Source organism: Terrapene carolina, unplaced genomic scaffold (assembly GCF_002925995.2).
Source record: "Terrapene carolina triunguis isolate 2854851 unplaced genomic scaffold, T_m_triunguis-2.0 Scaffold69, whole genome shotgun sequence".
Lineage (NCBI taxonomy): Eukaryota > Metazoa > Chordata > Testudines > Emydidae > Terrapene > Terrapene triunguis.
In genome coordinates this window covers 10395909-10467997 of record NW_020664420.1, presented here as the reverse complement: position 1 = coordinate 10467997, position 72089 = coordinate 10395909, and the positions used below count along the sequence as shown (strand labels likewise).

The 72089-nt window shown below is 41.2% G+C and overlaps 2 protein-coding genes across 6 annotated transcripts in view; both read right to left on the bottom strand.

The window, feature by feature from the left end:
- Window positions 1–22151: 22151 nt before the first annotated feature.
- SMAD4 (SMAD family member 4) lies at window positions 22152–52823 on the bottom strand. 4 transcript variants are annotated; one of them, XM_024205039.3, is made up of 12 exons: window positions 52526–52823; window positions 35775–36143; window positions 34910–35084; window positions 34429–34458; window positions 32558–32770; window positions 31128–31247; window positions 30868–30981; window positions 29220–29270; window positions 28050–28233; window positions 26643–26811; window positions 25212–25350; window positions 22152–23533 (listed from the first exon to the last, which is right to left on the bottom strand). In XM_024205039.3, the coding sequence occupies exons 2-12, from the start codon at window positions 36021–36023 to the stop codon at window positions 23322–23324; spliced, it is 1656 nt and encodes a 551-aa protein (XP_024060807.1). In that variant the 5' UTR covers window positions 36024–36143; window positions 52526–52823; the 3' UTR covers window positions 22152–23321. The 4 variants fall into 4 exon arrangements, 3 of the variants coding, with proteins under 3 accessions (XP_024060807.1, XP_029766758.1, XP_029766757.1); XM_029910898.1 differs by lacking the exon at window positions 52526–52823 and adding an exon at window positions 39858–40440; XR_002908384.2 differs by lacking the exon at window positions 22152–23533 and adding an exon at window positions 25854–25941 and having other exon boundaries at window positions 25264–25350.
- A 15002-nt stretch (window positions 52824–67825) lies between these two features.
- ELAC1 (elaC ribonuclease Z 1) overlaps window positions 67826–72089 on the bottom strand; it is a 15193-nt gene continuing 10929 nt past the window's right edge. For both annotated transcript variants that reach the window (XM_024205046.3, XM_026649320.2), the window contains 2 exons: window positions 70509–70976; window positions 67826–69146 (listed from right to left, as the gene is read on the bottom strand). In XM_024205046.3, the coding sequence (XP_024060814.2) occupies window positions 68677–69146; window positions 70509–70976 (938 nt within the window). In that variant the 3' untranslated portion in view covers window positions 67826–68676. The remainder of the gene's footprint in view (window positions 69147–70508; window positions 70977–72089) is intronic.

Genomic DNA, 72089 nt, shown 5'->3' with positions numbered 1-72089 from the left:
GAAATGGACTTTCTATTTTTTTTCCTACGAGGAAGCTCTTGTAAACCCCTTCACTAACACCCCCCGTCCCATGCTAATGTCTGAGCCACATGGAACGCTGGCACGTGGGTCTGCTACTGCAAAGACACTGCCTTAGCTTTAATGTTTCTACGCTGCCTAGTTTGCACCACTTTTGTCCCAGCGCCTCCTCTCACTTTGTGGCAGACGCGGGCACTTGTCAGCTTGAACTGGAAGTGAAAAATGCCCCTTGTGCCTGCAGCAGCAAGAGCTGGCTGAAAGGTCAGGCTAGATAATTGCCAAATAGATGGGTTTTTCCCCTTTGCGAAACATGAAGCAGCTGTTTTCCTCACAGCAGAAAGTGGCGCAATGGGGACATCTAGTGGCGTGTTGCCTTGGCCACAGGTGTATCAACTTACAGCAAACAAGCAGCAGCTTGTTGAGTTGGACGGTGCCATTTTTAATATAGAAACTTTTCAGAATAGAATCATATTTTGTTTTAAAAGGCTTTTGCTTCAAAATTAACATCCTATTTAACTCACTCAAGGCCGTTCCTAGTTCTCTGGGCTCTACTGTTAGCGACTTCATGGATTTGGTAAGAAAACCTTGCATTGGGTTCCAGTCTCAGAATAATCTGAGCATCAGGAAAAATTTCCTCCCACTGAGACCTGCCTGACTATGGACATGGCTCAAGGGAAATGGTGAAAGCTCCCTTGGTAGGCCCACGTAATACTTGGAATGTGCAACTCAGCAGAACGTACACGGTAAGAAACAATCTGAAGTAGGACTAATGGGGTGCTAAGTCTGTTCCATCTCTGGTTTCCATGCGGTTGCAACAAGGTGAGACACTTTTTTTTTTAAAAAGTCTTATTAGACAAAGGGGATAGGATGAGCAGGGAAGGTGGCATTAGCTCTGGCTCAGACACAGGAGAAATATCAGCCTACCTGGTTTCGGAGATCATAGCTATGTGACTGACAGACAGGATATCTGGCTTCCACTCCTTCAACTGGTACTGATCCATGGCTTGACATCACTTAAACCTTCCTGGCTGTCTCTCTGCTAGGCTTTTTGCTAAGGCCTTTCATACTATTGTAGCTCTAGGGGTAGCAATGATGAGGTGAGGTTAGGTGAGACAGCAGTCCAGGCACTCACCAACACTTTAACCACTAGATCATCTCCACCCACCTGCTCAGAGGAGATCTACACAACACAGTGGTACTAACACCAGCTGGCACACAGAGTTCTGTTCAGATGGGTGAGCTCACTATTGCCACTACCTGTGAGAACGTTGTCAGAACAAAACCCTATTGAAGACAAGGTTTGTTAGTTTCCTCCAGCTGTAAAATAGATTCAGAGATCATGCGGCTGGAAGGGACCATTGTGTTCATCTAGTCTAACCTTTTGCATAACACAGGCCACATGCCCTCCTTGAATTAATTCCTCTTGGAACTGGTCCATATCTTTTATAAATTCCCAGTGATGGAGATTTCACCACAACCCCTGGTAAATTGTTCCAATGCTTCATTACTCGCTGTTGAAAACTTGCACCTTATTTCTGGTCTGAATTTGTCTGGTTTCCAGCCATTGGATCATGTTCTACCTGTATATGTTAGATTAAAGAGCCCATTATCAAAGTTTTGTTCCCCATGTAGGTACTTCTAGACTGTGATCAGTGAAGGATAGTGCTCTTCATCTATGTAGCACTCAGGGGGGGGATTCAATTGTTAATGTCTGTAAAGCACGTTGAAGCTGTGAAATAAAACTCTCTTTTAATCTAAAACGTAACAGCCATCCTGGTTTGGAGATCATTGTTTAAGGCCGATATTTTTGTTTCATTACCGTATTTGCAGAAGCTGAGCAGTAATATTGTCCCAGAGCTGCATCCATCCTGACTAGAACTCTGCAGTGAAATGAGCCATTTCATTTGAAGCAATGACTGCATTCTCCCGAGGGTTGTACTGCTTGATGGCACAGTATTCAACCAGTAGGTGATTAGAGTGCCTGACTTTTTTATTATGGGGCCATCAAACACCGAAGCTGCTGCAGAGCAAGGGGAGCTACATAGGGAGGACTTGTGCTCAGCCTTGGTAGAGCTACAGCAAAATGGATCAAATGGCACAAAAGGATCTTTTGAAAAAGAATGCCAAGGCTGCAAGTGCTGGTTTGTGGCATCTCTGAGTGTCAAAACCCCCACACAAAACCACAGTGAGCTGGTTTGACATTCAAACACTTTTATTGTCACTCATATGCAACTTGTTTCTAAAAATCAGCAAGCAAGGAGGCTTCTCTGGCTCCACCCTCTTGTGTCTCCGGGGTGTGTGGGGGGGAAATCACAAGAGACACCCTCTCCCCTCCACTCTGATAAGTTACAGACAAGAGTCATCCCACTGACTAACGGCACACCAGTATGGGGAAAGCAGCCATAATTTGGCCCTAACCCTTTCCAGCGGCACTCTAAGCAGCCAGCACTAGTCTTACCACAACATGCTGAAGCCTCACCCAGTGTAATGACACTACGTGTATAAGGACTCTTAATGCAAAACTAATTAAACAGCACAGGTCATGAATCATTCAAAGTGAAAGCTCCCATGGCCACAGTCTGTAACTCTGGCATTCCAGAGCTCCACAGTGGAGAAGCTCTCAATGAAAGCAGCAGAAAGATTTGGGGGGGGGTCTTGGGTACCTCCCCCCCCTCATTTAAAAACAAGCAAGCAAACAAAAATAACCAGGCAGACCAAGTGAATGAATGTTAATGTAACAAGACTGGGATATCCTTGGGGCAGAGACTGTCTCTTACTGTGTGGTTTGTACAACAGTTAGCCCCATAGGTGGCACCTAGCTCCATGGGACCCGGGCCTGGCCTGCTTGGGGCCTTTGGGAACTACAGCAATATAATTACATATACAGCAACTGTGTTAAAAGATGGTTACTAAGGTTGCAAAGTCAAGTCCTCAGAAGTTAGGAAATGCCAGCATTAAGATTCGCTGGGCAACCTTAGTTGGGCTTGCTTGTGCGTATGCATTATGATACAATCTTATTACATCATCCCAAACTACGTATATCCGCAGGACCCCTGCCTCATTTAATGCCCAGGCTAGACCTGCTCTGGAGATTAATTAGGGTTGTGTGGTGAAGGAGGCTGTTGTCTATAGGACCCCTGGCTCATTTGTTGTGAAAGAAGAAGGGACTGGTAAGAAGAGAAAGGGTGGTCTCATGGCTAAGGCAGGTGACTGCTACCCCAGAAAAATCAGTTCTATCCCTGCTTTTGCCCCAAAGTTCCTATGGGATGCTGGGCCAGTCACTTCAACCAGACTTTTCATAGGTGGTCACTGTGATCCTCATTTTGAGACCCTGGGGGCTGAGTTGCAGAAATGCAGAGCACTCCCATCTGGAACCAAAGTCAATGGCAATCAGGAAGGATGGTTAGGAAGAGTAAGAACAGGGTGAGGAATTGGGACATCCTGAATTCTAATCCCAGTTCCATCAGACTCCTTGGGCAAGTCTCAGTTTCCCTACATGTAAAATGGAGAAACTACTACTGCTGCCTTGGGGTCTGGTGACTAGTATCTAGTGTAGCATCGTACGTGCCGTCATACTCTGAAAAAAATGAGGCCCTCGGCTTGGTCACTTCAGCATTGAAACTGCCAAAGTTAATGGACACTTGCAAATTTTCGCCACAAACTGTTTTCCTATCTATAAAGTGGAGCTAGACATACTGTGTTCCTCACAGGGAAGTCATGTTCAACAATATTCTGGGGGCATTCAATATTGGCGATGAACACTATAGGAAAGCCCACCACAAAATGAACAATTCCATATTCAGAATTTGAGTGGTGGGCAACAACGAAAGGCCTGGGACCACACATCAAAAGAGGAAAATAAAAAGAAATTAAACAACTGCCTCATTCCCTGAGCACTTTTTATCCCAGGGGTCGGCAACGTTCGGCACGAGAGAGTAAACACCCTGGCGGGCCGGGCCAATTTATTTACCTGCTGACGCGGCAGGTTCGGCCGATCGCGGCCCCCACTGGCCGCGGTTTGCTGTCCCGGGCCAATGGGGGCGACGGGAAGCCGCGGCCAGCACATCCCTCGGCCCGCGCCGCTTCCTGCCACCCCCATTGCCCCAGGACGGCGAACCGTGGGGAGTGGGGGCCGCGATCGGCCGAACCTGCCGCGTCAGCAGGTAAATAAACTGGCCTGGCCCGCCAGGGTCCTTACCCTGGCAAGCCGCATGCCGAATGTTGCTGACCCCTATTCTATCCTGTGCACTGAGGCAGGCCAGGGTGGGGGGGAAAGGGTGTGTGTGTGTGTGTGTGATGGAATTAAGGACTGTCTAATACTGCATATGATGAGGGCCTTAATTCAAATGTTTCCTAACATTTGAGGGCTTGACTTTGCAAGCAAAACAAGGTTCGTTAACATGGTTTGGCTTGGTCTGTAAATTATTAATTTGCCAAACTTGTAAGTCTCAAAAGCTTAATAAAATTTAAACAAATCCCTCTGTCGTTTGACATTTTGTGCCCGTTTGGTGATTTTAATGCACTGCTGGGAAAGCTAGAGTCAGACTGTTAGGGACTAAAAGACCATATTCATCCCCTGCAGCCAATGGAGTCTCACCAGGGAGGAATTTAACTCAGAGTGTTTAACTTGCTTTTTCGCAGCAGCTGCACTATCATTGTCTTGATGTAAAAGCAGCTGCCAAATGCTAAGACTTACCAGCATGCCAGCGAGAGCTTTAAAAATCTAATGGACATGAACATTTCAGACTCAGCTCACTAAAGAATTGCAGAGAGTTTAAGTAAAAGGCTTCAGGGAAATAAGTTCCTAAACATTCAAAATATACCAGCATCCACAGATCACATTCACTGACTCATGCTGTGCTCCTCCCTAGAGGGCTTGAACCCTTGGTCAACAGGTGCTGATGGAGGGCAAGCGGGGAGGGGGTGATATTCACGCCTTTTGAGAGTCTGAGGGAAGGAGGCCAGACTGTACTGGGACAGAACATCCCTTAAAGGATGAGCATGAGCAACATTAGACTTTGTTAGGCCCTTGACTGCAGCAGGGGGGAAAAGGGCAAGTGCTGTTGACAGAGCTGGTGAGGGGCTGGTCTAAAAGAGGCAGAAGCAGGACTTGGACAAAGCAGGAGACAAAAACCCTCTCACCTCACTTGAACCACCTAGTAGCCAGAGCCTCTGGCCTGTGGAAGCAGATAGTGATGCAGCCCTGCTGGGTGACAGAATGCACACACCGCTACCTACGGCCTGTGTACCAGAAAGGCAAACAACCAGCATCCTGTTTTCTTACAGAGACTTTTCTAGAAGATCGTTTTTAGAAGCTAGAGCAGGAGCCTAGAGTCCTGAGTTCTGCTCCCAGCTCGGCAGCTGGCTCCCTCTGTGACCTCGCTCACATCATTTAACCGCTTTGTGCCTGGGAGACTTAGCTGCTATGAAGGGGTGTTGCGGGTCCTAATTAACATCTGTTAAGTCCTTCGGGGTCCTCAGGGGAAGGGCTCTGTACACTTGCAAAGAATTCAGACTGCCCTTACTTAACACAAGATGGGCTGGGCCGGCCTTCAGAAGATGGGCCAAGTTTTTGTGGCGCCATTCTACAGCCATCTTACCTGATGCTGCGCTCCCCACAGATCTAGCGAGCTAAGTGGAGTTAGTGCTGGAATGAGAGAGCTCCAGGAAACGCCTAGGTGCCGCTGGTTCAGTAGGTGGCATAATCAATGCACGAGGTGTAATCCAAACTTGAGGAATGTTATGCTTGTTCTTGATAAAATTAAAATAATCAAAGGTATTTTGTTTCTTTTTTTAACATATGATGTGGTACAGATGGCTTTTTAATTTCTCCTTTATGTACAGAGATGTGAACAGGGAAAAAATGCAGGCATCTCAGGAAAAGATCAAAATAAATGGCTGGTTTAATCAGCACAGGTTACACAAACCAATCTCAACACAACCTCAAATTAGTCAACGTAGCACCTACATCGCTTTTAAACCAAGTTACTCTTCTGTTCTTCCTTCCTCCACTGAAGGCATTTCTGTGCACGTGAAGACATTTTTCTCATTGAATTGCAGGTCACATCCTTCCCTGCAGTCTGTAATCTCTGTTTTTTCCCTCCTCAAACAGCTGATCAACCACAATTCTGTATAATCATTTTATTGATAATGCAACAGCTAGTGGTGAAGATGTATACCTGAATATGTATAGTTTTAATATTTAAAAACACAATGTAAAATAAAAGCAGACAAAATATTCAAGCAAATCCATAAGGCAGAGATCTACACATGGGCTAGAGTCAAAGGGCCAAAATCTGATGTATTTTACACCATTGTAAATCAGGAGGAATGCTACTGGAGTTAGCGAATTTGAACCAATGTAAATGAGTCCAGAATCAGGTGCTATGACTAAGCCTCGAGTTGATCACAGAGGTCACAGATTCTGTGACTTTCCGTTACCTCTGTGACTTCTGCAGTGGTTGGTGCGCCTGGCCTGGGGGCACCTGAGCAGCTCAGGCAGTCTCAGGCCACCATGCCTCCCGTCCCCCCCCCGGCACCCCTGGGGCCACCGCTACCCCCGAGCACCCGCGGCATCCCCACGTTTTAGTCAGGGGTATATAAGCAGAATTGAATTTTTGTTTACTGTCCATAATCTGTCCATGACTTTTACTAAAAATACCCGTGACTAAAACGTTGCCTTACCTATGACTGAGAACCCCTCTAACAAGGTAGAGTTTTCAGACTGCACACCTGACAATGAATAACATGGGATACAGCTACCTGAGTTGCAATCACATCTCTGATCAAAGTGTAGATATACCCATGTTATTCAAGCATGCCACCGGGGCAGAGGTGGCATCCACAGAGCAAGAGATACATAGCTGTACTCTGTATCCTTTCAACATGGATGCTTCATGCTTAGACATTCTTCCTCACAAAGAATCTTCCTGTGTATTTTGAACAGCACAGGAAACAGGACAGAACATTGAGGGACACTGCATTTCAAATCCACCAGCAACAGCACAATTATTCATCCTCACCAACTGATCCCTAATTTCTAGGTATGGCTGAAATACATTGGTGGGCGATTCCAGATGCATCAACAACTGAGGGCAATTCCTGGTGTAACTAACCCTGAAAGCTGCTGAGAGAGCCCAGCATGTCCACAATGGACAGTTGACCCTGAATTATCTCCAGAAGGTCTTTCATTCCCTTCCTCAAGTCCAAAGGAAGGAAACCCTTGGAACATACTCAGGAGGGTCCAGATGTCCCTGGATCTGAATAGCCAGCACACTCTCATCTTCCCTAAAGGATGGGTGACTTGAGACCGGGCAGGAATTAGCAAGCATGCCCATACCAAAGATGGTTTCTTGAGAAAGGGGATGAGCCATTGTATATTAAAGGATAGTTGTACCCTCCTGCCAATAAGCAGGATAATACCTGCCAGCAACAGCACCACAGCTACCCAATTTGCCTTAAATACAACCCAGCTGTTAAGAGCCACTACTGATGGGCCTTGGAGAACCCAAAACCATAGATGTCCTCCTCAGGCACCAGACAGATTCAAACAATGGATCACAGACTGCTGGCAGCAGACAGCTCTTGTAAGAGAGCTGGGGATGCCAGCCTGGAGCCTCCTCCTCACTTGTAAGCTCTCAAAATCCACCATGTCATATGAACTCATCACAGAGTTGATGTTCCAAATGAAGAAACTACCAACAGGACAAGGAGTCCAGAGACTCCATACTGCACATTATCCTGAAGAGTTCAGCTGGACCATTTCTTGTGGTGTATGTAGCTGAACATAGATAACATTTCATATACTTTTTACACACCAGCAGAACCCAGGGACAAGTGATGAGATGATTCTGAAAATAAACGCATCTTCATCTTATGAACAGAAAAGAATCAAAGCAACTGAGGACAATTCGATACTTTAAATGACTGCTTCTTGGAGCAGCTTGTACAGGAACCCACAAGGGGAGAGGCAACTCTCGATTTAGTCCTGAATGAAGCGCAGAATCTGGACCAAGAGGTAACTATAACAGGACCGGGGGGGGAGGGATAGTTCAGTGGTTTGCGCATTCGCCTGCTAAGCCCAGGGTTGTGAGTTCAATCCTTGAGGGGGCCATTTAGGGATCTTGGGCAAAAATCTGTCTGGGGATTGGCCCTGCTTTGAGCAGGGTTGGACTAGATGACCTCCTGAGGTCCCTTCTAACCCTGATATTCTATGATTCTATGACCGCTTGGAAATAGTGACCATAATATAACAACATTTAACATTCCTGTGGTGGGAAGAACACCTCAACAGCCCAACACTGTGGCATTTAATTTCAGAAAGGGGAACTATGCAAAAATGAGGTTAAACAGAAATTAAAAGGTACAGTGACTAGAGAGAAATCCCTGAAAGCTGCATGGACACTTTTCAAAGACAACATAATAGAGGCCCAACTTAAATGTACACCCCAAATTAAAAAATACACAGTAAAAGAACTAAAAAAGAGCCACCGTGGCTTAACAACCATGTTAAAGAAGCAGTGAGAGATAAATAGGCATCTTTTAAAAAGTGGAAGTCAAATCCTAGTGAGGTAAATAGAAGGGAGCATAAACACTGCCAAATTAAGTGTAAAAATGTAATAAGAAAAGCCAAAGAGGAGTTTGAAGAACAGCTACCCAAAAACTCAAAAGGTAATAAAATGTTTTTTAAGTATAGAGTTGTCTTACCACCTGTTCATGCTCTCTGTATGTGTGTATATATATCTCCTCAATATATGTTTCACTCTATATGCATCCGAAGAAGTGGGCTGTAGCCCACAAAAGCTTATGCTCTAATAAATTTGTTAGTCTCTAAGGTGCCACAAGTACTCCTGTTCTTTTTGCGGATACAGACTAACACGGCTGCTACTCTGAAACCTGTCATACTGCAGAGAAACTAAATGAATTCTTTGCTTCAGTCTTCACGGCTGAGGATGTTAGGGAGATTCCCAAACCTGAGCCATCTTTTGTAGGTGACAAATCTGAGGAATTGTCACAGATTGAAGTGTCACTAGAGGAGGTTTTAGAATTAATTGATAAACTTAACAGTAACAAGTCACCAGGACCAGATGGTATTCACCCAAGAGTTCTGAAAAAACTCAAATGTGAAGTTGCAGAACTATTAACTATGGTTTGTAACCTATCCTTTAAATCGGCTGCTGTACCCAATGACTGGAAGATAGCTAATGTAACGCCAATATTTAAAAAGGACTCTAGAGGTGATCCCGGCAATTACAGACCAGTAAGTCTAACATCAGTACCAGGCAAATTAGTTGAAACAATCGTAAAGAATAAAATTGTCAGGCACATAGAAGAATATAAATTGTTGGGCAAAAGTCAACATGGTTTCTGTAAAGGGAAATCATGTCTTACTAATCTAATAGAGTTCTCTGAAGGGGTCAACAAACATGTGCACAAAGGGGATCCAGTGGACATAGTGTACTTAGATTTCCAGAAAGCTTTTGACAAGGTCCCTCACCAAAGGCTCTTACATAAATTAAGTTGTCATGGGATAAGAAGGAAGATCCTATCATGGATTGAGAACTGGTTAAAAGACAGGGAACAAAGGGTAGAAATAAATGGTAAATTTTCAGAATGGAGAGGGGTAACTAGTGGTGTTCCCCAAGGGTCAGTCCTAGGACCAATCCTATTCAACTTATTCATAAATGATCTGGAGAAAGGGGTAAACAGTGAGGTGGCAAAGTTTGCAGACGATACAAAACTGCTCAAGATAGTTAAGACCAAAGCAGGACTGTGAAGAACTTCAAAAAGATCTCACAAAACTAAGTGATTGGGCAACAAAATGGCAAATGAAATTTAATGTGGATAAATGTAAAGTAATGCACATTGGAAAAAAATAACCCCAACTATACATACAATATGATGGGGGCTAATTTAGCTACAACTAATCTGGAAAGAGATCTTGGAGTCATCGTGGATAGTTCTCTGAAGATGTCCATGCAGTGTGCAGCATCAGTCAAAAAAGCAAACAGGATGTTAGGAATCATTCAAAAAGGGATAGAGAATAAGATGGAGAATATCTTATTGCCCTTATATAAATCCATGGTACGCCCACATCTTGAATACTGCGTACAGATGTGGTCTCTTCATCTCAAAAGAGATATACTGGCATTAGAAAAGGTTCAGAGAAGGGCAACTAAAATGATTAGAGATTTGGAATGGGTCCCATATGAGGAGAGATTAAAGAGACTAGGACTTTTCAGCTTGGAAAAGAAGAGACTAAGGGGGGATATGATAGAGGTATATAAAATCATGAGTGGTGTGGAGAAAGTGAATAAGGAAAAGTTATTTACTTGTTCCCATAATATAAGAACTAGGGGCCATACCAAATGTAATTAACGGGCAGCAGATTTAAAACAAGTAAAAGCAAGTTCTTCACACAGCGCACAATCAACCTGTGGAACTCATTGCTTGAGGAGATTGTGAAGGCTAGGACTATAACAAGGTTTAAAAGAGAACTAGATAAATTCATGGAAGTTAAGTCCATTAATGGCTATTAGTCAGGATGGGTAAGGAATGGTGTCCCTAGCCTCTGTTTGTCAGAGGGTGGAGATGGATGGCAGGAGAGAGATCACTTGATCATTACCTGTTAGGTTCACTCCCTCTGGGGCACCTGGCATTGGCCACTGTCGGTAGACAGAATACTGGGCTGGATGGACATTTGGTCTGACCCAGTATGGCCATTCCTATGTTCAACAAAAACCCACACATAGCCACTGCATTCCTATTAACCTGCATGAGTTTGGTGGATCACTCAGAACCAGCCATGCCAAAACTGGGCCTGCAGCATCATCCATGCTAGTCTCAGAGTTAGATCACAACAGAATCATCAACTATATCAGCTTTATTCAGACAGGCCAGACATTGGCCAAAAATCACCAACCTGGGTGTCTTTAATTGATTATCTCGCCAATAGGGGTTTCCTTAATAGATCTTTTCAAAGGGGTGAGTCCTGCTTCTTCACCAATCCCACATCCACCTCACTGCACCAAACACAAAAGTGGTCATAGTGAACAAACAACTCTACAGGTTTCAGAGTAGCAGCCGTGTTAGTCTGTATCCGCAAAAAGAACAGGAGTACTTGTGGCACCTTAGAGACTAACAAATTTATTAGAGCATAAGCTTTCGTGGGCTACAACCCACTTACGAAAGCTTATGCTCTAATAAATTTGTTAGTCTCTAAGGTGCCACAAGTACTCCTGTTCTTTAAACAACTCTACATGAGCTCTAGTACAGGGGTCTCAAACTGGGGGTCTTAACCTCACAACCCCCTGAGGGGTTATTATGTGGCGATCGCGATTAGCCAAAGACAAGCTGTAGTCAGTGGGTGAAATTTAATGGCTTGTGATACAGAGGTCAGACTAGATGATCGAATGGTCCCTTCCGGCCTTAAACTCTATGAATGAAAAAACAAAGAAAATCAAAGGGGAGGAGAAACTCACTAATTTTTCATGAAATCAATTAATTGGTGAATACTCTCACCACAGACTCAATCCTGGCAAATTATGTTATTTTAAAAAATGGTAATTAAAACACACACTATTTGAACATATGCTTATTTAAAAAAAATATTTTCTACTGTCTAAGATCCTTAGGCCATGTCTGCATTACAGCTGCTACAGCAGCAAAGCTAAGGCACTGCTGCTGTAGCGTGTACATTTCCTACACAGATAGACGGGTTTTTCCCATCACTGTACTTAATCCACCTCTGCAAGAGGCAGTAGCTAGGTCAGAAGTGGGCAAACCACGGCCCGCGGGACCGTTCTCCCCGGCCCCTGAGTTCCTGGCCCGGGATGCTAGTCCCCAGCCCCTCCCCTGCTGTTCCCCCTCCCCCGCAGCCTCAGCTCACTGCACCACCGGCGCAATGCTCTGGGCGGTGGGGCAGCGCAGCTGCAGAGCCAGGGCCTGACCCGGTGCTCTGTGCTGCGCGGTGTTGTGGCTGGCTCCAGCCCGGTGGCACGGCTGCCTGTCATGGTGCAGCCGCGCCGTCAGCCACCGGTGCTCCAGGCAGCGCGGTAAGGGGGCAGGAAGCAGGGCTGGATAGAGGGCAGGGGAGTTTGGGGGGTGGTCAGGGGCTAGGGGTGTGGATAGGGGTCAGGGCAGTCAGAGGGTGGGGAACAGGGGGGTTGAATGGGGGCAGGGGTTCTGGTGGCGGTCAGGGAGAAGGGATGGTTGGATGGGGCAGAGGTCCCGGAGGGGCAGGGGGGGGGGGGGTGGGGCAGGAGTCCCGGGGGGGCCGTCAGGGGCGAGAGGTGTGGGGGAGTTGAATAGGGGGCGAGGACTGGGCCACACCTGCCTGTTCGGGGAGGCACAGCCTCCCCTAACCAGCCCTCCATACAATTTCTGAAACCCGATGCAGTTCTCAGGCCAAAAAGTTTGCCCGCCCTGAGCTAGGTCGATGGAAGAATTATTCTGTTGATCTAGCCGCATCTACACTGGGGGTTAGGTTGACCTAACCGTGGTGCTCTGCTCAGGGCAGAACATTTTTCACAGCCCTGAGCGATGTAGCTAGGTCAATCTAATTTTTAAATGTAGACCAGGCTTGTTACAGATCATTACAGTATCTGAGCACCTGTCTTTGACGTGCACCCCTGCAAAGTTAACCAGTGTTTTTATCCCCATTTTATACGCAGGGAATGGAGGTAGAGAAAGCTTACCTGACTTGCCCAAGATCACGGAGGACATCCATGGTACAGCAGGAATTGAACTGGGTCTCCCATACCCCAGGTTAATGCTCTAATCAGTGGGCCATCTTTCAGCTCATTGATCTGAGGTAGCGTGACTGGCAATGAATGTTCAACACATTTAGTTGCATTATTTCCTAATATTTTGTTTTTAAATCACTGCTCAGGCATTTCAGAATTCCTGTAATTTTAAAAATGGCAACAGACAAATCAAATGATTGCATCTCAAATCTGTTTGTAGTATCATAAAAACAACCTTTAGATTGTGAAATATAGAAGAGGTATTAGCTAAATTGGATCTCCAACAGTTTGCTCTAGAATATAGCAAGACTTGCTCCTAAACACTTCCTATTCCATCTTGACTAGATGGTGCTGAGCCATCTTACTGAAGAAAAGTACAGCACATACTATTTACTTGAGACCCCTCCGTTTGCAATCAAATGGATCTAGAGATATTTAGAAACCAGTCCTGATCTGGAGAGAAGACAGTCACATACTGATTCAGAAACAGATATTTGAGAGGTTTGACAATTATTCTTGGAACCTTCATCGATATCGGTTCTCAATGGAGCATGTTGCCCTTTACCCCAGAATGATGCCACATGCTTCATTAATCAAGACTATTCTGTGTTGGTAAGGCTGGGGGTCAGACTGATGAGTGGAATTTTTTTTTCAGTCTGGAAAAGCACTGTCAAGCATGAGGGGTTTGTTCTGATAGGTGGGAAAGTTACTTCTATCAATATTTTTCCTCCTCTTTCTCAGTCCATTCTAGATACTTGTGAAACTTCAGATAATCACTCGTAGAAGCCAATCATCGCTTTTCAAGTGGACCATAGACGTGTGAAGTTATTGGAAATGCATAACTGGACAATACTTTTTAAAGAGTCATTAAGTTTAACATTTCTGAATGGGAACTCTCAAATTCTTCTTAAACGACTAGTGCTTCCAAAGAGTGGATTCATGTAATAGCATATCATTCTAGTGCAAAGGAAAGAGCACAGCTCCTAGTCTTTAGTTAATGATACTCACTGTGAAGCAACGATTAGGATACCCTGGAGTAAAGATAATTAAGTGGAAGTGTGACATCGGTAATAAACCTAATTCTGCATGCCTTGCCCATTCAATCAGATGTGCCAACTGGCACAAGTAAGACACTAATAGCAATAACAGTATAGTGATATTAGTAGGAGAGTAATAACACTTCACATTTGTTTCATGATTTACATATACAAAGCCACTACACAATTAATTAATCCCTACAACACCCTTGGGAGATAGTTAGGTAGGTACGTTTCCCATTTTGGGAATGAAGAAACTGAGGCGGGGGGGGGGGGAGGGAGAGGGACTTGCACAAAGCCACAGTGTGATTTGGTGATAAAACCAGAATTAGAACTCAGATCCTAGCCCAGGTCCCATTCTTCCAGATCATAATGCTTTAGAGCTCTCTGCTTGATGTTTGGGTACACTAATTAGTAGGGAATTCTTTCCAAATACACATGTATTTACGAGGAAACAGAGGGATTGGAGGTAAATGTATATAACGTACTCGATTAAGATCCTCCAACTGCTGTTGCATTCAGCAACACATGGTTAAAACAGTAACAAATGTGCAACAGAAGGACAAAGCTCCAGTTTCAAATGTCAATCCAAATATCAATTTTCCACTTCACCATTTTTAATCACTTTTTTCCTGCTGCTGCTATTATAGAAATAGGATTTAATTTCTTACCGTGGCTTAAAAGACTGGGTTTCTATTAACATCAGTATGTATCTATCATATAAACTGATTTTATTGAAAATAAAAGGCAGCTGGCAATTTTGTTTCTCAGAAGGAGCCATGAGTATGCTAAGTTTAGATAACTAGAAATTTAAAAACCTAATACAATACCCATTGAAGTGAAGTCTATGGAAAGACTCCCATTCATTTCAATTGGCTTTGGATCTAGGGCTACGTGAACAGCTGGTTAAAGACAGTTCCAAAATTGATAGTTGGAATTATACACCATCCCTTTAAAATTAAGTGATGCAGACTGCTTTAAGAGAATCCAATTTCCTACTACCCAGTCAGAATTAAAAATAACGGACACAGCTTGGATATGTAAATCAGAGATTGAAGCAGTGATATAGGAAGCAAGAGCTCAGCGTCCGCCTTCAGTGGGGAAAGAAGAATCCATTACCAGTTATGAGAAGTCTAATCAACCTGGATGATGTCATTCAATTTGCCCTTTTCAGACTAGGAAATAGGGGATGGGTGACTTCTTGCAAAGGAATAAGCCCTATAGTAAGGGCTAAACACTGACCCATGGGGATAGAAAGAGAATAGCTATTGGTGACCCTTTAGGTAGTTCACAGCACAAGAGAAATGATAAAAGGAGCAACAGATGGGATGTATGGAAAAAGGATACCTTTCCCTGTGTAATAAAGGACAAATTAGAATTAGAAATGCTGGAGGAAAAATACCTTGTGACAATTGCAGACGTTAGGGATGACTTGTTCTGGAATGATAACTAGATGCACTGCACAGACAGAAAAAAGACAGATGGTTTTTATTAGGTTTTATATTATTTATACATTGTATATAAGCTTCTTTATTATGTGTATATATACACACACACACTATGTAAAAATACACGTACAAACCACAGTTTAGATAGTCAGATTATATATTAATGGTATGTACACAGAGGGGAAAGATAAAGGATATTTACAGCGGAGTCCTATAGACTTTTAGTATGTAAAAGACAAGAATGAATTGTTGCAAAGGACTTGAGGCAGTGAGTAAAGGCAAAGTTGAACATACTCATGGGACTCTGCTGCCGTTCATGAACTGTTTAAATGTCAGTGGCGCCCTCAAATCAATTACAGCCTTGAATACACTCTGTCCATCTGTTATCCTCTTATTGTCAAAACAGTTGAGTGCTAACATCATTAGCATATCAGTTCAAGTGTTACCAGCCCAATAAGAGCTGAGAATGGAATTATAGGTTTCTGGATTTCATCTGCTTAATAAGAATGATAGCTTCACTCATTTAAGCAGCAGTCACTGTGGTCTGGGGAATACACAGATGACAATCAGTTATGTCACTCAAGAAAACATCACTCATTACAATGGATTTCAGTCTGGATGTGTTTCAATACTGACAATCAGCCATAGAAAAAGTACTTCAGATCGGAATGATAAACAGTTTACTGGCTGGAACTGGGGGAAATAAGTTCCAAGCAAAACAGCCAAAGGACATCTTAATTGTTGTAAAATGGATTACAAACTTGCATTAGCGTTCTGGCCTGTCATCCACTAACATACTGCATTACGCATGAAGCGTCCTTCCATCTCTTTAGAGAACAATGTATTTGCATTAATATGACCTTTATTTTTAAAAGGTATTTGGCTTCCTCAGTTAATGCAGGTCTTTCTTCAAGAGCAACAAGTCTATGCTACAATTCTTTATTCCATATAAATGCTGTTGACTTATTACTGGTAACTTAATAGGACAATATTTATTTTGAACACCAAACTGTACATACTTACACTTATGTGGTATTAGATGTGTTTTTAAAAGTTCCAACATCTAAAACATAACACTGCTGTCTGCCATTCTGTTGTATGGTAGCCCCACTGCTGCTATTCTGGAACTTGTACACATCTATTGGTCTTGACAGAAAAACATTCCTTCCATTTATAATCTGCGTGTGGAAGCAAGTAGTTGTGTTTTCTTGAGTTATATAAAGAACAACAGTGAGAGGACTAAAGCTAAAAGCATTGACTATTATAATATAAAACTTTACAGGGAAAGTTCTTTGCCCTTCCCATTAAACTGTTCCATAGCTTTAAGTCTTCAAACATCTGTTCAGTTCAATTCCAAATATTTAAAATTCTAAGCTTTCCAAACTTTTATTCGGTTTTGAAAATGCATCTAATCTCTTCCCCATAACAATTACCCTTTTCCATGACTGTCTTTTGCAAGCAAAAGGAAGGTCATCTACCCCAGAATAAGGCATTTAAAAATGATGCCACAACTGAGATGTCCCCTGCACAACTTTTCCATCCCAGGAAATACTCCTATTAAATGCTACATATACATTATGCCCCTTAATTTTCTAGGGATGGAAGTCCTCATGGAGGACGCCAAGCCAAAGATGAGGGAGGAATGGCAAGCCAGGAAAGCATTTTGCAAAGAGAATAAAAAGAGCACACAGTTTAAAGTTCTTCTCACACACAAAATAATTCAGAAATTGCCATGGTTTTAGATTATGGAATTATCCTTGACCTTGTGTGCAGATTCAAGGTACAATGTTAACAAAAAATTATATCAGGAGAATTATACTGATATAATTAAAGGTGGGATTTTATACCAATTTAAACTGGTGCAACTTGTGTACACACTCTAAAGCTGGTTTACACTCAATTTACATATATTCAGCTTGTGTCAGAAACTTTATAGGCATAATCTAAACCAATAAAACAAGTTCTAATCCAATATAAGTGTGTCCACACACACAAGAGACCCAGCAGTTTAAACTAATTTAAGTTAAACTGGTCCAACTTCTGTGCTTATACAGGCCCTAGTTGTCCTCATGTACAGGCAGTGCCTACCACACTGTGAACCATACTAGAATGCAAATAGTATGAAATAATAGTTCGCAGAAATATATTGCTAAACTACATGCACTCCAAGCCAGGATTCTTTAATGTGATGCAGCCTAAAATGGCTACCTTAGCTAAATGGTGCTCCCTCACTGCTTCAATTTTCAGTATTGACAGCCAATTAAAAAAAAATGCATAGAAGCTGTCCACTGAACAAAATAACGAAGAAGCCAAAGATTTGAATCTTTACCTTTTTTTTTTTTTTTTTTTAATCAAAAACATACTCGGTTACAGAATTTTCAGGAAAATTAACTACAGTATATTATCCACAAACTGTCTAGCGAAAAACGTACAATAAGCTACAAAGGAACTACTCGGAATTCTGTTGACCGTTTATCAAAAAGGCAATGGCTACACGTATTACTGTTCACTAGGCTTTCGTGCTCAAAAGAAAACTTCCATGGTGCATTTTGGGCTCTGTATGCTTTACAGTAATCAATCCAGTTGTGTCTTGGCTTAGTAGAGCTACCAAACTCATCAAACACGAGGGATAAAGGTACTGGAGCCAGAAAGTACTAGATGAATTCATCAACCTTCAAAATGTTGAGTCCTGTAATTCCAGAGTGATGAAGCACTCTCACATGTGCATAAGGTAACTAGCAGCCAACAGTATCCAATCTCTCAGCATTTTCCAGACTATATTCCTACTGTTAGCAGGGCTCCGCAAATTAAGTTTTCAGACAACTCAAAAGCAGAGTCAAAATCCCTGTGAAACTCAGCAGGAACATACACAGTAAAAATATTGACAGAATAAAATGGGATATCCCAGATCGGATCTTCAGAAATGTGGGGTAGATTAACTCTTTGATAGTGTTTGCAAAGTGCTTTGAATAGGTAACACCCTATGAAAGGGCAAAGTATTCTTTCTACAACCTCACTGTCCACAAGTCTAGATCTTGGAGCATCTGGGTAGAGGTGTCTCATGGAGAATGTCAAGGAAGGTACCATGTTCAGTGACAACGTGCTGACTAGCTGCATCAGAGGTAGAGGAATCCTGCAGATGGTGCCTTAGAAGAATGCAAAAGTGATCAGATGGCCACCTTGTAAGTCTCTGCCCCTAGAAGAGTGGCAATCTCCTAGAAGAGACCTTAACTGTCACCAGACACAGAAACCACCAGATACATACACCACAGAAACAAGCATGGTCAAACAAAACAACTCTTCTTAGCGACTGTTTTTCTTCAAAGTCTTGTTTATAAAATAAAACATACCCAAATGAATAGAATTCCTTTGGATGTTGAGAGTACTTTACGCCCAAGGTGCTCCCTCTCACAGTGTGAAGGAATAGGAATTAAGTAGCACAGGAGAAGGAGTGGAAATTTCTTGACTCCAGTAAAGTCTGGATGCCATCTAAAGAAAGAACTATCTTGGGTGTTTTTTTAATTAATTGTATTACAGTAGTGCCTAGAAGTCCCACTCAGAAAATGGACCTCACTGTATGGGATACTGTAGAAATGCCAAGTAAGAGACCAGTCCATGCCAAAGGGCATGCCATCTAATTTGCCAGGAGAAACAAAGCATTTTCCAAAAAACAAAAACAAACAAAAAAAAACACCACCAGGAAGTACATAAGAATTGAAGGGTTCAAAGAAGAGGCAAAGACCCCATTCATACTGGCACTGAAAGTTTTACAAAATGTCCTGGTAATACAATTTAAATAATATTTGCCTAGCCAGTTTGGACAAAGCATAGACATCTTATAAATTGTTAAGGAAGTACAGTCTTGCAGTTAAGGTGAGTGCACAACTCAGACATAGGTTCAATACCTGCCTCTGCTACAGACTTCCTTGTGACCTCAGACATTTCATCTCTCAGTACCTCATATCCCTATCTGTAAAAAGGGAAATAGTACTTCCCAACCTTAGAGGGGTGTTCAGAGGATAAAGCCACGAGGTAGTGCTGTGATGGGGGCCATGCAAGGAGCTAAATGGATAGATCATTCTTAGAAACTTTTTCCAATCAAGTCTAGAAGAATCATTTGAAGCCTAAGCCTAGTAAATGATTTCGCAGGGTATGTCTACACTATGAGCGAGAGGTGTGACTCTCCTGCTCATGCTCACACACTTGTGCTAGCTCTCATCAAGCTAGTGCGACTAAATACCTGTGTAGCGTGGCAGCAGAAGCATGGTTTGGTCACGCTGAATAAACATGCCTGAAACTGGTGGGTATGTACTCAACACGGCTCAGCTGGGCCTGCACTGCCACTACTTATGCTATCTAATGGCTACACTGCTATTTATACTCACACTCCCTCAATAGGAGCTAACGTATGTGTACACAAGCAAAGGAATCACTCCCCTTGTTCACAGCGCAGACAAAGCCTAAATAGGAGTTCAAAGGGGATCGTGTCCCCAGTTTACACTGGCAAAGAAAATTGTTAAACAGTTTTTTGAACCATTTAAAAATCATTTCATTGGCAGTTTATCTCCAAATCCTCTAACTTTGGCATCTAAATGCCACCATTTTAATGCCAGTGGGAACGAGGGCGAAGTAAACTAAACTTCAATTTTAAGCTTCATGGAGAAGCAGTCCAAATATGGTGGAAATAATCCCAACCATTCTACTTTAAAGGCAATTGAGTGCCAAGCCTTCTAGTATCAGTGCTTTTCTGAAAAGAATCCAGGATAAGAGCCAACAACTGCTGCTCTCCAGCCCCCCCCCCCCCCCCCCCGCCGCAACTCCCTTTAGGGTCAGGATCCCCAAATTGAGAAACATTGGTCTCCCCCCGTGAAATCTGTATAGTATAGGGTAAAAGCACACAAAAGACCAGATTTCACAAGGGGAGACCAGATTTCACGGTCCGTGATGTGTTTTTTCATGGCCGTGAATTTAGTAGGGCCCTAGTTATCAGGGGATGTGAGGACCTGACTGTCCTCTCACTATCTGCAGCTCCTGCTCTGAGGCCGGAAGAACGAGGAGGGAGGGATGAGAAGTAATGGGGCATGGCCTCTCCCTGCACAGGAGGTGGAGGCATATTTCAGCCTGCGCATCTCTCCAGAGGCCGATGTCCATGCACCCCTTTGGGAGGTAGTTCCACCTGCCCATTGAGGCTCTTCCACATGCATGCTGGGAATCGTGCCACGACCAGAAGAGCCTGCAGCCTGAGAGTGATTCTAGGAGATTGCAGGGATAGAGGTAGGAGAGGGGTTCAGCCCAGCTGTGTGTCCTGTTGAGACTGCCCCCCCCCCGGCACATATCCTGGGCAGAAGATGCTCACTGGCCTAGGAGTTGCAGGGTGCCCCAGCTGGAATGGGCTTCTAAACTCCAGGCATCAACAGAAATACTGTCTTTTAGAAAGAGGAGAGTACACATGGGACATGAATCTCTGAAAGGGAGTTGGAGCCAAAAGAGTTTGGGAACTGCTGCTCTAGTCCATCCCCATGCCAGCTCAAGATTGTTATTTGTTTTAAGTGTCTCCAGGATGAGGCATCCACCCACAGTTTCACTCTCTCACACACCTGGCAGGAAATTTTTCCTGATTATAAATCTGGAATTTGTACTTTTGGTTAATCCCTTAGTCATCTGAGTTTGTTGCTCTAATCTGAATACTCTCCGGTTTGCCTGAATCGGAACACAGTATTCCAGATGCTGTTTACAAGAATTGAAGGAAGAGATCATTGCTCCTGTTTGTGATGCCTCTGAATATACAGCCTAATCTGTTGATTCCTTTCAGGCCACAATAAAGTATTTGATTTGGTTTATTTTAAATCAGGTAGAGGGAATCTTGCAGTACACCATCAAGCTGGCAAAAAGCTTGGGGACTCGAGTATATGTAAAGTTCTGGAGTATTTCTTCAATGTATCTGTGCAAAGATCAACAATTATAAACTGAAATGAGGAGTGCCTTTACGAGATGCATAATTCTTCATAGGGAAGCCACACGGAATCCAGTTCATGCAAACTGCCCCCAACAATTAACTTGTCAAAAGTTTGTACATTTCCCAAGTGGTTAGGAACCAAGAATCCAGGATTAAGAGCACAGCAGATAATTCAACAGCCAGATGGGTAAGAAGAGCCTGTGGTCAGGCTTCACTAGTTCCACCCACAGAAAAAAAAAATGGTCTCTGGGAGAAAGTTTTGGTTTGTTTGTTTTTTGGATGAGTCAGGATCTTTGACTAAGTGGTTAGAAGCATCCAACCACCTAAGAAAAACACCCCAGCTGTCACTAATTTGGGCAAGTCATTTGACTTGTGTGCTCATCTATAAAATGGGAATGACAACCGCTGACCTCTTTTCTAAAGCAGTGTGAGATCTATGGATGAAAAGAGCTCTATCTAAATGCTATTACAGTCCTCTGCAGATTCTTGATTTGATGCAAGGAATTTGGCAAAAAACAAACCAAAAAACCCTTGAATAATCTGTTTCAAGACTGTTTCTTATTGTGTTACCTGCTGAAACTGTTCTATCAGATTGGCTCAACACAACAATGCAGGCAGACTGAATTAACAGTGTTTGAATGCAGCACTGGATTTGCACTCAGTAGTTCTGGGCCATTTCTTCAAGTTCCAATTCCCCGCACAAATGCCATACCCAGTCGCTAAGAAGCAACTCCTCTTGCTACATCTCAACAAGTACAGAAAAGAAAGAAAAACTAGAAGAGCCCTGATGAAAAAAAAATCAAAATTTAGGGTGGAAGTTACATAAATCGTAATGCTATTGGCTGATGATGATGATCTTTCAAGGGAAAGTGACCAATCACTCTAGATTAGTGGACTCAAAGAGAAGAAAAAATATTTAATATAAGCAAACAAAATACAATTGTATAAATTGGGGTTTTCAGAATTTTATTTATACTATTCACTAGAGAGAAAGCATACATATTGTAACTGTCGTACAGTCAATACATTTGCAAGTTTTTCTACTTTAAATTCTCTATACAAAGTCATTGCCAATTGATGAGGTCATTGATGGCATCAGGCTTAAAATAACCAAGAGGTATAAAAACAAGTTTGTCATCTTGCCCTGAGTGGAAATGGTGAACAGATACAAAAACTGGATCCTAAATACTGATGTCATAATATACGTGATTTAATGGTATATGCAAGTTATCACTTTTCAAATTAAGTATAAACAATCAAGCTACCCATGTTAGACAAATGCCAAGTCTGACTTTTTTTCCTTGGTATTTAGATCACAGAAGTCAGCAGTAGTTATGAAAATATGTTCCTGCCATTAGGATATTCATTATGTCATTTAATTGGCAATTTTACAGATTGGCTATTTCATGTTATATTTAAACTGAGTGCCAGCACTGAAAGTATCCACTCCTGTTAGTGTTTTAAAAATTGTGTGCCTATATAAATAAAAATTTAAGATATCCTTTTAAAATATAGTAAAGGAAAAGAAACATTTCTTTTTCCAGGCTATTTTTAATTATTACCAACAACAACATATTCCTCATTTTTGGCGGTTTGTACCCTTCAATCTGGAAAATCACAGCAAGATATTCATCGAGATAAAGCAATCTCTGTTGCTAACAATTTGTTCCCTAAAAGAATTAAATGCAAGATTTCAGTAACTTTAAAAGTTGTTTTAAGGTAAATGTTTATGGTGATTAGAAAGAATTTTCAGATATAAATATATATAATATATACGTATTCTGCATACAAAAGGGTCTCATGAGGCTTATCAGCAAGTTGCCATAATAGAGTTACCAGTACTGTGTTCAATCCCTTTGAAAGTATCCATATGAGCTTTACTTTAAGCCCGGAGCCACCTGTTGTGACCGTAAAGTTCTGAAAAAGTAACCTGAAATCCAATTTCTGCATGTTCAGTTTCTTTCTGCTAAGAGCAAGAAGGCAAACACATTTTTAAAACCTGGTTTTAAAAGATTAAGCAGAACAAAAGTAAAATATCTCTTCAGGTTATAAACAGAATTGTATTTTACAATCCACCATCCCGACAATATAATGGCCCACAGCAGTGCGCAGAGGGATCTCAGTCCAGAGGTTGGGGGTCTGCAATAGGCATGGTATGAAGTACTTCATCTAGAAGCTGGAGGGCCCGGTGTAAATGAATTTCAATCCAACAGGGTGTTTCTTTGATGCTCTGTCTTGGGTAATCAGGTCCCCAACCTTTCACAAAACTCATCCTGAGTATGCATAAGCGGCGAAGATCATCTACGCCGATTCCAGCAGCAGCTGACAAACCTAAATAAGAGGTTTTGAGTGTATTTAGTTGCCTCAGACATGCCAGTTTTACACAACACCTAGCCAATTCTACATAGTAACCCGTTTGCTCAGCTGTTCCTCCATGTACAGTTCTCCCTCTCCACAAACCATGCCAATCAACATTTATAGATTTGCGCTACAGATACATAGGTTTTCCAACTCGACTTTTTGATTTATGTGACTATGTATCCTTGTAAACCTGTATAAGCGATCAGATACAGCCAATTAGCCTGAAAACAGTTACGTGATGCAAGCCAGTCTTAAAAGCCTATTTCAGAAAGTTAAGTACAGCTAGAAATACTTATGTCTGGAATTAAGTGAACAGTAGACTGGTCAGCCTTATGAGAAAGTACTGACAATCCAACATATAGCTGTGCCATCTTGATTCAAAATGGCCCAAAACACGAATCCAAATTAAACAAAAATGACTTCCAATTTTGTGTATGTAATTTATCCAGATGAACCTTCTATGTACAAGCATATGTATGGAGCCAATCTCAGTTTTCCACTTCAACGTGGTAACCTAATAGGACTGTACAAATGATGTTGGGAAACCTCCAACATCTACTGCAGTTTATTTGCTGCTAACATGATTTCTTTAAAATATTTGAGAGGGGCCTAAAGCCATAATTGTCATTTGAAATGTGCTATTAATGAGAACGGTTTGTATTTCCATTTTAAACCCCTATTTCAGTGAATTTAGCGTCGCAATAAACATTTCCCAACAGTGTAAAGTTGGTACAGACTACAGGTTGCCTTCTCAAGGAAGATTTTTTCTGTTTTAAAGCAGACAAAAAATGTACTCCATATTTAAAAAAAACAAAAAAAAAAACAAAAAACACCTTACCCAAATTATTCTGTTTATTTTTATATTGTTTTGTTCATGTTTAATGAAACAGAAGAAATGATGAATATGGCAAGTGATCATTAAATAGGACTGGTGCTTTCCGTTAATATTAACAAGTTAAATTATTTTGGCCACAACATTTTCAATGTTCTGTGAAATGGCTTGAAATATCTACTTGCCAACAGCAAGACAGAAGCTAGAGAAGACTGATGTGCTTAAGTAAGCGTCCAGCATTTTCAAAAGTCTGGCTACTTATTTAGGTGCCTAAATATGGACTTAGGAGCCTAAACTTGGGCACCTATTTTAAAATAAAAATCTTTCCTCTTAACAAAATTCAGGGCAAGCTCAGTGACAGATCCCAGCACCTTCCTCCAGAACAAGCTTCTTAAATGGCGGTTTCCCCTAGACCTCAGTGATGGGCCCCAGTCTCACAGCCCTTCCCCATTTTTTTGCAGCTGACAAGTACATTTAGTTCTCTCTGGGAAATTTTTCAAGCTCTCTTTTAGGAGGTGGAGATACAACTTCGTTTCGAGGAAAGTAGTTATACTGTTTGACCTTTGTGCTTCAGAAGCAGCATACTTTGTCACACTCCTTTTACAGAGACAAATTCTGCAGCCACGTTCACACCCGGAATTCCCAGACTTCACAATGGGAGCTTCGTGTGCAGAGAAGCTACAGAAATAGGTGCTTTATTTACTTGACAAAGAAGAGTAAGTCTGAAGTGTGAATAAGCATAGATATAATATGGTCCCCATTCACTGTAGGGTGTTTTTCCTTAAAAAGAGCAAAGAAATTACTTAAGGTACTTACTGATAGCTGGGGCTATTCCACCTACTGATCCTGGTCCAGGGATGTTTCCAGCTACTGCTGCAGCCTGGGCAGCAGCTGCAGCTTGTGCAGTGGCAGCCTGCTGCTGCATCTGACGATGACATTGGCGTAAATCAAACACCTTAAAAAAAAAAAATAAGTCCTGCATTACATAGATTTATCTTAACCACTGAGGGAAAGAGTTCATAAGAGCCAATGCTATCATTGCTGTTACGTATAAGAGAAATTAAAAATCGTAACGCCACAGAGTTAGTCTCCCTAGACACAGGTAAGCTTTTACCAACTGATCTTTTATTTCTAGAACACATAGGGGTCAAAAATTCTATCCATTGTTTTTACAGACTCTTCTAAGATTTGAGCACTAGTAGCTATACAAAAAGGCCAAACACATTAAGGCCTTGATTGAATTTATGTGCGCTAAATAGGCTACTTGTGTGAATCAAATGGCAGGATCAGGGCCTAAGATTGTCACAAGCTGACAAAATCCAGGAGAAGGTCATAGCTTAATAGTTAATTTCAAAAAGCGAGGCATATAAATGAAAAATTAGAGATGTGTCCTCCTAAACTTTGAGAGTCCCTGTCTGCTTTTGTCACAGCCTTGTTAAAATATGGCAATTTACTTACGCAGAATACTGACAGCTGGTAGGCCTCAAATTAGAACAGCTAGGTTTCAGTTTGTGGGCACACTGCTTTTTTATGATCAGACAGGGTACTGAAATACACAAGAATTCTGCTCTCAGAGACTGAGGGTTTTTACAGTGAGCGAAAGAAATCCAGTGCCCTGGGTATGCTGCTCAGCAAAGGAGTTTGGTTTTAAAACTCATTTTACCCTGAGATGTACGTAAAGCAAATGATCATTTTAATGTAGGTTAAATCTGAAATGTCAGAAAAAAATGTATGATTTTGTATAAAAAGTTTGACTTTTGGTGGGTTCATTGGTTCAATATTTCCATGCCGATGCTTTTATTAAAAAATTAGCTATTTTTTCAAGATTTTAATATTTACATTTCAAAATATTTTTTTTCCCAAAATGAGAAAAACAATTGGACCATATTATAAGCTTGAGTAACCAACTTTTTGTACTAACTCGTTTAAACAAAAACGGTTAAAATGCAATACCACTGCTAAGATTGCTTGTGACAGAATTATGAAACGGCTGGTTGCTTCCATAACATCTAAATAAACACTGCCAATTTAAAAAGCCATTCATCAACAATAAAATAAACAAAACTTCATTGGGCACCAGTTAGCCTAATAGAGGCTAAAACAGTTTTTGTTTTAGTGGGAAAAAATAATTTAGGTTATTTGGTTTACATTTCTTTCAACACTTCATAAAACAATTTCTTTGCCAGTTACAAGGAACAAATTCATTTGTTATTTCCTACAATTGTCATCCAGGATATTCAAACCAACCTTTATATATGCACTTGGGTAAATCTTGTGAACTGCATCTCCTGGTGCACGCCCTGCTTCTCTATCCAAGTAGTAACTCTGGACGAAGACTGCATGGTCACTGAGGCACCTAACCCACACGTCGCCTTCACCTTTACATTCCAACTGCACCCCTTTACCTATGTGCAACCTTAAAAAGGGAAAAAGGTCCAATGTACTTATGTTGACAAGCTACACATTAGAACCTTGTTAAATGAACCATACACAAATCTTAAGAGTTCTCAGCAGTCCACTACACCATAGTCTAAATTCTAGGTTGTAAAATAGTTTACCTAGAATGTGAATAATTTACTATTTTTCAAAGAATTGGGATTGTTGAAGTCTTAGCAGCAGCAGTCTACTGCAAGCTATGCAACAAAACATGAAGGTATATCACTGTATAATGAGCACACTGCATTGTACATGTAACATTAACTTTATGGGAGTAGCAGCATGGATAGGCAATGTAGGTCAAGGAACATTTAAAGTAATTTGAGACATAGATCCTGCATTCCAAAACTGTATCTGATCAAACACAACACTTGGGCCTATTATTTCAGCAGAATAAGAATCCACACTGACAAGTGTCCTAAACTGTTTGCAGCATTGCTGTAGCCGTGCTGTATTAAAACATGAGAGAAACAAAATGAGTGAGGTAGAATCTTTTCCTGGCCCACCTTCTGTTGGTGAAAGAGACCACACAGAGCTCTTCTAAAGTCATCCAAGTGTACAGTCCTGCATTAGAGAATAGCATTCTACACATCTTTTAAAGCAATGCTCCAAAACGGCAACATGACCTCTTGGTGATGTCACAAACATGCACCATATTTTAAGATAATTAACTATTACCACTTGGAATTATTTTAGTCCTGTTGTATTCCTGTTTGTTTCGTGGGGAAAGGAGTTTAATCACTATCAAAAGAGTTCCTGAAGTCCTTTTTCTGCTCCTTCACCAAAACTTAAGTGTGAGGTGAGAATGAAAAAAGATATCTTTTTTCAATTTGCCGATGATGCTCTAAAGAACCTGTGTGCTTCACTTAGTCTAATCTTTGCCCTTACCCTCAATAAATTAAATTTTCTCTCCCCAAGCACAAGGACACAAACTGTTCTTAAAATTATGACAACTTTCAAACACAATTATATAAACCAATAAATGCAATATGCCACATCAAGGGGCACACTCCTAGGCCATTGATGCACTGCTCAGATGCATGAACATACCTGAAGTGTGAACCCAAAGGCCCACGAAGATACATGCTGTAGTAGCTTAATCAATCAGAATGTACATAACGGCACTTATACCTTCAAAAGAAAGGTATATACCAAAAGCTTGAACAATAAATATAAAATACAACCAAAGTCTGGTGTTCCAGAAGACATGCAAAATACCTTGCTCTTTCAATGGCTTCTGTTCTGTGTACATTAGAAAGCTGGCCCAGGCAAAAGCGGTCTCCTCCAGAAGGGTCTACATATCCATCAACAGTAACAACTGGACAACTTGAAGGGACTTTAAATGTCTCCCCAACCTGCACATCCATTTCAAAGTAAGCAATTGAACACCAGTACTCCGGAGCTAGAGAAGAAAACAAAGAACTGACTGAAATGTGCCAGTAAAAATCCTGCAAAACCCTGAGAGACAAGGGTTTAGAACTTTTGCCATTTGTACTTGGAATTTAATTTTCAACAATGTGTGCATGTATTTTTTATATATCTGTAAGAAGTCAGTAGTGAGCTTAAATGAGCACAAAATTGCCTCCGCTTTCAAATTTTTATGTAGCATTTACTAGTAAAGGTTTTGCACATTAGAGATGGAACAGAACACCTGGGCAGGAATGAGGTCATGGTAACTTAAGCTTGCAATTGCACTTAATTATTCTAACTGCACATCAATATCAATGAATTTGCATATTAATTATACTTTTTATATACAGATAGATAATTTCCTAAAAATCAACCTGTACTAAGACAGAATCACTGCAAATACTAGGAGAAATACTGTTTTTACCATAATAGGACAGACACAAAGGTTTCCAGTTTTTACAAAAACCCTTAAGGAAAAAGTATTTCAGACTTATGTTTATGAAACAATACTTAATTATGAAGAGTGTAGATTATATAAAAAATCATATTTTTATAATTAACATTGCTGTCTTATCACCAGTTAAATTCAGCTTTCAATCATTGCCAGTTTTCCTTTCAGTGGTAATGGCCAATGAATGAAAAAATAAATTACTGTTTAAATCATACAAATGATGTAACCTGTGTGATGGAACAAACTGTATTATTGTAACGTTAGCATACAACCTTGCATCTGCAAGTTGGCTAGTTTTCTAGGTTTCACACCAAAACTGTACCTGCTTAGATTCCACCAATTGCTTAAACTTAGAAAAATTAAAAGAGAAAAAAATGATTTTTATATCTCAAAATGTATTATTTCTTCCTAACATATGCTTGGCACAGCTTTTGAAGTAGGTGATACACGGCTTTGGATCAGGCCCACATGGAATAAATTTAATTTTCCATTATACTTTGAACAACTCTTCAGAAGCATGCACTTACCAGGATGATTTGATATAGGAGGCTGGAATGCAAGTTCATTGTGAACTGGCCCTTTTAAAAAAAAAAAAAAAAAAAAGCATGAAGTTTATTTTACATGAAAATACAGATTTCTGAGTATTTTGTTTTGGTAGAGTCCACAATGTGCTAGGCACTTTCCAAACAGAGAAGAAGGTATGGTCCTAGCCCTGACAAGTTCATTCTAAAAACAGAGGTCAGCAGAGAGCTTAGTCTTGGCAAAGCATAGTTAACTTAATTTGTTTTAATTTTTATTATAAATTAGCTATGCTCCTCAAAGGCAGCACAGCAGAAGTACATTTTTAGAAGGGATTAAATGTGCCATCTTACAGATGAGTTCGGGATATGCATCATGGACAAAGGCACAGTGGCTTCTGGGAGAAGATGACAAAGTTAGTAGATGTCTATGGATGAGGTTTCCCAAAGTGAGAGGAGCAGGAGGCCAAGGAGAGAGCCCAGGAGTACCACCATCCATTTTTAGAAAAGTCAAAGTATTAAATTAGAAAGCCAAGTAAATATTGAAAACATTTATGAGTAACTTGAGCACCAGAAATATTTTTGAATTCCAGTACTTCAGATAAATAAGATGGAGTATGAGTGGGAACCAGGTAGAAGGGAGTAATATAAAACTTAATAACAGTCTAAAATACGTTTTGTTGATACAGGAAAACTGCCAAAGTAATTTATTGCAATAATTGATTTTATCTCCCCCTCAGGAATAAAAGTGCAGAGCATAACCACTGCAAATAGAATAATTTATAAATACAATAATAAGAAATCCAAAATGATTCCAATGTTTAGAGATTACTGAATTCCATAATAAAAAAGGACAGGCAAAATTAATTTTAATTTTTGTTCTTTTCTTACCACACTCCTTGCTCTTAGATAGTTTATCTAATCTGCTATACTTTTAGGTTCCACTGATCTCATTCAAACCTACTAGATTACAACATGGAAAAACAAAAATCAATCTATTTTGCCTTGAGACCAAGAGCTAACGAGGAATCTTTAAAAATATCCATTTTCAGGTTTGTTTTGTAGTAAGTGCAAATGTATGTGCCAAATATTCCCATGAATTGGGTTGTAGTGGGACTAGTCAGCAATTATTTTTAACTTTTACAATATTTGTAAATTTTAATGCACATAAATTACACTTTAAAAGAAATGCCTAAGTACTGTAAGTTATTAAGAAAATGAGACTTTACTCTAAATATGTTTCTAAAGGATCTGAAACAGGAACTTGAACCAAAAAAGGCCAAATATTATTTCAAAATCTACTTTTGGACAAACACTCTTAAGGTCAAATGAAGTATTTACAGCCAAGTTATAAAGTTCTATAAACAGAGGCTGAAGAGGGAAATACAGACAGGTTTTTAACTGCAAAACTGGATGGTGCCATTATAACACAACTAAAATTTTAATCTGCTCGTCTGTTTTGATGCAGCGCCAAGTACAGTGCACCAACTCTCATGGAGCTTTTGTATTTAATTGTCAGAATACAATACACAGTAAGTATAGTTTTATAATTAACAGAATTTACACTTGTGGGGGGAAGGTCACAAGAGAGATTCTGCCATTATCCTACAATGACAGCATAAAAAGTATAGCTATTTGAAAATCCACAAATGCTTACAGTAATGTCCAGGATGGGGCATAGGTGGGTGATGTTGAAGATGTCCATTCTGGTGGTGAGGTATAGTAGGTGTGTAGGCTGCCGTTCGACTTCCAGTCCAAGTTGTTGTACTATCTAAAAATCAAAAAAAAGGACTGGGCTACTTCGCATTTAAGGGAGCTTACCCATCTCATTTCTATTTTTTTTTTTAATTTCTCCTGAATATTTATTAATGGATTTAAAAAAAAAACTAAAAAGAATGCATTGATCTGTATACTCACTGTGATGGTAAGTAGCTGGCTGAGCTGTAAACCCATTCTGCTGCGTTCCTGGCTGAGGCCCTGAAGCAATCTGTAAGAGTCCATCACTATGGCTACCTGTCAATATACTGGTTGGCTGACCTGGTAAAAGAACATATTTCCCATTCATAAATATTCCACAATTTTATTATAAGAAGGAAACTGCACAATCCTACTGAGGAAAACACATCCCAGTTATCAAGGCTATGATAATAAAGCTGCTATAATTTAAGGATATATTTCTTGCAGGAAAGAACCTTAGAAAGCTGCAAGTAAGATACTTTTAGCATCAGCTAATTTTGCTTCTATTCTGACAAAATACTTTGTTTAATATCTTATGACTGGGATTGCTCTGCACATTTTTATTTGCTGACACAAAAACATATCTTTGTTTTACTCATGTTTTGTTTTGGATATTTTCGATATAGGGAAAAGAGAGAAGCTAAAGGCTTCACTTGAAAGATACAGAAAAAGCAACATGCTTCATTCAGACCCAGAAACACTTATTTTCAATAAGATTTCCACGGACTTACTAGAGGCATCAAAGATTGAAAGAAAATGGAGACTAAATTATCTTCACACCCTTAGAGCAATATGATACTATGGTGATGGGAGCGATACAAAACCCAAAATACAAATGGTTTCTCCAGGCAAGGAATGAGGGATGTTGCCGAGGTAGCATGAGGATCTTTGCATACTGCTACTCCCTGATCTGAACACAGAGGATTTCATTTTCTAGGGCTATGGGATAACTGATTGAATTGAGCACTTCCACACGGCTAAATACACAAAAAATGTTTAAGAAAAATTAGATATGGCATCCCAACGTGTTAATGAGGATTTTAAGAGAGTCTGCAATTTTTACAGGCTTATTTTTCAAGTGGTCCAATTATTTTTTTCAAAAAAGTTACAAGAGGTGGTGTTCTCTCAGCTTCAGAAAGTCTAAGAACTACTGTTCTGTACACGGGTTGATAATACTTCTTCATATATCCAGTTTTATCATCCCTCCTGCTGATTTAATGGGATACTGAAATTTTCCATTCCCACGCCAGTTGTTCAATACTGGGGTCAATAACTTAAACACCACAACAATGAACAGTGTTTGTAAGGGTTTCTCAAGAAGTGTGTATCAGTTTTTTATAGTTTAGAAAACTCAGTAAGCGTAACAGTTGAGGGGAAGAGGGGTTAATAGAAAAAACTGATTCAAATTCTAGGCTCCAAGTAAAATCTCATTTTAACATCTGAGATCAACAGGCCACCTGGATTTGGAATACACTAGTACTTCACTTTATGTTATTTACTTTGATAAAGTAAAAGCAAGTTTCCTATGCAATGTCCACTTTAGAGAAGATCAAATGGTTGTGCCATTCAAGTATTCGGATTTTATATTCCAGATAATTTAAGTTCCTTACTTGTGGAAGCCACCGGAATGTTGGGAAAGTTAGTGGTGCTGGTAGTGCTAGACTCAGTAGGAGCTAACATAGCTGGGGTGCTGTAAGTCTCAGTAGAAGCCCTGTTACTTGGTGGATGCTGGATGGTCTGGACCGAATGGCCTTCAGCTGTAGATAATGACTGTCCCTCGAAGTCATGAACATATTCATCTTTCACCAACATACTTGATGGAGCTATGAAGAAATAAAGCATGCATGTGCATTTTACTAATTTATAAGTAAATACATGGAACAGCTCCATTTCCAAACAATTACAACACTATTAAAGCTGCATTCTTGGACCTACACAGACCGTGTTACAACATTGTGTGACATGTTCTCTAGTTTACAAATAAATAAACAATTCATCCAGTAGCTGAGAAGTGTAAAGAGTAACTGCATAGCACACCAAAGAACGGTGAGCTCCATTTGCTGCCTCTGAAATAGCAATTTAGAATATGCATAATTTAGGAACTAACACCATGCTGGTTTCTGTTCATTAGAGTATGGCTGGAGGGGGTGAGAAAGTGGAAATGCACTATCCGTCAAGCGCTTTAACTTACATTAATGCAATATTGATGTTACAACTTTAAACACGCAATATCTCATAATAAACTTAATTCACCAACACTGCACATAAGAAAAAGCCTTGCTCTCGAGCTACTTCTATGCAACTCCCATTGGAAGTGTGCATGTGCATGCAAGGCACTACCGATTTAACTTCATATTGAACAACTACTAGTCCAAAATATTCTCTGTGGCTAGTGTGGGTGAGTTACAATAATACAAATACTAACTTTTGCATTCTGTATTGAATGTTTTAAACTAAAATTTTTACATTGCATTAATTCCATGTTTGTTTTTGGTTTAGGAAATGTCAAAGGATATTAAAATATTTTCCTTTTGTTCTCTATCAGTTGCATATCCGTAGTGAGATAGCAGCACAAAAATATACTTATGTAACCAATACATATCATGTATTTAGTAACTGTACTAGAAACTTTGGTACAAACTTGATACTGTGCACATAAATCATTTTCAATTGCTTCTACTCCTGCAGTAGAAAGCAAACTGGCCTGGACTCTAGTCTATTGAAAGTTGAAATTTGTAAAGTTTAGCAATTTGATTTGATTTTTTTTCTTTTTAAAGTTTATACCCAAGACTTCCAGGCATCTGAACCAACAAAAAAATCCCACCACATCTGTTCTTTCAGAGGAAAGAAAAACCCTAGTTTCCGTGCATCAGTTGCATACACAATACAGTTACAGAAGTAACGAAAACCCTGTCATGTTCCTTCTCTGAGTATACCTGGAAGTAAATGTTTCCAAGTTTTCAATATACCCCCCCCCCCCATTTTACCAATTTGGATTATTCTCCAGCACACTTGCCACAAGTCTGAAGTTAGAGTTCAGATGTTTGAATTAGTTGTGCAGTCTTAGTTTTTAATACTATTTTACACAGGAAAAGTCTATTTTCCTCCTATCATCTAACTCAGGTGGTAAATATATTATACTGCCAGACTTATTCTGTTCAAACAAAAACCAAAAACTTTTTGGCTTGTAACTTTCCATGCTTGCTCTGATCCCAAATCAGAGTCTTTGGAAAGTTACAAATGAGTGAAACTAGAGCAACAATAAAAGGTGAGTTGAAAGCTTAGGCTATAACTTTGATGCACACACCAGATTCCTTCACATACCACTATTTTGAAAGGTCTCCTAACTAGAGAAATAAGTGCATTTCTATCCTTGCTTTCCCTCCCCCTCTCAGCATGTGAGAACATTTGTGAATATGCTATTTAAAATGCAATCTAGTTCTTTTTACTTAGAAATCTTTATTATAAACAATTTACTTACCAGAACTCTGCAATGTCAGTCCTGAAAGATCTTTTAAAAAGAAAAGGAATCTTTTAAAAAGTAAAAATATCTTTAAAAACCATGAAATGCATTTACAAGCTTATGAATTCACTTGAGGCATTGTAAACATATATACAAACTAACAGAAATATCTCACACACTATGCTGAGATATCACAGAAATATGCAATCTAAAATCACTCCCCTACAGTTTACATGAACTAAATACCACTTGATATTCAGTTCCGAAAGGCTGAAACAGCAACTGCAAATTTCATCCCTATGCCTCAAGTTTATTCCAAAGTTAAACTTCAGTAACTATTTCCACTAAATAAAAGGTAAAAGTAATTTCAAATATAGTTAAAGACCAAGTATGTCATTATGCACTCACATTTTTATTTAGGTCTACATTTTCTAGAACATAAGGAAAAAATATTTACACTTTACTTCCACTGTTCCACTTTAAACGACAGGCTACTTACCAATGCCAGGTGACACTACTCGCTCATAATGGTAAGGATTCACACAGACACTGTCACATTTTAGGTCAAAAGCATACTGACAATATTTAACATGCTTGAGTTCATTTTTGTGAAGATCAGGCCATCTCCAAAGACGAGCATAGATCACATGAGGGAACCCTTTACGACCAGCCACCTGAAAGTTAAAAAGACACAAAAGTCAACTGGGAAAGTTGAAAAAAAAAATTTTTTTTTTTTTAAAAAAATGACTTTCGCTCATTTCCTACTAACAGAATAAGGTTGGCTAGAACTGAGCAGGTACCATTCACTAAAAATTTCTCCTGCCATGTTTAGAAAAATACTTATCCTCCAAAACTCTGGATCCAATAGAAAGAATCCAAAAAGACATCCCAATGGATATTTAAACTAATCTGATTATTCCCAGGAGAAAATATAAGAATGTGACAGGCGATATTGGAAATAAAATGGCCAACACAACAAAAGTGGTGAGAATTCACAAGTTATATGAAATTGCAAATCATAGCCTCCCAGAAGTCTGTAGATAAAAATTATGGGAGAAACTGTAGAATTTTATCTCTATATTAAAAAGTTAACACCTTAGCAGGATGTGAAACTGTCTTTCTATGTAACTTGTGGCATGTACATTTGAAAAAACAGAGGTATTTGTAGAAAAATGGTAAATGTTATAGGGGCAAACCCAACAAACTATGTTTGCACATGGGTTTCCATCGCCTCCACGGTGGGGAAAATTATGCCATAGAGCAAATCTTCCTCTTTGGTGCACACCAAGCCTATTACACCCACTTTTGCTACCACTCAACTAGCATACGTAGAAAAAAATATCTGGGTCTGTATTTGGACTAACCTGAAGCCTTCCATCCAATGTTCTCTGTATCGTAACACATTTACTAGGATGAGCTCCATTTGTAGTTATAGCTGTAATCAAAGAATCCAATTCATCTTTTTTCTCCTTTAGCTTTTTAACTAAGCTTTCAATTGCTCGTTTTGCAAATGTTTCACTCTCTCCACCTTGCCGATGGCACATCAAGCTGTGAACAATGCTCAGACAAGCATCATTACTTGTTGGTGTGTTAGTAATAGACATATTGTCCATTTGGAACAGCTTTTTCTGGCAGATCAAATATGTCTGGAATCCTTTTTAAAGCTGTATTTTCAGGCTAGCGAACAAAAGATGATCAAAGAAAATGTCAGGCACATAGGGTCTTGGGCAAACCTAGAGAAGAAAAATACACCTATTGTAGAAGAGTTTTCATAAAGCATTAATACATCACAGCTTGGAGGTGACAAACATGTTATCAAAGCACTAGATAATTTAACAGTGTATCAAAACTAACTTTAACTGAACCAGTACCTTGGCAATATGTTTCAACTTTCTAAAGAAACTTCTATACAAAAAGTTATTAGAAACAAAAAAATCTAATTAATAATCAGTTTTGACAACAAAATGATCATATATTATATATTATTTTATGAGAAAAGGAGCTGAGTAGACAAATAACCCTGGGTGAGTGGGCTCGGATTTGAAAAAAAGAGGGCCAGAAAGACTGATTTGTAGTACCTCATATCAGTAAGATTAAACAAAAGACAGATTGGGTGGGTATAAATGTTGGAGAAATTATTCAGAAACAGGTGATTTTATGTGTATGTGGTAGACATGTCCATTATTAAAGTGTACTGGATTGTGATCTGTAAGCAAATATTGCAAATTGTTGGAATTAAAATTTCCACTGTTAGTAGCTGCTAGGCTACTGGTAGCTTTTTAGTGGAAAAGAATAAATTGCCCCAAGTTAAAGAAATCGTTAAAAAAATTGAGATACTACTATTAGAAAGTTGATGTATCAAGTATGTACGCAATTTACAGACAAGGTTTCCTTCCTGTGAGTGCTACTATATTTTCTATAACCTATGTCTACAAGAGTCCTGCTTTGGACTAGATGATCTCCTGAGGTCCCTTCCAGTCAGCTTAACATCTGTACCCGGAAAGATAATGGAGCAAATAATTAAGCAATCAATTTGCAAACACCTAGAAGATAATAAGGTGATAAATAACAGTCAGCATGGATTTGTCAAGAACAAATCGTGTCAAACCAACTGGATAGCTTTCTTTGAAGGAGTAACAAGCCTTGTGGATGGGGGGGAAGCGGTAGATATGGTATATCTTGACTTTAGTAAGACTTTTGATACTGTCTCGCATGACCTTCTCATAAACAAACTAGGGAAATACAACCTAGATGGAGCTACTATAAGGTGGGTGCATAACTGGCTGGAAAATCGTTCCCAGAGAGTAATCAGTGGTTCACAGTCGTGCTGGAAGGGCATAACGAGTGGGGTCCTGCAGGGATCTGTTCTGGGTCTGTTTCTGTTCAATATCTTCATCAATAATTTAGATAATGGCTTAGAGTGGCATAGAGTGTACACCTATAACGTTTGTGGACGATACCAAGCTGGGAGGGGTTGCAAGTGCTTTGGAGGATAGGATTAAAATTCAAAATGATTTGGACAAACTGGAGAAATGGTTTGAAGTAAATAGGATGAAATTCAGTAAGGACAAATGCGAAGTACTCCACTTAGGAAGGAACAATCTGTTGCACACATACAAAATGGGAAATGACTGCCTAGGAAGGAGTACTGCGAAAAGGGATCTGGGGGTCATAGTGGATCACAAGCTAAATATCAAAGGGGTAGCCGTGTTAGTCTGGATCTGTAAAAGCAGCAAAGAGTCCTGTGGCACCTTATAGACTAACAGACGTATTGGAGCATGAGCTTTCATGGGTGAATACCCACTTCTTCGGATGCATGTAGTGGAAGTTTCCAGAGGCAGGTATAAATATGCAAGCAAGAGTGAGTCAGGCTAGAGATAACGAGGTTAGTTCAATTAGCTAAATATGAGTCAACAGTGTAACGCTGTTGCAGAATAAGCAAACATCATTCTGGAATGCATTAGCAGGAGCATTGTAAGCAAGACACGAGAAGTAATTCTTCAGCTCTACTCCGCGCTGATTAGGCCTCAACTGGAGTATTGTGTCCAGTTCTGGGTGCCACATTTCTGGAAAGATGTGGACAAATTGGAGAGAGTCCAGATAAGAACAACAAAAAAGATTAAAGGACTAGAAAATATGACCTATGAGGGAAGATTGAAAAAATTGGGTTTGTTTAGTCTGGAGAAGAGAAGACTGAGAGGGGGCATAATAACAGGTTTTAAGTACATAAAAGGTTGTTACAAGGAGGAGGGATAAAAACTGTTGTTCTTAACCTCTGAGGATAGGACAAGAAGCAATGGGCGTAAATTGCAGCAAGGGTGGTTTACGGTGGACATTAGGAAAAACTTCCTAACTGTCAGGGGAATAGAAATTATATGGAGGGCCATGAATGCTCACAAATTGGGGTTGGGGTGCGGGAGGGGGTGCGGGCTCTGGGGTGGGGCTAGGGATGAGGAGTTTGAGATGTAGGAGGGTGCTCTGGGCTGGGACCGAGGGGGTTCAAAGGGTGGGAGGGGGATCAGGGCTAGGGTAGGGGTGCAGGAAGGGGTGCAGGTTCCAGCTGGGGGTGTGGGGTCTGGGAATGAGAGGTTTGGGGTGCAGGAGGGTGCTCCGGGCTGGGATTAAGGGGTTTGGAGAGCGGGGGGGGGGGGGGGAGATCAGGGCTAGGGCAGGGGATGGGACTTGGGGAGAGGCTCAGGAGGTGCAGGCTCTGAGCGGCGCTTACCTCAAGCGGCTCCCAGAAGCAGTGGCATGTCCCTTCTCCGGCTCCTATGCAGAGGTGTGGCCAGGCGGCTCTACACGCTGCCCCATCCGCAGACACTGCCCCTGTAGCTCCCATTGGGGCACGTAAGAGCCGAAGCGGGGCCATGCCGTGGCTTCCAGGAGCCATGTGGTGCAGCCCCTGACCCTGCGTCCTGGCTGGAGTGCCGGAGCGGGGCCGAGTGGCTTAGTGCGGCCCCCCAACCCTGCGCCCCAGCAGGAGCAGGGCCGAGCCACGTGGTCTGGCCCCCAACCCAGCGCCCCGGCCAGAGCGGGACTGAGTCGCTGGTGCGGCCCCTGACCCAGCGCCCCGGCCAGGCCCTTCTGGTTTCAAAGAAAAAGCTTACACAATTTAGGATACCACACTATGGTCTGACTGAGTATTCAACCAAACAATATTATTTTGGAGTTGAATTTTCCCAGTCTTCCAAATGGTGTGATTTCCAGGAAGTCTAATTAGGATAGCTAAAATACCACTGGTTTGCCACTTTACTATTCAGTGATGCAACTGCACAACTAGCAAGTGTGTTTATCCAAATCAAACAGATATATCCTGGTACTCTATAGAAACTGCTACAGAAACATCCATGTCCCAAAAATGGTTAAACAAGCATATACTTAATTTTGATTGAGGATCCATGGAAAATAGCTACCTGATATTTAAAGAAAAAAGTAGTAATGCCAGCTTCAAAGATAAACACCCCCCATTTCTCCCCTGCCACTACAAAAAAAATGACTTGCAAATTATAACACCTGGGCACTTATAGAATCATAGAATATCAGGGTTGGAAGGGACCTCAGGAGGTCATCTAGTCCAACCCTGCTCAAAGCAGGACCAATCCCCAGACAGATTTTTGCCCCAGGTCCCTAAATGGCCCCCTCAAGGATTGAACTCACAACCCTGGGTTTAGCAGGCCACTGAGCTATCCCTCCCCTTACAGGATGATTACTTCACATATGCAGGGTATCTTAAAATACCCTATTCACTTTCTTTTAATTGTATAAATTAAAAATGGGGGATTTGATTAATTATATATTTAGAAAGTAACAGCTTCCAAGTAAAAATCCCAGCATGCATTTGAACATGAAATTTCTAGATCACACTTATATGCAGCACCATGTTTTATTATTCTTGTTATACAAAATACATAGGGTTTAACATATGCATTGGGTGAAGGGTCTCTCACCTCATCTCAGGCGTGAAATTATTGCTGGGGGAAGCAGAGTTGAATATGCTCTGCAAAGAACCTCCACTCTTTTCCCCATCCCTGAAGTCACAGAGACAGAAGTAGTGGCAGCAACAGGAGAAAAAAAAACAGCAGGAGACCACCAGTTCAGTGGAGTTGTCAGCTCTACCTCATGAGGCTTACAGGAACCCAAATAAACTGAAAATATATCCGCCCCAGTTCTATAACCATACAATCTCCAGTACCAATGCGGAGAAGGGAAGAGTGAGCAAGGTATAGAGCACAGGAGGAAAGTGGGGACAACAGATGACCCAGAAATGGACATATATACATGGACCGATTTTAGAGTGGGATTCTGTATTTCAATATACCAGTTCAGCTAACTATCAACACAAATTAATCTGGTGGCCAAATAAAATTCAGAAACAAGCCCAAACCTCACAATTTTCAATCCCATCCTCTAAAAAATTCTCTCTTCAGAAAAATGGAGTTAAATCCTTCATTTGGATAATATGGGCCAAGGGAAAAAAAAGAAAGGAGATGCTTTTAACACAGTATTGCACATAACTACAAAATTCTAAGAATATGTCTACACGTAAAACACTATGGTGGCACAGCTGCAGCCACACCACTATAGCACTTGACTGTAGATACTCCCTACAGTGATGAGGGATTCTCCCATCGCTGTAGTTAAATCCATCTCCCCTAGAGATGGTAGCTAAACTGATGCAAGAATTCTTCGGTCAACCTAGTACTGTCTACATCAGGGCTTAAATCAGCATAGCTACAGCTTTCAGGGGAGTTGATTTTTCACCCCTGAGAAACATAGCTATGCCGATGTTAAGTTTTCAGTGTAGATCAGCCCTAAATAGAAGCTATGTAAAGTTAGCAACCCTACGAGAAACTAAATATGCTTAAGTTACAGAATTCAAAACTCAACTTTAACTGGTCTGCTTTTGTAAAAAGAAAGACGTGTAACAACTAGTGTTTTATACAAACGTAATGTATCAAGTAAGGAAAAAATATTTTTGGGAAACAATTATATTTGGGAAACAACAGGAACAAATTAAAATAGCCAAATACTTAAAATACAGATTGAAAAAACAGCTAACCAAGATGCTACTGTCCCACTGAACAATTTATTACTAGCCAATTCTTCAAAAACCCTCCTTAAAAGTCAAACTGAACCGGAAATTCCACTGTCACACTTCTCTCCACCTGAATGAACGAAACACTAATTCCTACTCAGGACTACACCGAGGTAGTGAAGGGTGATATATCCTTTTAAACTAGGCAAAGAAATTCAAAGTAGGAGGCAGCTGTTTAAAATTAACAATGGTAGGCGGGTGCCACATGCCTCCTCATTTTCATACCAGAACAATAAAGATATACCGGTAATTTGCAAGCATTTAGGTCCATCTACAATGGAAATTATATTGTCTATACTTAAAATGCTAGTAATGATTTGTATGTAATTGACATTACTCAGTGTCTACATTGCAGTGCTATTTCACTTCCATTATCCTCATGTCCACACAAAGCTGTGGAATATGGAGGTGCAAGCAAAATGTCCCTTGGGAACCAATTTCCAGAACAACTGCTATGCTATATCCCTGATAATAGCAGCAATTTCTATAACACAGACATGGGCAAACTACGGCCCACGGGCCACATCCGGCCTGCGGGTCTGTCCTGCCCAGCCCCTGAGCTACTGGCCGGGGAGCCTAATCCCCGTACCCTCTCCCGCTATCCCCCCTCCCCCGCAGCCACGCTGCCGCACAGGCCACACTCTGGCCCATCGCTCCCGCTGGGCAGCGTGAGGAGCGCAGCTGGCTCTGGCCGGGTGTCACGGCTGCGAGCTCCTGCTGCTGGTAAGGGGGTGGGGAACGGGGGCATTGGGTAAGGGAGCGGGGAGTCCTGGGGGGCAGTCAGGGAGGAGGGGGCAGTTGGATGGGGCAGAGGTTCTGGGGGGGCAGTCAGGGGATGGGGAACAGGGGGGGTGGATAAGGGGGTGGGATCCTGGGGGGAAGTTGGGGTGGTGGGGGTCCCAGGATGGGGTGGTCTGGGGACCAGAAGCAGAGGGCAGTTGGATAGGGGATGGGAGTCCCGGGGGGGGCTGTGGATAGGGGTCGGGGCAGTCAGTGGACAGGGAGCAGGGGGGTTGGATAGGGGGCGGGGGTCCCAGGAGGGGAGCAGTCATGAGGCGGGAAGTGGGATGGGGTGGATACCAGGCTGTTTGGGGGGGGGGGGACACAGCCTTCCCTACCAAGCCCTCCATTCAGTTGCGGAACCCCGATGTGGCCCTTGGGCCAAAAAGTTTGCCCACCCCTGCTATAACATCACCCCAAAATGGAGGCCAAGCCAAGTGCTCAGAGATAGGATTTTCTGTGTGAGCTACTGAAAAACTCATTGCCAGTCAAGTTGTGAGGCACTGAAAAGCAGTCCAATTTATGCAGATGGGGTGCTTCTGGTCAACTTGACCCCAGGACAGTGAAATACAAAAAGCAACCTAGAGAAGACCCAAAGGAGTGAACAGCGATGGGAAAATTAGTATTCCAGCTAGTTTGACAGTATTCCTTATCTACGGTAGGAAGGTAATACTACAGGCTAGCCTGGGCGAAGAACAAGTGTTTAGACTCGCTCAAAGCAGGAACAACAGAAATGATATGAGGTCTTTCGAATACTGGCAGCAAATTAGTGTGCAGCATGCTGAGCATTTAAGAGATAGTTATTTAATATACCAAATTCTCCAGCATAAATGAGGCCTTAGAACTATCAAGAAGGTTCAACAAAGGAAGCCCCTTGACATACCCTGTGGTCAAAGAGGAAAAAAAACAAACGTATTTGTGCCTCTGTTTTTTATTCTGAAGAGGGCGTGAAAGGTTTGGTTTAGTTTTTAAACAAACTTTTTCTGCTTTGATGTTAGCAACATTAGGATATGATTTCCATGCTTTTACTGAAGGACTCCTTGGACAAGTAGAGAACTGAAGTGGGAGCTTACACCCTCAGCTGAAGTACAGGAGTGTTGAAATTAACAAACAAAAACAACCCACATATATGAAAAAGCCAAATAAACAATGTTTTGAATGATGACAAAAAAATCCCTCCCTCCAAACCCCAACCTCTCTTTCATTGTCACAAACCTACTAATTTGCCAGTGCTTGAAAAGTAGAAACCTGTAATTTCTAAAAATCTTTCAGGTTCTTCTTCATATATCAAAAAGGAAGCAAAAATAGGCACTTTTACCGTTGACAGATGACCTTTAACATTTTTTACAAAATACAATCCATAAACATTTTGTCAGACTTGGTTTTAAAAAGCTGAACACTATGCTAGTCAGCTATTAAAAATCAGCCACACTACATAACAGTTGAGGCGGGACAAGCTACTGTTTGGCCCAAAGGGACAGAAGGAAGAAGGTGCTCTCAGTGAAGGAAAACTAGATTATATTATTAAGGAAGGAAATGAGAAGCTAAGGAAGGATGCCAATAGATGTAGATACATGTTATCCGCAGTCCAACAAATGTCTTTGGGCAAGATGGCAGACTCAGGGTCAATGTTCATACGTCACCCAACTGATTTACACTAGTGGTTAAGCCAATCACAACAGTGTAGAGGTCAATTTAATCAAGAAACAAACCCAAAATATTAAATATGACAATTTAAAATACCACTGGATAATTGCCCTAAAGTGTGGGCAAACAGCTACAAGGTTCCCCCACTTCATTACTATTTATTATAACTGACGGCATCCACAATATGCTAGATATTTTCTAAACAAATGAAGACATGCTGCCTGCACAAAGAGTTTACATGTTTTAAAGACAAACAGACCGACAAACAGAGAAAGGTTTGGGTAAAAGGGAAATAATATTGAAGTAAAGCAAACAAGATGTAACTGATAATGCCTGGGTAAGAAAAATTTTAATTGAAATATATATTATTTCAAAGTTACTACAATCTTCTCATAATCAGATTATTAGTTTCTGCAGGCATCACAGCCAAAGTGAGTCTTCAGGAGAGATCACAGTTCTGCATGGCTACCTCCCCTTCTGATCAGGTCAGGAAGGACAATCTATCTCGGCAGATGAGGTGGAGTGAAAAGTCCAAAGATGCTTGTGGGAGAAGCAGAGAAACATAACATCAAGACTGGCACTGTGTGGGCTGTTAGCAAATACAGACATGAACAGAGTCAAGAGTGGATAAGAAGGGGGAGGTGGACTTATGAAAACATGTGCAAGAAGCTTAAATTCAATGTAGTTGTGGTGGTGCACAATGCACTTCCATATGAACCAAAAGAAAAAAAAAGGTTTCATATATGTTCAATACTGTATGACAAACTCAGGGCTCTAACTTTTGTTTTTGTCCAGTTGAGGGGCTTAAATGGTGAAAAGAGAAGAGGAGTTACTTGTTTTTCCCCACCAGTTAGTTCAAATGGAAGACAATGCTTCACATTAGCTCACGTGTTTAACATTAGAACCCTTCCAAGGAAGAAATACTAGGTAAGCACTAGATTTGTAAATGGCAAGTATACAACATTAAGGTGATACAAATGTTGAAGGTTTAACCCTAAAAATGTAATATGACTATTATCAGTTCTTTTACCAGTATACAATTTAAATGTAAAATATAAAGATAGTACTCATCTCTCAAGATTGCCAAAGTATCTCTAGCAGATATTTTTAAAACAGCTAAAAATAAAACAAAAACAAGATCAGAAGGGGCAGAGTGAAGGCAGGAAGAGAGCCATATGCTGATCTAGATCCACACACAGAAATCCCATTGATTTCAATGAATAGTAACAGTATATGGGCCAAAGTTTGAAACAGTTAGAACCCAAATTAAATTCTTATATTTTCAATGTAATGGCCAACAGCCAGGAAGATGCATGTTTAGCTGTCTCAGATGAGGTAATTCATCCCCTGTAAATGCTGACAAATTCAATACCTGTCTCATAACATCGCTAACATTGGCTTTCTCAGAAATCTGTTTCAAAGTGAGAAAGCTGCAGTGAGACTAGACAGACTTTTTTTTTTTTGTTCTCAGGTATACATTTCTAACTAAACATAATTTAATGGCATTTTTAAAGCTTTAGATAGGCACCTTTGAAAATCCCACTGGGCACCTAACTGCCCAGTTGTACATTTACACATCTAAATACCTTTAAAAATCTGCCCCAAAGTGCTTGTCTTATATCTGAAAGCAAGATTTCCATCCACTGAGGTCTCAGATAAATGACTACTCTCCACATTACAAATCAACTGAAAGAGTTTGGCAATAAATGGCAGTCTAATCTCTTGAACTAAATGTGCAACACCACAAATTAGCTTTCCCTCCTGCTCTGTTATAGAGGAAAAAAAAACTGTGTTATACCAGAAAAAATGATTAAATAACAATCTTCTCAATATTAATAGATTCAAAGGTAATGTACAATCTGACATTGGACTCCAACAGCTGCAGTTTTTTTCCCCTCCCAAGCTAGGTGCTAAAGAAATTATCTATACCTTGAATATCGTACAAAGCTCTTATGGCACAGCTGACACAGGTGTATTTAGCTCAGTAAATGAATGAGTTAGTGTTCTCAATTCAACCATAGTGCACAAGTGATATATTTTATGACATACATTTGAGCCCCTCCCCCGCAAAAAAAACCCTCCAACCAACCAATCAAAATGAAAAGGATCAAAAATACAATGCTTGCAATGTAGCCAAACTGTCATAACTATGAAAATCTTAACTTTTTATTTCCTGATGTCTGAGCCTTTAAATTAGGAACCTTAAATTGAGGTTTGCCTCTGAAAAATTACTTTGTAAAAAGGCAATTCTGGGGTTCTATTCTGATGTGTTTCAATCATATCCTAATCAAGTACTTTCATACCTGACTGGGGGTCTCAACGTTAATCTGTGTTTTTTCCTTGTATATAACCATCAATTATAAAGGACCTTTAGACCAAATTACAACCCTGACAATTTCACAGACTGAGAAAAATCCTATTGTGCAGCAGCCTGGGACAAGTAGAAATACTATAAGCATCAGGTTTCAGAGTAGCAGCCGTGTTAGTCTGTATCCGCAAAAAGAACAGGAGCACTTGTGGCACCTTAGAGACTAGCAAATGTATTTGAGCATAAGCTCTTCAGATGCATAGAATGGAACATATATTGAGGAGATATATATTGATTATCTATCTTGATTATCACTTCAAAAGTTTTTTCTCTCACTTAACTGGCCTCTCAGAGTTGGTAAGACAACTCCCACTTTTTCACGCTCTCTGTATGTGTATATATATCTCCTCAATATATGTTCCATTCTATGCATCCGAAGAAGTGGGATGTAGCCCACGAAAGCTTATGCTCAAATAAATTTGTTAGTCTCTAAGGTGCCACAAGTACTCCTGTTCTTATAAGCATCAGGTTTTCTGCCTGCCAGACAAGGAAAGGGAGGTACGCTGAGTGACAGGCACAGCAACACTAAGGTGCCAGCAAAAAGGGTTGTTGAAGGGGCCGAGTGTGACTAGAGCAAAAAGTACTGATCTGTCTATAAGTAATAAGAGGAGGAGGGGCTGAGCAGAGTGACTGAACTAAGCTACCAGATGTTAGGAGAGTGGGCCTAGTTGAGGTCAGCCACAAAAGTAATGCCTTGGAAGAAGTGTACTAATAAGCATGGCTGAGGCGGAGTCCTGGTTTGAACGTGCCATCTGTCAGTGCTCTGAATAGAGAGATCTGTTGTGACTGGGTTTGAGATTTTCAGCTACAGATAGATAGTTCAATCATAGGCAATTTATCCTTTGACAAAAACTCCAGCAGAGGTTTATTTTTCAAGCCAACCTATATAGCAGGCTGTGTATCAAGTTTTAGAGCTTTGCAAACTGGGACATTTTAGCAGCAGCTGCAACTGAAAGATAGTTTGATTTGATTTAAGAGGGAGAATAAAGATTGCAAGCTATTGGTCACAAGAGTTAGAAAGTTTGAAGACAATTATTTTGTCAGGAAGACAAGCAACATTTTAACTTATCAACCAAGCTAAAATACACAATTTGATAACCAGCTACTGATACAAAACACAATATGATTTTAGAGGAGAAGATGGTCTATTACTTTGATGCTATCTTTGCAGATGGTGTTAAGGCCAAGTTTCAACTGGATACGCCTCATGTTATTGTGCACCGAATCATCCAGAGCTTCCTATTCTGGATTTTAAAATAGGTTATCCTCAGATTTAGAAGATTTCAAAATGAATTCAAACATTTCCAAATTTTACTATAAAAAGATGACCACTTCGGGCTCTTGCTGATGCCTTTCAGGCAACTTTGAGGTATATGGAGATATTCACCATGTATAGTACACTGTGTTTCTGCTCGGGCTACAGCACTGAAGGCAATGATAAAAAAAAAAATCATTTGACCATCAGCCACTTGATCTGTTTCTGTAATACTTTCTAAGACAAGCACATTAGTGGACACAATATACTTCGTGACAGATTTCTTCATGACTGAAGACTAACATTTTAAGGAGACAATCTCTTATTGCTCGAGGGTTTACATAAACTATAGATTTTTTAATTTAACATTTATATTACAGGAGCACCCAGAGGCCACAACAGGGTTGGACTCCACTGTGACGTACACCATCAAACACATACATAAACTTACAATCTAATATCTAGAGTGCACTATGATGAAACTTTCAATGATGAAAAACAATTCCAGAATTGATGCCCAAAAATGTATCCTTAGGGAAGGCAAATTTGAATGAGTAAATATTTCTGGTCCTTTAGAAGCAAAACTGGAGGGAAAAATAAAATTATTTTCAGCTTCCAACGAACATATAATTTATTTGTAGCAGCTGGTTATCAAACTGTCCATTTTAACTGGTTATTACATTAGTTTCATGGTCTTCTACTACTGCAGTGTTAGAATGAGAGTTTCCACAATAAACTTAATAAAGTGAAGCCCACAAACAAACAAAGCACCCTTTATGTCTTGGTGCAGATATGCCCGAATGCCCCAAGTGTAGATGCTTTCCCAGCCACATCAAATTCTCTCTACTTGCCTGAATGAACAACAACAACAAAAAACAGATTTGTAGATACTAGCACCATCAGCACACAATAGCAACAGCAAGCAGAACTACTATAGCACTACACTGGTACGGATATAGATGACAAGCAGTAGATGGATGTTATCCATACTATTCTTTAGGTATTAGAATTTGTCTTCAATTTGAATTAAGTTAAACAACATCAATGCTGGCTCTCTCACTGATGGTGGTGGCGGAAATGGCATATCCATTTATACTAAAGCAAGGACAACACAAAAGAAAATAAAAAAATATTTGGCACAATTGTACAAAACAGAATAAGAGGAATTCAAGAAATGCTTTGAGACAAATTTCAGTAGCAATAATATTTCATCTTAATTTAATTAAGAGAAGACAACAATTCAAAGATGTAGATAGCCTCTTTTCCTTGTGGAACAACCAAATCTGAAGTCTTAACTGCCTTTAAAGAGTTTATCTGTTTGTTTTTCTCAGCCTCCACCTGTGCGCACCTATTGCTTTCAATGACATTTTACAAGTGTAACAGATTGGTCCTGTAACTGGAACACAGTAAACCTTTCTACTGATGATACACAAGGATCTAGCTTAGCTGTGCTGCCTCTGCAGGATTAGCAGAAATAGTAGACAAAAAACCCCTACCCTCACTCTGTCACCCAAGACAACAGCTATGAATCAAATACATACAGTAACTCCCCACTTAACGTCCTCTTGCTTAACGTTGTTTCGATGTTACGTCCCAGCTCCATTACAGAACATGCTCGTTTCAAGTTGTGCAATGCTCCTCTATAACGTCGTTTGGCCGCCTGCTTTGTCCACAGCTGGCAGGCCCCCCCCCCCCCCCCCCCCCCTGGGGACAACCGCGGGTTTTGGGGCGTTTGGGGGGGGGGGGGGGGGGGGGGGGGAGGCTGCGCGCAGCGTCCTTGCTCCTCCCCCCAGCCTCCTGAATGCCGCAAGATAGCTGATTGCCACGGACAGGAAGGGGCAGGGGGAAGGCACTGATCCACAGGGTCCGCCAGCAGGCAGGAGGCGCTGGGGGGGCGGGGAGGCGTAGGGGAGCTGTATTAAATTGCTTGTTTAAAATGTATATAATGCTTTTTGTGTGGCAAAAAAAAAAATTCCCTGGAACCTAACCCTCCTATTTACATGAATTCTTATGGGGAAATTGGATTCGCTTAACATCGTTTCGCTAAAAGTCACATTTTTCAGGAACACAACTACAACATTAAGTGAGGAGTTACTGTATATGGAAAAGATGGTGAATAGGTACCATGTTTACACAGTCTTTTTCAGAATAGAATCACATTTTCAAGTTATATTAATCTAGGTTTTTGTATTTCAATTTCCCTTCCCGTACAGCCAGCCATTATTCTTAAGGTCTTGTAAAGGCCAAATAAACTCCAATTTGTAGTACATACAACAGCCTGACTTTGTCAGGGAAGGAAGATGATCACTAGGGCCCTACCAAATTCCCAGCCATGAAAAAGGCGTCACGGGCCGTGAAATCTGGTCTTGTGTGTACTTTTACCCTATATTATACAGATTTCATGGGGAGACCAGTGTTTCTCAAAATGGGGCTCCCTACGCAAAAGAGGGTTGGGGGAGAGGTCACAAGGTTACTGTAGGGGCGCTGCCTTCAGAGCTGGGAACCTGGCCAGTAGCCGCCCCTCTCCAGCCACCCCGCTCTGAAGGCAGCGCCCCACCAGCAGCAGCACAGAAGGGTGACAATACCATACCATGCCACCCTTACTTCTGTGCTGATGCCTTCAGAGTTGGGTCAGGTCCCCTATAGTTACAACACTGTCAAATTTCAGATCTAAATATCTTTAATCATTAAATTTATTATTTTTAAATTCGTATGACAATGAAATTGACCAAAATGGACCAAGAATTTGGTAGGGCCCTAATGATCACACACAACAGTGGGGTGCTGCATATTTCTCTTGGCTGTCATTCAAATTGGATCCGTTTCAAAGACCTACACCTAATCTTTGAGACCCTCAATGAGCTAGGACCTGACTGTCTTAAGTTCCAAGTGTAGACAAAGCCTATGTCAGTATAACTACGTTGCTCATGGGCATAGAAGTTCCACACCCGTGAGCAATGTAGTTATACGAATCTAACCCCCCAGTTTAGACAGTGCTGCAATGGGAGGGCTTCCCCCATTGACATAGCTATCGCCTCTTGGGGAGGTAGAGTACCTACACTGACAGGAGAACCTCTCCTGTTGGTGTAAAACAGCATCTTCACTAAGAGCAATAGTGGCACAGCTACACTAAGTGTAGACAAGCCCTTAGAAACACACAGATGGAGAGGCTGACTCTCAGACATCTGTGTTCATAAGGGATGCTACCACTGACAGAGTCAAATAAAAGTTTCCCCAAGCCTATAGCTCATTGGGGTGACTGGTTAAGGCTTGTTAGTTTCATAGCCAATGGTACACAAGGGAGTGATGGTGCCAGCATCACATTTAACTGCCTGTGATAGCCCTAACACAAAGGCTCAGGAACCCATGTTGCAACTGGGTGAACTGGAAGTTGCCTTTCAGTGTGAGATCAATCAAGACTTGAACCCATGACCTTCAGGATTGTAGCTGAGCATGTTACCCTCTCCACCACCACACCTCTAGCTCACTATCTCTGTCTCACTGATAGAGGCCAGAGTGAGCATTTCAGGAGCTGAGGAAAGGATATTCTCAGGAGAGGGCCTTAAGTTGTAGAACTCCTTAACACAGAACAAAGGAAGCCCAAAGCAGACTGTTTTCAGAGCACAATACAAACCCACCTTTTTGCAAAAGGCTTCCTTCAATAAAGATTGAACAATAACCTGGCCAAAATCTCATAAGTAAAAGAAATAATGGTGACTGAACCAAATAATAGAAGGAAGAGGAGACTCTTATGAACAAATTTAGTGTAATTTTATATTTTTATTTAGTGCCTTGATACCATAGCAATGGGTACTTAGCTAATGTGCCTTCTGTACTGAAAACTGCACAGGGATAGCATTTTGTGTTTGCTCAAGCCTTTTTTTTTTTTTTTAATCTTCACCTCTGTGGTGAGACCAAGCATGGAAAATTCCAGCCCCAAAAGAATTTTTCAGAATACGTGCAGTACTTTTGAAATTCTTTGCACTCAGGTCCTTTGCTCTGCACCACAGTATACAGATATTTCTCAACATCTACAAATCTATTGTGTTATTTCTTGTATAAAGTAAGTTGAATTAAACCCATCTACTTATAAAACTAATTTTAGATGTTGATCAGTTTCAGGGACATTTGTACTGATTTCTTTACAGCTTTGCTCTGTGCATGAATACTGCTTTTAATAATAAAAAATAATATTAAATGCATATACATGCCTGTAAGACAAGGAAATGAAAAATCAAAATAGGTTAATGACTGTGAAGTGGAAGAAAGCCTTGTTCCAACCATCATCTAGCCAAAACAAGATGATGGCCAGACGGAGGGTAAGAAGGATAAGATGCCTCCCTTTTCATTACATTAATTTTGTAGTTTAGTAGAACTATTTTGTCTGGCAATTACATACAATTTTTATCTCGAAATGCTTCACATAGTTAAATAATAAACTTAGAGTACATATAAAATGTTAATTTACAGGCAAGATTATAAATAGAATAGTCACAGAGTTTGAAAACAACTTTTACCTAGTTTACAGGGACCCACACACACACAAAAAGAGTTGATTGGGATTTGATGTTAAAAAACACACAGAGATCCTAGTATGCTTTAATATTTTCAAAGCATAAAGGCCTCTAGGCACCTTAAAATAAACTAAAAACATGATTTACAATAAAAAAAACAAGATGTGTTCAATCTCAGAGCAGAAACCAAATATGATAAAACCCCAAATAAACAACAAAAAACACACAGCACGTTTTAGTTTTAGAAGTGTAACTAGAGCTGCGGGCCACAGTATCAAAAAATAGAGTGGCAGGAAAGGCACTTCAATAATGAGGATGGTGGAAGAGCTTAACTGGGGAGAGACTGATCAACAGGAGACTCGAGAAGAGAAACCTTTTATACCACAGGGAGAAAAAAAGAGTGAGGGAGCTGGGGAATGGAGCAGAGTGCAGCACAAGGTGGGCAACCTCCTACAATAGGGGGAGCCAAATAAGTGGGGCAAGAAAATGGGAAGAACGTGTAAACTGGAGGGGATGGAGGAGGGAAAGGGAGCAAGCAGGGAGGAAGGATGCTCTCCTAACGCCCCAATCCTGCAGTGGGATCAGCACCAGGACCTCCGTGTGGGTGCCAGGGTCCCCTGGCCGCAGTCCTGGGACGTTTGTACACGGGCGGCCCGTTACGACTGGGAGGAGCCCCAGGGGCGCTCCCCTGGCGCCAAAGAGGGGAACCTGGGGAGGGACACGCCGCAGGCGGGAGAAGAGACCGGGGGGGGGGCTGGAGAGCTCCCCTCCCCCCGCTCGGGGCACGCACCCACCCAAGGACAAGCAGCCACAGGGCGCAGAAGCCTCCGGGCGAGCAGAGCGGAAGCTCCGGGAAGGGGGACCCGAGGGGGACCCGCGCTATCTCGGAGTGGGGGCGGGGCGCACTTTCGGGGGGAGGCGGTGTGTGATTGGATACAACCGGGGGCGGGCGTTACCTGGGCTCTCCAGGCTCGGCTGGGCCGCGGCGGGCCCGAGCCCCCCTGTTCCCCCCCGCCCCGGTGCGGCGGCCCCTGGTGCGCCTCCTCCTTAGCAAGGGGCCAGGCCCTCGGGCTGCGCGGCCTGTCCCCTCAGGGCGGCCCCGGCTGGGTGGGGGAGGAGGCGCTCACGGGCCTCCGGAGCGGGGGAGGGAAGGATCCAGCTGCCCCGTTACCACCGCCGCCTCCGCCGTGTTGTTGTTGCAGCTGCTGCCGCTCCGCCGCCGCCGACACGTCCAGCTGCCTCCGCGCATGCGCAACATCCGGGCAACCCCGCCAGAGCAGGGAGTCCCCCTCCTGCTTCCACCATCACCACGGGGAAATTGTATTTTTGCGCATGCGCCTAGAGGCAACCACCGTCTCTAAGGTCGCAAAGCGCTGGATAACGTTTCCATGGAGCCGGGCGGGTGCTTTTTTGTAGGGGTGAATTTTAATGTTGTGGTTTCTGTCCCCGCCGTAAGGGGAAAAAAGTGAATTTCCTTTCCACTCTCCTTTGGCTTTTCCCGTTCTCAGGGGCCCAGGTTTCTGGACTACAATACTCTGAGCAGTTACTGGGGCACCTGTCTGACTCCTGTTGCTGGTGGGAATTTGTTAGCTGCTGTGTGGGGGCATCATGTCTGTGGGGGGGGCTACTGCTCTGGTTCCGTATCTGGGGGGTCAGCCTGTGGAGCTGGGGCGCTGAAGGAAAATCAGGGTGTCTGTTCCTATTTCACACCCATAGAGGAGAGAGGACAGAGACCACCATTTGCCTGAGTTGGAAATTGACAGATTAACAGGGGTGCTGGGCTAGCACCTTGCAAACTGGTCCAGACATCCTCTGATGCTTAGGCCGGCAGAGCTAAACACGGGGTGGGTCAAGCAGTTGTTGGGGATCATTAATGCCGTCCTGCACAGCAGGACATGATGTCAGTCCAAGGCAGCAGCGAAACTACATACACCCGCCTTCATCTGGAAATTGAAAATCCTGAAATTATTCTCTTGGCTGCAATCCTTCAACCCCTTTCTCTCTCTCTCCACTCATCCCCCATCTCAGCTTGCTTTTGCCATTTGACTTAATAAAATCTACAGCAAATTAATGTTTTTAGGTCAAAGAAAATAGTATATCCTGGCTATTTCAAAGATATGTAGGTAATGACAGGTCCTAAGAACTGCCTTCAATTAAGTCTGTCCAAACAGGATACAGCTCTCTGGTTTTGTCTCTCAGATAAATGCTTGGAGGTTAAGTCCATTTATGGCTATTAGCAAGGATGGGTAAGGAATGGTGTCCCTAGCCTCTGTTTGTCAGAGGGTGGTGATGGATGGCAGGAGAGAGATCACTTGATCATTACCTGTTAGGTTCACTCCCTCTGAGGCACCTGGCATTGGCCACTGTCGGTAGACAGGATACTGGGCTGGATGGACCTTTGGTCTGACCCAGTACGGCCGTTCTTATGTTCTTATTAGCTTTTCACTGTCTTTTTGCAATTGCACAGTCAAAAGCCCTGAGATTCTGGAAGCACTCCTGAGTCTGAAGAGCCTCTCAAAAGCCTGACACTCAGTCGAAAGCCTGAGGCTTGGGAGGTATGGGTGTGCAAAGAGCCATCATTTCCCATCCACAGCCCCTCCACTTATCCCTGTTTGGACCTCTCATTTTCTGGGGCAGGGCTATAGTATATAGTAACAGACAATGCCTGTATCATCTATATTTCTGCAGTCCCTGTGTATCAGGGCACGGGGCCTTGCAGCACATACGCATGTCCCAATATGCCTATTACAGACCTTGTTGGGACCTTTATACCCAGGAGCTATAGTTGCAGCTTACATGACTAGGAGCAAGCATGTGGCCCATGGGAATTCTTAAGGCCTCCTGCTATTTAGAGGGGACAGCCCACCAGAGACACAGATTTAGGGAAACCCTAGAGTAGATCTTACCATAATAGTTTGGAAGGAGTCCCCTAGAGGAAGGGTGTGTATGTGTGTTCTCTCCCTCCCAGCTGGTGGATGCTGGGAATGCCCTCAGGAAAGGGTGTGTAGCCCTTTCCTTCCTAGCTGGAAAGTCCTGTGTGGCTGTAATCCAGTGCTCTTAAGTTGATTTGTTGTGGTTTTGAGTTTGTGTTTTGGAAACAAAGCAAGTCCTGAAGAAAGGGTTTTGAAGAGTTCTGTAGTTTAGACTTGATATTTCTACCCACCGCAGGTGAGTTTGCACACTTGCCAGCACCTTGCCACTTAGGTTTCAGGCACAGAAATACGTGTGATTGATTGCTCAAAGGAGATAATGGAAAGGTGATCATATTGATTTTATTAGATCTGTCAGCAGCCTCAGTCTGAAACTCATAAGGAGCTGTTTATTTTTCTCTGGGACAGTGGAGGGGTGAACAAAGGTCCTGACAGTGGAGGGGTGAATGAGGGCCCTTGCAATGATTTTGTTTCTTCTTTTCTCAGATCTTTTTCCCCAGAATGTTCTGGATTTTAGTCTATTACCCCTGTTGTGCTTCTACGATTTCTGTGGGAGACAGAGACATGCTGGAAGTGAGTATCAGTTATTAACTTGTTTGCTGTACACTACTCCAGCTCAGAGAAGCAGCAAAGTGAGCTCTAGAGAGCACATCATCAGTCCTCTCTGTCGCATGGACTCCTGTGTTGGACAGGAGGAGTCTTTTGGCAGAGAACACAGAACAGCACTTCCCTATCACCTCTCTGTGCTAACCAAGGCCGGGTTTAATCCTTGCTTTGTAACTTGATTTTAAAATGCAAGGTGTCCAGTTGCTATGGTGATGAGCATAATAAAAGAACATAAAAATGCATAATGCAAGGAATAACATCCAGAACTGAGTTTCTGTACAGATAATTTAAAAAAAAAATTATGCTAAGGTTTGCAGACAATAGTGTTAACCACTATTAAATGAAGCAAACTTCCTTCCCTCCCACACAAAGCTTCTTAAACTAGAAGCTTTTATTTCTTTTAACAAAGACATTCTCACTTTCTGAGTGCTTGATCCTGCAACACTTGAGCCATATCCACACTATAAAGTTGGGTTGACACAAGTTATGTTGGTGTACAACCACCAAAGTTTTTAATATTACTTGGGTGCACGCACACTTGGCTGCTTGCATTGGCACTGCCCATACTCACTAGGAGTGCTTGCGTCAATATACAGAGTGATGCGCCATAGATAGGTAGGTATCAGTCTGCTCCTTGCCATCCTCCAGCGCAGTGCCTTTTGGGACATTTCACAGTGCTTGGGTGTAGTGGGTTAGCAGTCCTCCCGCCCCCTTTGGCTCAGAGGGAGGTCACTCTGCCTCACTGGGAGGTCAGCCCAGTTGCGGGGAGAACTAGCAAATCAAGGGCTACAATGTATGGGGCCCAAGCCCTCAAGCAGGGCAGAGCTGCAAGCAGTTTTGGGGGGCTCTGGCCCTCAGGCAGGGCAGAGCCACAAACAGACCCTTCAGCCTAAGATGGGGAGGCTGCCAGCCCAGGGGTGGGGTTGGCAGCAGGGTGCAGGTGAACCCAGGCCCACCCCACTCCACTGGGTCCCAGCCCAGGGCCCTGACAGTGGCAGAGGGCTTCACCAATGGGTCAGCAGGGATCCCAGTGAAACACACCAACTCAAGCAATGACAGCAAAACCAGACTAAAGTCTGGTTTCCCTGGGCTGCTTCCTACCACAATCCAGGGAGGGGCTTCAGCATCCACGGGTCCTCCGTCTCCTCAGGCTGTTCAGCCATCCCAGATGCTTCTCTCCAGGCTCAATCTCCTCTGGGGGCAGGTCACGGCCCGGTTCAGCCAGAGGCCTGCAGCAAGCAAGAGGCATCTGTCTCTTTCCCTGGCTCCTCTCCAACTAAGCTGGAGGCCCCACCTCTTATATTTCCTGTCCCACCTCTTAACTTCCAACCTGAGGGCTGGGCTCGGCCTGGCTGCACCCACCCAGGTGCAGAGAGCAGCCCCTCCCCCTCAGGCTTGGCGGGAGGCCACTCTGCCTCACTACAGTGGGATAGTAGTGATTTGTCCAGGGATTTCTGGGTATTAGGGGTCAAGTTACCACCATGGCACTTTATCCAGCCCATAATACTTTCCACATCCCATAAGTTTTACACTCTTTTTTAAAACTCCCACAGGGCCCTTTTCGGTCTCTGCCATCTCTCTGACAGAAGCATGGACCCTGCAAAGTTCAGCACGATGCTCATGTGTGTTGCTGATACAGGACATACAATTCACAGAGCTTGAGGGAGTATTGCTACAAGTGGAACTGTGATGAGATATTTGAGTACCATAACTGGATCCTGATGGATGTAGTGGGGGGGGAAAGCCATGTTGGTGTTGGCATTCACAGAGCAGGTCTACATCTCGTGGTGCTGCTTCTGAGCCTGAGAAACAAGCACTAATTGGTGGGATTGCATCATAATGCAGGTTTGGGATGATGGGCAGTGGCTTCAGAACTTTCGAATGCAATAGGCCACAGCCCTGGCTCTGTGCGCCGAGCTCACCCCAGCCCTCTGGAGCAGGGACACCAAAATGAGAGCCACACTGACAGTGGAGAAACGAGTGGCGATCACGTTCTGGAAACTTGCAACACTGTCTTGTTACAAGTCAGTGGTTTAATTTGCAGAAGTTGGTGGCCTGTGATATACAGGAGGTCACACTAGATGATCTAGATCTAGATGATGACTAGATGATTGGGGGGGGAGAGGGATAGCTCAGTGGTTTGAGCATTGGCCTGCTAAACCCAAGGTTTGGTATGATATGACAGCATGCTTTCTACTCCTTTAGTACCTCAGGAGGATGTAAAACAGTAGCTAGTAAAGCAGCAGGTAACTTGCATCCAAGAGCTGGCTGATGCACTTGCTGGACCATTAATGTTGATTTTCAGTAAATATTGGAGCAGTAGGGAAGTTCCCGAAGACTGGAAGAAATCTAATGTTGTGCCAATATTTTTTAAAAAGATAAACAGGTAATCAGGGCTTAAATTCAGCTGGAGCTGTCCACAGCGAAGCTCCGGTAAATATTTTGAAATCCACCTGGCAGAAGCCCTGAGCCCTGGCTTGTCCCGCAGCGCTAAAGCCCCGAGTCCCCCCGCCTCACAACTGAAGCCTGGAGCCCCGAATAGCACAAGGAGGGAGGCGTTCCAGGAAATACTTTATGAGAATTTAAACCCGCAGGTAATTATAGGTCTGTCAGTCTGACATTGATCCCTGGCAAAATAATGGAGCAGCTGATACTGGACTCAGTTAATAAAGAATTAAAGCAAGGTAATATAGTTAATGCCAAGCAACATGGGTTTACAAAAAATAGACCCTGTCAAACTAACTTGATAGGTTTGGTTTGGTTGCTAAAGGTAACAGTGTTGATGTAATGTACTTAGACTTCTGTAAGGCATTAAACTTGCTACCGCATAACATTTTGGTTAAAAATTGGAACAATATAAAATCAACATGACACACATTAAATGGATTAAAAAATGGCTAACTTTTCCCAAAACGTAAATGGAGAACCATCACTGAATGAGTATGGTTCGAGTGGGGTCCTGCAGGGATTGGTTTTTGACCCTGCCCTATTTAACATTTTTATTAATGACCTAGAAGAAAACATAAAATCATCATTGATAAAGTTTGCAGATGACACAAAGGTTGGGGGATTGGTAAATAATGAAAAAAGGTCACTGATACAGAATGATCTGGATTGCTTGGCAAACTGGGTGCAAGCAAATATGCATTTTAATATGGTTAAATGTAAATGTATACATCTAAGAACACAGAATGTAGGCCATACGTACATGAGGGGGGACTCCATTCTTGGAAGCAATGATTCTGAAAAGGATTTGGGGTTCATGGCAGATAATCAGCTGAACCTGAGCTCCTAGGCTGACCCTGTGACCAAAAGGCCTAATGCAATCCTTGGATGCATAAACGGGGGAATCTTGACTAGGAATAGAGAGGTTATTTTACCTTTTATTTGGCCCTGATGAAGATGCTGCTAGAATACTGTGTCCAGTTTTGGTGTTCACAAGTCAAGAAGGATGTTGATAAATCAGAGAGGTTTCAGAGAAGAGCCACAAGAATGATTAAGGATTAGAAAACTTGCCTTATAGTGACAGACTCAAGGAGCTCCATCTATTTAGCTTAACAAAGAGAAGCTTAAGGGGTGACTTGATTACAGTCTGTAAGTACCTGCATGGGGAACAACTATTTAATAATTGGCTCTTCACTCTAGCAGAGAAAGGTATACCATGATCCAATAGCTGGAAGTTGAAGCTAGACAAATGCAGATCAGAAGTAAGACATACATTTTTAACAGTGAGAGTAATTAACCACTGGAACAATTTACCAAGGGTTTTGGTTGATTCTCCATCACTGACAATTTTTAAATCAAAACTGGATGTTTTTTCTAAAAGATTTGCTCTAGCAATTATTTTGGTGAAGATCTATGGCTTGTGTTATTCAGGAGGTCTGACTAGATCAGGGGTAGGCAACCTATGGCACACGTGCCGAAGGCGGCACGCGAGCTAATTTTCAGTGGCACTCACACTGCCCGGGTCCTGGCCACTGGTCCGGGGGGCTCTGCATTTTAATTTAATTTTAAATGAAGTTTCTTAAACATTTTAAAAACCTTATTTACTTTACATACAATAGTTTAGTTATATATTATAGACTTATAGAAAGAGATCTTCTAAAAACATTAAAATATATACTGGCATGCGAAACCTTAAATTAGAGTGAATAAATGAAGATTCGGCACACCACTTATGAAAGGTTGCCGACCCCTGGACTAGATAATCATAATGGCCCCTTCTCACCTTGGAATCTATGAAAATGTTAGACCTCCCTCCCTGGGCGTGGGTACAGGGAATTGGCAGTGAATATATTAGCACTATTTTCACAGGCAGTGTTGATTTTGGCTGATACCTCACTCCTGAGGGTGATAAAAACACAGAGACCGAAGCTGCGATCTGTATGTTTATATCCTGTTTATTGCAATGGGGCCAGCCAAACTCACTGCAGCGTGATATGAGACAGTGTCCTGTTGCGGTCGAAAAAAAAGGCTGTCATCCCTAGAAACCTTCAGGAGTGGATTGCAGAGTATCTCCAGGTAAGTTTCATTGAGAACTCTCAAGAAGATAAAGAAGTCATCTTTATTCCGATAAACCGAGTACTCTGCAGGGCTCCCACGTCTAGCCCAACAAGCCAAAGGAATGAAAAGCATTTTGCAGATGCTGACTCTACCTTTGTTTGGTCTACCTCTACGTGAGCACAGGACACTGATCTGATGTGGATTATGTAACCAGACTGTCATACAATCCTTGTTAGAATTTATTCCCTAACCTTTTATTTTCTAACATTATACCAGTAAAGCAATGACCACCTTTGTCTTAGCTTGTAGATGGGCAAGGCACCATTTTTATATGGGATACTAAGGCAGGCAGGGAGGGAGATGAGGTTTGAGGGAAAGGAAAGGCAAAAAAAACCATTGCAAGGAATAATGCATGTACACACTTGTCTGAATTCCCTTCCCTTTCATCAGCAGGCTCATCTGTGCTCGCCTGGTGGGACTGGCTAGACTCATGCAGAGTTTCACATAGTTCCTGGCTTGCAACATGGTTTGAACCCCCCCGCCCCCTCATGTGTCCCCTACTCCCCTCGCTATTCACAGAAGGTGCCTCCATCTCAGGATCCTCCAAGGGTATCCATAATCAGCTGTGGGGTGCTGGTGGGGTCACTGACAAGCAAGTCATGCTGTTCATTGGAAAAGCTTTGGGGCAGCACCAGATTTTTTGTTGCCTCCCTCACTTTGTGGTATGCCTGGCATAGTTCCTTCGCTTTCACAAGGCACTGTTGCTGATCCCTGTCATGCCTCTTTGCCAGTATTCCCCATGCAACCTGCTTATAGATGTCAGTGTTTCTATGGCTGGTGCATAGCTGAGCTTGCACAGCCTCTTTTCCCCATGGGCCAAGGAGATCCAGGCAGGCGTGAGTCTAGGATTGCTGTGTGTGTGGAGCCAGCATGGTCATTTGGGCAGTCGAATGCACACAAGGATGAGCTGTTAGGTGTACTCACCAAAATGGGCATTCAGGAAAAGGCATTTCAAACACATTCAAGGTGTTTTAAAGGGGGTGGCAGGCTTCCAGTCTATGCGCAGTGGAGTTCAAAACTCTGACCGGAGCGGTCAGTGACATGGGGACAAGGGCACTGTGGACACCTGCTAGAGAAGTATGAGGTTGAACACAACTAATTCAGTGTCTACACACTTACTACATCATCCCGCATAAGCTGATTGTGGCTCTACGTCATATGTGGAGGTGGTGTGAGTGTGTCACTGTAATGAGCCGCTTACATCAGCAGGGGACAAATTTTAGCATTGACATGTAAGAAAATAAGAACAGCCATACTGGGTTACATCAAAGGTCCATAGAGCCCAGTATCCTGTCTTCTGACAGTGGCCAATGCCAGATGCCCCAGACAGAATGAACAGAACAGGTAATCATCAAGTGATCTATCCGCTATTACCCATTCCCAGCTTCTGGCAAACAGAGGCTAGGGACACCATCCCTGTCCATCCTGGCTAACAGCCATTGATGGACCTATCCTCCATGAATTTATCTAGCTCTTATTTGAATCCTGTTATAGTCTTGGCCTTCACAACATCCTCTGGCAAGGAGTTCCACAGGTTGACTGTGCGTTGTGTGAAAAAATACTTCCTTTTGATTGTTTTAAATCTGCTGCCTATTAATTTCATTTGGTGACCTCTAGTTCTTGTGTTATGAGGAGTAAATAACACTTCCTTATTTACTTTCTCTACACCAGTGATGATTTTATATACACCTCTATCATATCTTCCCTTAGTCGTCTCATTTCCAAGCTGAAAAGTCCCAGTTTTACTAATCTCTCCTCAGATGGAAGCCATTCCATACCCCTAATAATTTTTCTTGCCCTTTTCTGTACCTTTTCCAATTCCAATATATCTTTTTTGAGATGGGGTGACCACATCTGCATGCAATATTCAAGATGTGGGCGTACCATGGATTTATATAAAGGCAATATGATTCCCAACATTCTGTTTGCTTTTTTTTGACTGCCACGGCACTGACTGGTTACATTGAACCAAATTTCCAGATTACAGATTTCTAAGGAAAATGTTCTGTATTGTCCAAAGATTGCTTTAATGCTAGTTCTACACCAGTGCTTTTCTCAAGTATGGAAAACAGTCATTTTTCAATAATTAAGTTATTAAACATTTTTATTTTTGTAAAAATAATCTATTTCCCTTGATTTTTTTTCCCTGGGAGAGCCAGCTGTAGCTCACTCATCCAAGGAGATAATTTGTTCAAATCGGTAGATGAAACTTTAAAATGTTAATGTTATAATCCCCAAGCATTGTGAAATATGCATTATAATTTGCAGATTCAAGTTGATTGTACGATGGCAAATAACAAGCCTAAATATAATTCTCTAAATATCTTCAATACAATTAGTTTGTTTTCATGGCTCTCTGGCCAACAAGCCCCACCTGGAGTAACAAGGAGGCTGTGCACCAAATTGCTGCTGCTGACATAGTGTTTTAATTATGCTTTTAATATGCAGTCATTTTAAGTGTAAATTGTGGTTTTTAAATAATAAATTATGGAATAACTAACATCACATTGTTCCCTGCAGTCTGCACCTTATCAGGCAAGCTGCGAGGGATGGTCTACAAACTCAACAAGAAAAGTCAATCAGTTTTCTTATATTCAGACACATCCTAGGGGTCTGAGCTTAAAGACTGCACAGTCATTGGTAGATGCAGTGTTCAGGAGACTTGTTCTTCACCACTCTAATTTGGTTACCTGGGAGCATATTATACATTCTTTTATATCCCATATAACTTTAGTTCAGTTTCCCAGTTGAACATCATTCCTCTGATACACCCTGAAATTGCTGTCTTTAGTTTCAATCATCATGTTTATTTCCCAGCCTGCTGCTTTGTAAACAATTATATTCCAGTCACACTTGAAGTATTACAGTTAATATTTTTGTTCTGGTTAATATTAAGAACAAACTTATGTAGCACTTACTTTCTATTAGGAATCCCCAAGTACTTTACAAACTTAAGCCCTGATGCTGCAAAAACAGACATGCTAATGTAAAGTCCCACTGAAGTCAATGGGACTCCATGCAGACAGACAAGTCTGCTCTAATGTGCCTGTTTCAGGGCCTTAAAATGATAGAGTAATTATATAAAGCATAGGAGGTATTTTGCACAGCAGTTGTTGAACAATGTACAGCCAAACTACACAGCAGTTTAGGCCAACATATGAATATTGTATACAGCTGAAACTTCAGGGGAAACAGTAGGGTAGGCTGAATGTAACTACCTAAATTGAAATTTCAATGGGAAAGAAACTGAGTTCACACCCCACTTTTGGGGAAGGTTCTGTGGGATCTTTAATGACCACAAGCAGTCAGAACCACAGTATTTAAGGCTCATCTGAAAGGCTGCATCTCCAGCCCTACAATATTTCCTTATCAGCCTGCACAAAGAGGGGCCTGACTTGGAGAGAAGAGTGCAATATGGTTTTTCCAAAGCCACCTAGAAGCTCCTTTGAGGTTACACATTTCATCTGTATTTTGAAATTTCAAGTATTAGTGACAGAAATTTCACACCTTATATGCAAAAAATAAGTTTGAATTAATACAATTACTTTGATTGGATTTCTCTAGTTTCTTCCACTTCAGGATCCAAAAGTATGTATTTTTATTAATGTATTTTTAAAAACACTTAAAGCTCTTAGTCTGCGTTAGTGACTATGGGCCCAATCCAACTTTCACCGTTTTCAGCGAGAGATGGATCAGGTCCTATAAGCTTGCCAAAATGAATTAGTAAAATGAAGCTATAGGAGTTATATAGTCACAAAAATGTATGAAACAATCAACATATTTTTCTTTATAAACAGCCATATAATTCAATAATGGGCAAGACCATTTTCTTTTCTAATCTGGCAGAAAAATTATCAGTCCCAAACTAAGATCATATGCCAAGTTCCAGCAGCACCAAAGGATAATTTACCACTTATGAATCTTCAGCAGAAATTGATCTATCTATCTATAGCATTAACTATCCCCTTGCTGTAGCTGGGGGACTTTGTTCTGGGGGGGAAAAGGGTAAGAGCTAAGCTAGTAATTCATGTTTGATGGCACACACACAAACACAGAGAAAGCATACATGATAGTGAGATATAAAGGTTTTTATCAGATGGCTGCATTATTTACAAATGGTGATTTCATGAGTGATGATCACAAAAAATGGCTACAGAAACCTTTTACCACATCACACTATCATGTATTTTGTTTATGCCACATACTGTACAGAAAAAAATTCTCAAGACGTTTTATAGCATTTAAAAATGTTATTGGTGCTATTTTATATCTCTCTCTTGCTGTAAAGCTAGGCTAACTTGAAACCCCTTAAAGGCCACATAGGGAGCGGGGAAAAGCCATAACAAATACATTTTAGAACCCACTGAAGTGTTTCTAAAATAGGTTTTTACACAAAGCAACGTTTCATATTTAAGTTCCCATTTTGTGATTACCAGGACTAAAAGCTTTCTTTGCCACCTCTCCTGGTTCTTGAGGTATTAGAACTTACAGTCACTCCTAAACAGATATAAACAGGAAGTTCTGATGCCAGGCGACTCTAATGGTTACTGTCCAGAAGTTTGTTTCCTCGAGATTCAATTCTCTGGAGGCTGGAGCCACCAGACCTAGAACCAAACACACTGAAGTAAATGGAGATTTGCTGGGGGCCAGATTAATCCCCTAGATAGCTTGTACCAGACATTGAATAGCTAAACATTTCTGAACTTTAGGTTAGGGTTTCTGTCCGTGACCCTTTTACAAAGTTGACATAGAGCCCCAAAAGGAAAAAGAGATCAAAAAGAGAACTGGGATAAAAGGTAACATTATGAACTGTATGTACAAAAACTGCAATTTTACAACCCTACCCTTTAAAATTAATTTTCCCTTGCCATTCCCATAGCACTTTACTAAATTTCTCATGCTCTTCTGTTGGTATCAGCCTAATGTGAGTCCTCCTAAAAGAAAAAAATCTTAAAGTAAAGAAACAGTTTAAAATTCTAGAAGTCATTGGCCTACATACTGGTAATCAGCACCTCCACAAAACCTCTATTGCCCCAACACTGTCCTGATCATGTTGGTTAGTCTGCAAATCCATAGTGTCATCTTCAGGTGATAGCAATACTCACCCGTTTCATTATTTTTACTTGGCATCAAAAGTGCCATTATACTAGAACAGGGGTCGGCAACCTTTCAGAAGTGGTGTGCCGAATCTTCCTTTATTCACTCTAATTTAAGGTTTCGTGTGCCAGTAATACATTTTAATGTTTTTAGAAGGTCTCTTTCTATAAGTCTATAATATATAACTAAACTATTGTATGTAAATTAAATAAGGTTTTTAAAATGTTTAAGAAACTTAATTTAAAATTAAATTAAAATGCAGAGCCCCCCGGACCAGTGGCCAGGACCCGGGCAGTGTGAGTGCCACTGAAAATTAGCTCGCGTGCCGCCTTCGGCACGCGTGCCATAGGTTGCCTACCCCTGTACTAGAACTTGAATAGCTGAGAGAAGTTCTGGATTCAGTTATCCCCACTATTATGTTTACCATCTCATCTCCAAATCCTAGAGGTTGGGGAGAAAAAATAGCCAGAGTAGCAGTTTCCTCCCTCCAAATACCTCAGTTCCTCTGGGTCCACGTTTCCACGTTGCACAATCCAAATCAACTTCACATATATTGGGCCCAATCCTGTATGGTGCTAAACACTCAGCATTTGACAGGAGCTTTTCTCAATTCCCATTGAGCTATATGGCAATTGAGAGCACTCAGCATTTTGCAGGACTAGGCCTAATTAGGTATCATTTACTGAGAGAGCACATCCATTTGCTGTCATTACATAGCACGAGAATAGCAGCCAACTAGTGGGGAAGAAGGGTACTAAATTCAGACATGAATGCTAGAGGAAATTTTACTTGGCTCAAAATTCTTAAAGGAGAGGAAATGTTATCTGAGTCTTTGAGGGTAGCTTGTGGCATTCAAAGGGGAATTTGTACAGCTGGAAATTTTAATCCATGCTATATCCTGTTCACTTGCATATGGGAGAATTCAGCCTTTGTACCTGCTGTCATAACTATAAAGGGAAGGGTAACACCCCTCCTGTGTACAATACTATAAAATCCCTCCTGGCCAGAGACTGCAAATCCTTTTACCTGTAAAGGGTTAAGAAGCTCAGGTAACCTGGCTGACACCTGACCCAAAGGACCAATAAGGGGACAAGATACTTTCAAATCTTGGTGGGGGGAAGGTTTTTGTTTGTGCTCTTTGTTTTTGGTGGTTGTTCGCTCTTGGGACTGAGAGAGACCAGACATCAATCCATGCTCTCCAAATCTTTCTGAATAAGTCTCTCATATTTCAAACTTGTAAGTAAACAGCCAGGCAAGGCGTGTTAGTTTTATCTTTGTTTTCTCAACTTGTAAATGTACCTTTTACTAGGGTGTTTACCTCTGTTTGCTGTAACTTTGAACCTAAGGCTAGAGGGGGTTCCTCTGGGCTCTTTAAGTTTGATTACCCTGTAAAGTTATTTTCCATCCTGATTTTACAGAGATGATTTTTACCTTTTTCTTTAATTAAAAGCCTTCTTTTTAAGAACCTGATTGATTTTTCCTTGTTTTTAGATCCAAGGGGGTTGGATCTTGATCCACCAGGAGGTGGTGGGAGAAAGGAGGGGGAATGGTTAATTTCTCCTTGTTTTAAGATCCAAGGGCTTTGGATCTGTACTCACCAGGGAATTGGTGAAGAGCCTCTCAAGGCTACCCAGGGAAGGGAATTAGCACATTGGGAGTGGTGGCAGCGGACCAGATCTAAGCTGGTAGTTAAGCTTAGAAGTTTTCATGCAGGCCCCCACATCTGTACCCTAAAGTTCAGAGTGGGGAAGGAGCCTTGACACCTGCCATGTTGACTAAGTTTAAAATTAGAATGCTGACATTTGAGCTGTATTGGGTCTCTCCGTTTTTTCCCAGGGAGAAGTATTTTTAACTTTGGATGCACTTGGAGATAAAAATAAAAAGGGAAGTCAAGGATCTCACGTTTCTCTCCATCTTAGAAACTTTGCAAATAAAGAAGTTGCTAAAGCACACTTCACAAATCTACCCAGAGATTTTAGTATGTTACCACATTATTTAGCAGCTCTCAAGTTAAACATTATCAGGCAGATATACTTGAATCCTAAGCAATTTCTCCCTCTCCTAATTAATTTATGATTAATGGATCAATGAGAAAAGGATACATCCATTAATAGTGAGGATAAAGAACAATCTATGGCCCAAATCCTGCTTTTCTTACTGGCACACACATGTCACATTTAACTAGGTTTACAGCACAAAACACATTACTGGCATAGAGATTTTTTACACAGGTAGGGAAACCTGGAATTCTCATTTTTGTCACAGAATGTCTGAAAAAGAATTGTCAAGCCATGCCTGACTCTAAAGGACTGACTAAGTAGGAGAAGGAACAGGCCCATAACTAGAATTTGTTTTTATCTCTTCTCTGCAGTTACTTCTTTCTCAAGTATATATAAAGGTTTTAAAATCATAGCTTGGAACAAATTATTTTGTTCCAAATCTTTCACAAATGTGGTTTGTTAAATTAGACCTTGTATTGATATCAAGTAATAGGCTTATAAAAGTTTGCGTATAGTGTAGTTCAAATGACATGATTTTGTAATTTCTTTACCTAGGTTATTAACATCTTAATGAAAATTTTAGTTCAGTTTTTTACTATGCACTTCAGTTACTGTACTGCTCATCTTGTACAAAGAAAGTCAGTTTCACTGGCAGGTTCTTGGTGTACCCAGGCTTGTGTTTCAGACACTACATGAGAATGTTGAAAAATGCTGAACACAAAAAACAACCCCAGAAAAAAAACAAACACTTTGCGTGGCCCTAGGCAGCATTTTTTTTTTGGGGTCTACAAAACCCGTAATTTTAATTCTGAGCCAAATTTAAATCTACAGTGTTCTTTTAACAGCTAGGGAGTACAGTCAACCATTTATCTGTGTGGTGAATTTTCATTGACATTAGTGATCTCTTCAAGCAAATAGATGACACAATAAATCCTTCAGGGAGTTAGACCAGATGACCCTTGCGTCTCTTCTAATCTTATGGTTCTATGAAATACAATAAGCATGTTAATTTGTAGTATTTCTGTACATTAGTGATGAGAGTAATTTACAAACCAGGTGGCACAGTTATCAATACTTTATTAGTTTGTTTATGCAATATTCCTTTTACATAAAATCATTTAAATAATTATTGAAAATATTTTATACAAAAGCTCATGAGAGGTTGAGAAGTTAAAAAATATCTACTTTAGTATGCCACTAAGATTCACGGAGGATAGTAAATAAGATGCAAAAAATGCAAAGTTCTATTTTAAGACTTAAGACTAGAGAATCTGAAGTTCTAATAAAAAGTGTCTAGTGTTCAGAAGATTTCTGCCTATACGGTTAAGTTTTCCAGACTGTTTGGCTAAATACCTGTATCAATCACCTAAACACTTAATTCCAAAAAGATAAGTTAAAGGCATTCCATATACTTTTAAAATAAAGTTATTTAGATTTGCAGCTAAGTGTTTAGATGATCAATAAATATTTAGCTTTGTCTCCATACGTTTCCATAGTTATATTTATATAAACCAAAGAATGAGTTTCTTCCCCCCCCCCCCGCTTGGGTAGCTGCACACCTATTTCACTTAAGACAGTGAGTTTGACTAGTAATCTGCTTTTCCATCTCCCTTCTTCCTAGGAGGGCAAGTTAACAGCAATACCATCTTATAATGGCCCATTTCTCAGAGGTGTGGAACACCTTCAACTGCCATTAAAGTTGCTGAGGCACTCAGCATTTTCAGAGTTGAGCCTTAAGACTTTATAGCAAGTAAATCCAGCACTTAGTCATTCTCTAGCAATTGAGCAGTCACCTTAGCAATTCAACTTCTTCATCTGGAAACCGAGGAACCAATTTGGATACCTGAAGCCCTAGCTGTAAACTCACAGTTCAACAGCAAGCTAATTTGTGTGGTATTATAGAGCTAGATGCTACTTCTGCTTTTTCCCTGGAATTTCTATCGTCATAAAATCCTCAGCTAAAGTTACTTCTTGACCATTTAACGCTGATTCTGCTTGTCTCTTCAGTTCCGTGACATCAATATCTCCTTCTCCAATTTGACCAGCTGGTTTATACCTTTGACTGAAGTGAGTCAGAACCAGTTTCTTAACCTTACACAACTTTGCAAACTCAGCTGCCATTTTTGGAGTGCTATGACCATGCTCTTTGGCTTTGTCCACTTGGGCGTCATCCAGTGTGGCTTCATGAACTAACAGATCTGCTTCGTAACACAGTTTCTTTGCTCCATCTCCAACCACACCTGAACAGTCACCTAAAATACAAATTTTTCTTCCAGGAATAGGCTCCTCCAAGACATCTGAAGGAGAAATGGTTACTCCATTTTCTAAGACAACCGTAACACCATTCTTCAGTTTCCCATATATAGGGCCTGGCTGAACTCCTAGAAAGTTAAGTCAAAAGTGTATGGTTAGTTTTAGTGTTTTGAAAATAAACGCTGCTCATATTTCAATGCAGTATCTGACAAATTTTACGTTTAACCTATTCTTAAGGCATGGGTTTCTTACAAATTAAGTACTAGGGTGTGGCAAAGTGGGAATTTTCTTTAATATTTTTATGAATCCTATGCGCGCCTCAGTTTCTCTCTATCATTGCATTGCTACCCAGTGGGGGCAAAAGGGTTAAACATTGCTCTTGCACCAACACAGAAGACACAAGCATGTATCACCTTGCTGTCTGGGTGGAATGAATAGTCATTGGTTGAAACTGATCCAGATCAACAGAGAGAGTCCAGAGAGACAACAAGTAGTACCAAAGATTGAACAATCACTTCCTCTCAGCAGGGAAACTGAGGAGGAACCCAATCTCTGGCAGTGGGGCTCTGAACTCAGCATGGCCCTGTCTGGAGAAAAAAAGGACAGACGTGTCCATCGGGGAATAAAATGTGGACTTCTGGGTTTGGAGGAAGCTAGCTCACTACTGGGGAACTAACTAAGGAAATCAGATAGAGATAGTGCCTATGCTGAAGGAAGAGAGACCTGTTCAAAAGCTGGTGGTGTAGTACCAATCCTGTAGATCCATGACTTACAAAAACTAATGTTTCACTTATTTCATACTCCAAGAGAACAAAATCTTTTAAGTTTAGTAAGAGGCTCTAACAACAGATTTTAAGTTGAGTATTTTGAAGCGAATACATTCCGCCAAATACACTCTATGGTCAGTTTTATGTTCTCTTTCTCATGTAAGCCCTTAATAAATGTGCTAGCAAGTGGAGCTTGGTTTTTACCCCTCTAATGAGCAAACCAGTATGCGTTTGTAGGGGGGGAAAAATAAATTCTAGAATATCTTCCCTTTTCTTGTGAAGAATAAAGTGGCCCATTTCAGAATGTATTACAGACAGATGCACACTGTTCTGATTCAGTAAGATTCCTTGCAGGAGTTTTCAGAAGACACTATAGCCATTAGTGAAGAATATCGTTTTGTTACAATTCCTGGAAACGTGAATCAGCTGTCAGCCTGAACACTGTGTATACTTGAATATCCATCACCTATTGATGGATCCGTTTTCAACAGTTACATTGTAACACTCTTGCTTACACACTATCAGAATAGGTGCCTTAGAAATTCTAATAAAGCATTTGGCAGTTAATGTAAGCATATAAGAAATGTAGTTAAGTGTATTGTTCTATTATGACTTTAATATGCATCAATTATATCATAAGGACATTCACGAATAGATTTTAAGAAACAAAGTAATATCCACAAGTCATAAGAATTCAAGGAAAAAATAAATGAAGCTAGTTACCAAGGTCTTTTAGCTTCTGTGCATTGAGTTTACCAGTCCGCTGCTTCTCCTCCACTAAAAATCCAAAGGAAGGAATACGGTGAAATAATCGAAATGCTTTCATAACAAATTGCTGATTGTTGACCAGTGTGTAGGAGTTTTCTACAGGATCCAGATGAAGCGTTCTCCCTTGCACTTCTTTGGAAGAGACTTCATCTCTGTCAACGTAAGATAGTTCTTTAAATTCTTCTGCAGGGCACTGATCTGGTGTAGGTACCAGTTCATGAACCACATACGGAAAGAGAAGTTGCGAGTGGGAGAGTTCCAGAGTTCTCCAAATGAAGTTTCGTAGTCCTAATGGTCCATAGATATCAACAGGTTGCTTGCTTGTAGTAGAACTACTCTGAAGGCTAATTGTGCACAGGAGACCGGGAAGACCAAAAAAATGGTCCCCATGAAGATGCGTTATGAATATCTTAGTAATTCTACCTATGATTGAAACAAAAAGACACCATAGTAAATGTGCTGAATGACAATTACACTCACAGCAGCAAAATTAGAGCTGGTTGGAAAATGCCAATTATTTTGTGGGAAATTTACAAAAAAATCAGTTCCCAATTTTTTTAAAACCAAAACCAAACCAAGAAGTGTAGTTTTTTAATTGAAAATTTTTTCACTTTTTATTTTTTCAATGAAAATTTGAAAAGTCTGAACCAAAATTACATTTGTCATTGTTTTTGTTTGGGTTGACAAGCCATTTTTTGCCAAAAGTTCGTGTGGTTGAAAGTTAAGATCAAAATGCATTTTAAGAAAAATTGACTAATATGGTGACCATTGCTGCATTAAAATGCAAACAAGTTCTGGATGGGAGTTGCATTTTATCATACCACATGAAGACTGTGGGCCAACGAGAACCACTGGGTGAACTTCTGCCTTTGTTCTAGTTTCTAGTTCATTCCAAACATGCAAAGAGGCCTCCCACAAGCTGTATAGCGCAATTTACAACTAAGATTTCATGTACTCCATAGCAAGCTGGCAGTACATTCTGGCACAGGATTCTGGATTTTCTGCAGCATTTTAATCTCAATTAAGGAGGTTTAACCAGTTAAATATTCACAGTTTAATATCAAAAGTCACAATTAGATCATCTAGTCTGACCTTCTGTCTTATCCCAGTCACCCATGAATTTAGCCCAATGACTTGTGTTTGACTAATGCATATGTTCCAGAAAGGTTTACAGTCTTGATCTGAAGACTTCAGGAAATGAGGAATTCATCAATTCCCTTGGTGGTTTGTTCAAATGGTTAATCACTCTCGCTGTTAATTTGTGCCTTCTTTCTAATTTGGCTTCAGTTTCCAGCCACTGGTTCTTGTGATACCTTTCTTTGCTAGTTTAAAGGGCCCTTTACTACCTGGTATTTTCTTCCTGTTGTGAAGGTACCTATAGACTAATCTTTTAGATAAACTACACAGCTCTTTAGATCTCACTGTAAGGCATTTTCTCCAGCCCTCAAATAATTTGTGGCTTTTTTCTGCACCCTCTGCAATTTTTCAACTTTTTTTTTTTTAAATTAAAGTGTCAGTATCAGAACTAGACACAAT

Bases quoted from the DNA above. Each gene is read 5' to 3' on its own strand.
- SMAD4 (XM_024205039.3), bottom strand. From the start codon at position 36,023: ATGGACAATATGTCTATTACTAACACACCAACAAGTAATGATGCTTGT. The intron at 32,771-34,428 runs GTAAGTAAATTG...ATTTCTTCATAG, and splicing joins ACTGACATTGCAGAGTTCTG to CTCCATCAAGTATGTTGGTG. The intron at 29,271-30,867 runs GTAAGCATTTGT...TTTTTTTAAAAG, and splicing joins GCCCCATCCTGGACATTACT to GGCCAGTTCACAATGAACTT.